Source organism: Ptychodera flava, chromosome 14, assembly GCF_041260155.1.
Source record: "Ptychodera flava strain L36383 chromosome 14, AS_Pfla_20210202, whole genome shotgun sequence".
NCBI lineage: Eukaryota > Metazoa > Hemichordata > Enteropneusta > Ptychoderidae > Ptychodera > Ptychodera flava.
The window spans coordinates 16,971,148-17,033,143 of record NC_091941.1 but is presented as its reverse complement, the minus strand read 5'-3'; the positions used below and the strand labels follow the sequence as shown (position 1 = coordinate 17,033,143).

General features: G+C 38.2%; 3 protein-coding genes across 3 annotated transcripts in view; all 3 read right to left on the bottom strand.

The window, feature by feature from the left end:
- The window catches only part of LOC139149562 (neuroglobin-2-like), a 15,896-nt gene extending 2,678 nt beyond the window's left edge, over nucleotides 1-13,218 (bottom strand). The window contains exons 1-2 of the mRNA XM_070721382.1: nucleotides 12,835-13,218; nucleotides 196-430 (exon numbers count right to left, since the gene is read on the bottom strand). Coding sequence (XP_070577483.1) covers nucleotides 196-430; nucleotides 12,835-12,965 — 366 coding nt within the window. The 5' untranslated portion in view covers nucleotides 12,966-13,218. The remainder of the gene's footprint in view (nucleotides 1-195; nucleotides 431-12,834) is intronic.
- An 11,275-nt stretch (nucleotides 13,219-24,493) lies between these two features.
- LOC139150668 (neuroglobin-2-like) lies at nucleotides 24,494-41,566 on the bottom strand. Its single transcript, XM_070723097.1, has 3 exons — nucleotides 41,219-41,566; nucleotides 26,651-26,879; nucleotides 24,494-26,157 (listed from the first exon to the last, which is right to left on the bottom strand). Exons 1-3 carry the CDS (start codon nucleotides 41,233-41,235, stop codon nucleotides 25,990-25,992), a joined length of 414 nt encoding a protein of 137 aa, XP_070579198.1. The 5' UTR covers nucleotides 41,236-41,566; the 3' UTR covers nucleotides 24,494-25,989.
- A 5,878-nt stretch (nucleotides 41,567-47,444) lies between these two features.
- Nucleotides 47,445-61,550, bottom strand: LOC139149560 (solute carrier organic anion transporter family member 3A1-like). The gene is made up of 11 exons (XM_070721381.1): nucleotides 61,378-61,550; nucleotides 59,594-59,786; nucleotides 56,750-57,195; nucleotides 56,029-56,358; nucleotides 55,135-55,293; nucleotides 54,510-54,690; nucleotides 53,912-54,050; nucleotides 49,410-49,582; nucleotides 49,218-49,279; nucleotides 48,205-48,485; nucleotides 47,445-47,951 (listed from the first exon to the last, which is right to left on the bottom strand). The coding sequence occupies exons 1-11, from the start codon at nucleotides 61,415-61,417 to the stop codon at nucleotides 47,910-47,912; spliced, it is 2,046 nt and encodes a 681-aa protein (XP_070577482.1). The 5' UTR covers nucleotides 61,418-61,550; the 3' UTR covers nucleotides 47,445-47,909.
- Between the last annotated feature and the right edge of the window lie 446 nt (nucleotides 61,551-61,996).

Below are 61,996 nucleotides of genomic sequence, written 5' to 3'. Positions count from 1 at the left end.
TAAGTAGTTAATTTTCTCAGATGTTGATTTTGTTAATTGCAATGAAGGTAATTTGAATGTTGAAACGAAACCAGTTTAGTACGGTTGAATCACCTCATAATAAAATTAATATAACATCCTTCAGGCTAATTCTGATATTTATAGTCATTGAGCCACAAAAAATTAAGTAGAACCGAACGGCAAATATCTACTCACAGCAAAAAAATCAACATTTGCTTGGTAACCGTGATGCCTTCTGCCGAGTTCTAACAGCATGTTATCAAACTTCTCTTTCTTGTCTATGTGACAGAGGAGTTTCTTGACTAAGCTCATGAAGCGAAGTCCGTGCTCTCTCAGTCTCTGGATGTTTTCGGAGTGCGTTGACTCGGTCGCTTTGACCTTGTCTTCGAAATCGAAGTAGCGCTTGGTCTCCGGGTGTGTATCAAACATCCTGGAATAAAAGGGAAAATTTAAGATGTCACGTGACATGTGTGCTATTATGCACGACTTTAATGATACCATGCTTCACCCTTGGGGGAAAAGGGTCGAGAAAGTACTGCAACAGGACTGCCAGGGTCTTTAGCTTCTTGCAATAAGGTGATTCGGCAACAAGAATAGTACATGGTCCTTAAAGGTACTACAGTCACCTGTAATCTAAATATGCCCATATACTGTCAAAAGGGCGTTCTTTGGTATTCAAAATGCCCATGTGATGGCGTTTTTTTTAAAAAGCGATTAGATTTTCTCTTTCCATGGTAATTGTGGCAAAAATGGAGCAGGTGACAGTATACCTTTAAAGGTTGGCAATCGTCGGAACCGTCCTGCGTGTGTGCGACTTTCTTGTTTACAAAACAATGTATTTAATGCATGATATCTAGATGCATCAAGTCAACATAGCTGCAACATTTAAATTTTACGATATTCATTGTTAACTAACACCTTCTAACTTTCATCAATCACCGATGTACCCTAGATACAGTTTTACATCGGTCGTTAGGTTCCCTGGCAACCTTTAGCAGAGTTCCGGATCCGACGACTGCCCCTCGAGTCCCTTTAAATTTGACATTGCACCAATATGGAGTCTGTCATCGATATTTAGGTTACATGAGGTTAAGGGCCGTGTCACATTACTTTCACGCCTCATTTGAAATACAAGGGATTAAGTTACAATAATGAATGAGGCCAGTGTTGATTTTCTCAGAAAGATCGGCATTGCTATAAAACTAAAGAATTCGCCTGTGACCACTTATGTTGATTAACATCGCTCGACATCAGGAATTACTTCTATATATTCAGCTGTGCAGTTGCGCAGTGTCGATAAACCCTGTTTTATTGTATTAGAAAAAGGGGCGACCTTTTCAACTAATTAGCTTTCTAAATAATGGGCAGTGTTTAGCATTCTAAATAATGGGCAGTGTTTAAAGTTAGGTTTTATGATGCGGAGCGTATGAGCATTACGAGGTTGTTTCTCGATATATGCACGATTAACTGCCATGTGTACGCATTTAGCCTGAAATGATGTGAAACGTTCACCTTGATATTCGTTGTCGTCATAAAATTTCTCACGAGCAGTCTCGATTGTTCGTAGTGGGCTGTGTTTGTAGAATTTCACGAAAGACCGACAAACTTGTGACCTCAGTAATATAAATTGCTATCTAATTTTCACTAAAGAGTAATCCTGCATCATCAGATCTACCTTACGCAAATTCTGTTCAGAAATGCAAAAAACAAAACAAAACAAATATTCACCAAGACTGGCAGAGTGCTCAATGATTCAATGTATGTCGAGTTTCTAATCCATCAGTTTTCCGTTCTTCATAGTAAACGGTTCAACTATTCAGTATTGAATTAAGCTTTTAGTGTTTAATCAATAAATTACACACAAGAGTTACTATCTTGGTGCTATCACTTATACTCAAATACAGCAACCATCAAGAACTAGACGGTACAGCTACTTCAACACAGCACGATAACTTAACTAGTATCCAGCGCAATAAATAAATTATATGCCATTCCAAAGCAAACTCGTAGAGCCCTTTCAGTTACTTCAGTCATTTGAAATTACGGGGATTACACATCAAGGTTTTTTGGATGACCTAGGGGAGCTTTGGTCATTCCTATTCTTTAAGGCATTCAGGTGAGTCAGGCTAGTTTGCATGATTTCATTTTCGCCTATTAAGGAAGTATGCGCCTGGAAAGTGAACTACTTAGACTTCTGCTCAAAATTTCCTGAACGAAACGTTCAACCATTCTATTATCAAATCAACAATAAATATCGGGATCACCGTGCAAAGTTTAGAACTAGCGAAATAAAGTACCCAACATTTTGCGATATTTGAAATTCAAAATGCCTGTAATTCCTTCCATCCCTGTGTTAACTCTATGGGGAAAAGTAAATTTTTGATTTTCGAAAAACTGAGACGAAGAAAATTTTTCGTACTTCAAGAGCTTTTAGATAAGTTCCCACTAGAGGTATATCAGAAAAGAGTTGTAGAAATTTCAGCGTCCGAATATCTGTCTCCGTGGCGCGTTCGACCTCAGCTCAGGCTTAACATCGAATCCTATTCAGAGACTCAAGTACAGGAAAATTCATAACTAGTCGAAGTCTAAACGTAGAGTTGTCTTTTCAGGAATGATTTCATCTCCACAGGCAATTTATATACCTAGAAAGCTACACTGGGGCACAATGACAAGTTCAACTTGAGGGGTCAGGGCCAACTCAAGGTCATCAAGAAATTGCAACGGCTGTCAATACGATATTTCAATTCAAAGTTATAAACAATTCACAAATCGCCGATGCATTCAATATCGCGTCGTCTGATTTACTTTTGAGGAGCAGAAAGGTTCTCTAACTTTCTTCAGACTCACAATAGAAATGCATTTCTTGTAAGGAACACGGTGCACAACGTCCAGGTGTTTCCGCTGGGATTTCGATAATTCCTTTGGCGGCTTATTTTTAGTTCCCTGCATCAACAATTGAACACGCACCTGCTTTGTCGGTCACAGGCCATGTTGATGTATAATATGCGCAAATAAGTGGAACCCCGTGTACTACACAATGATTCCATTAGTTTCAGTGAAGCTAATATTACACTTTCATTTCCTCTGAGCATTTCTCCTTGATCTTGTTGGTTAACCTTGCACGCGGCATATCTGTGTTACCTCAATTATATTTAAGCTAACGCCCTGCTTCAGTCGTCCAGTGCCCACCTGTAACTCTTGATTGACACAACGTCACAATATCTAAGCAATAGATAAATTAGCCCTAAATTAATTTCCTTTGAGAAATTACGATTGTTCGACTTTTTGTATGTCTTAGGTAAATTTTATTTTAAGTCTATTTCGGTAAATTCTCGACCGGATTCGAACTCACATCGTATTGCACCAAGTCACCTAGCGAAGACATCACAGTCCAAACCGTTTGGCTTAATCCTCGTCCTGAAAAAGAGAGTGGCCAAATGGCATAGACAAACTATTTATCTGACTGCGATCCCTCCACGCGTTGTAGAGTTCAAGAAGCACTCGCTCACACATATACTCTCTGTCGCACATCGAATAATTTTCATCGAAGCAATGAGAAGCATAGCTGGACTAGACTTCAGATAGCCTCGGGACAATTCTGTCCATCAGCAGAACTATCCACCCAAAGAAGAAAATTCAGTAAATTCTCGATCGGATTCGAACCCGAGATTGACAAAATGAGCTGAAGGTGTCTTTCCAAATTTTATGGACACAAACTTTAATCCGTGTCGACCTTAAGGTAACAGAAAGGGGGGTGGTTATAATAACACATTTTGCATTTGAATGAGGATATATAAAGGATATATAAATTTGATGGCGTAGTTCGAGTATCTGAATCAGTCTTGAAATACCCACTTCAACTTTAAGATGTTATGTCCAGGTCGCTGGTGACATTGACCTATATTAACACATGTGTTGTAATGTGTTTCTGAACTAAAACTCAGGTAAGCACAGTGTTCAGTAAATTTCGTTGAGATTTTCAACCCCCTTTATAGTCTCATGAAGCTTTTCATTCGGCATATGCACGAATAGATGGAACGGAATCTTTACTCAACAATCCATCTCCGCTTCACCAGATGGAGCTGGTTTGTTTGGATCTGATAATATTTCTATGTAACAGCAAAGTTAAGACGTTGATCTCAACGATGGCTTCTGTGGACACAAAACTTAAACATACGCGATCTGTCAAAATCATGTGGGTAAGATTTACGAGTTGTTAGCTCAGACTCAGTAAATGTCGTCTGCTAAATTTAAAGCGGTAGATGGAGACAGAAGGACGGGGATGGATGAACATAAATGGAAATTGAGTAAGGCACATCGACCTGCCAGGGAACCTTTTAACATGTCAAGTGTTCCACTTGACCGTCTATTATAGAAGAGAGTTTCACAATCAAGTGGCATTATGCCACATTGCTAGGCTATGGTTAAAACATATTTCTCATGGTCTCCTGAGAATCGCATTAAGGCTTGTAACTTGTCAAATGCTGTCCATTGATGCATTATTTGCTGGGCGTCGTTTGAATCGCAATGTAATCTAACAGGAACTTGAGCAATAAAGACTTTCCTTTGGGAAAACCAAGTGGACGTTTTTTCATCAATGGGTGAATTTTATTAGCAAGGGAAGGATAAAGATCATTTTTAATGGTCATAATGTTTTTCCCATCCACCATATTTTATCACCTGTACGATCGTATCATGGAAATCTGTGCATCTTGCCCATGCCAGTGGCAGTCATTCAACTCAATTGCACTTCTTAGCAGCCTCGTGGTTGCTAAGATAACCGTGCAAAATATGATGGCGAGTCGTGATTGCACTGCGCGGTAAAGTGATCTAAAATGCGAAGTCACTCGCCGCATGCCATGTTTCTTTGACCTTCAATGGCAGCTTGAATGGTATTTACTGTATCTGATGAGTCGCAGGCAAGAATTCAAATAACAGCGAACACAGCCAGCTGTCGGTTAGTTCACACTGTCGATAAGGCAGACATCAACCTGTTTTTGTAGGGAGGAGCGGCCGCATGCGGTCAAAATAATAGTAAAGTATTTCTTAACGTTCTGTACGCCTTCACAGTTGCCTGAAATGGGTTTGGCGTTAAGTCGACGTATATGCATTCATCGGTAATCACAGTATCCATGGTCAAAGAGCCATGACTAATGACAAATCACGTACATCCGCTGCGATGGTCGTACCTTCATTGTATTCCTCGGTGGCTAGTCACGCAAATTTGAAATTGAGCCGGCTGAATGCCGTGTGCCAGGGATGGTGCAATCAGATAAATTGTGTTCGAAAGGAAACTCGGTGTGTTCACAACATGCTACTTTTTCAACTGTGATTGCTTATTAGGGGAGAACCATTTGATTTCGGGGAGGAGATGGGAGGGAGGGGGGGTGGAGGAAATGGGTATGGCAGCATTTTGTCCGCCACTGTGGCAGAAATGTATTTTTTTTCCTATTGTCTGTCCTGCATCAATTTTTTCCCACATGTGGAAGCAATGCATTTTTATTTCGTGATTACCACTGCAGTTTCTATTCTATTCTGAACTGAAGATGAGGTACGGAATCTATATTTTCTCATCGAAGAGACCACTACCGTGAACCTGGCAAAGAACACTCCAATTCTGCGCTATAAACACGAACACTGTCACTCAGTACTATACATATGAACATTGTCTTGTTTGTTTTTACTGTATTTTTATTCTCAGGAAAAAATAATTATTTATGTATTTATTGACTGATACATCCTGTTTAAAAGTCTATATATCCTGAAAGTATGGCATTGTTTTGTTTGTGAGTCAGTAGAGACTTATTTATTTATTTCTTCAAATATTTACTAAATAATAATATATCGTATTTATAAATAGTGTAGTGAATCCTGTCATTTTTTTAAAGTTTTCATTATACTAAGCAAGTCAATCGAAAACACCTCTATTTCAGTTTTGATCATGGTGACAATGTTTATTGTAACAAACACCATGATATGTGTTTGCCAGGACGGAGCATCTACTTATGTAGCGTCGATATTGTCGCCGACTTAGGAGGTCATCCGTTTGTTTTCGCCATCCCACGTATAACAATGTCTCCTGTCTCCATGGTGTGCATTTCATCAATGATTCAAAGCGTACACAAACTTTGAATGTACTGGTATCCGCCATTCGTGAAAGGTCTTTTTAAATGACGCACAATGAAGACAATGGCGTCGCTAGCTTTCTTTGTCCCCGGCTATAGGAAATAACGGTACTCGTTTCCGGGACTAGTTTATACCAAGCACAATGGACTAGTTTATTGATGTCAACATTTCAAACACTCTGTTTAGTTTGTAACATTAGATCTTACAAAATACGAAACTGATATGCGACATCACTTCAAAGTTCGATTGATCTGCCGATTTGAGTGGTTTACATGTATTTTCGCTCGTGTACTGACAAGTTGTTTTGCTCACGTCTGCGTCAAGAGCACTGTGTTTAGTACTCAACAGCGGCATCTCAAACAATTTATAACCCCCTCTTCTGGTTTAAAAATAATCTTAAGGGTTAGCGTGCAACTTTACGACCCTCTCTATAGTTTCCCCAACACAATATATCCGACCATTCTCTTATTCTTTATTTGATACCGGTATAAAGTGAACTCGCTTCATTTGTATTTGCTGTACCCGCCAGCAAAAAATATCAATTTACAAATTTGCCCCTTTACATATATGTAGACTCTCGGTGAAACAAATATTATTTTCCTTTGCCCATGCAGTAACTATTGAAAGGGTCTCACATGTGACGCTGCATTTCTCATCGAGTAACTTACAATGAATGTGGTCTCATTTAACGAAACGAACGAGGTATACTATACGCATTGCCTGTTCGCATTGGAGTACGATAGACGTTTATGCCTGTTCTAGTGAGCCGGAATTGGACATTGGCGTTGACTATACTAGACTTATTGCTCCAATCTTCCCTTTAATGGCCCAAGTGTGCTTTGATACTTAAATCATGATCTTCAATGCTAGTTTGTTCTGCTGTGTGAAATATCGCCACAAAACCAGTTTATAGTGCCTTTATCCCGATCCTATAGGTAGGTACTGTGGAAACATGATTTTCAGTACGTACCAGAAATCTGATTATAGTTGGATCTACAAATACCTAAAAAATCATAGCAACTCTGACGAGCAACATTTCAGCTGAGATACATACACCAAAGAACAAGGTCCAAAATTGAACAAATCAAATCTAGAACCCTATTTGCGTTTGCTCCAAACAATTCTGTTAAGTAATTAAGTTAGTTAGTGAGTGTAGTCATAATACATCAGTTGTATACAATTACTTTGGTGGTGACGAGAGCGGTGAATACGCTTGGTATTACGATATTGGAATAAGAGGCTACGTAGTGTATTTACCATGATATAAAATATGCTAAAATATAACCAAAGGGCTAACAATAGTAATAGGGATGTATGGTTTGTGTCTAGGAAAATAGAAGGGTACCTCGCGATTGTCTCGTCTGCTTTCCTGCCTCCTAATATGGTGTTTATTGAACACTCTTTAGTTTTATTTTTCCAGAGGGACTTGGAATTATTGGTAGTATATACCGTATCAAGTTAACACCGTGATATCAAGCGGCCGTGACCGATTCTATATTGGCTCATCATTTTTTTGAAAATAGGTCGATGCACTTCATAAACTACGATCAGTAGATTACTCTGTACGGTGATGAAAGGCCCTCTAGAGTAGAGCATTATTATTAAAAAAAAACTTTTTAAAAACCGTGACATTTTGTGTGTTGTTGTTTTTTCATGGAATTTGCTCTGACCTTTTGGCTACCGCCCGTAGACGAGTTAAATGGCACGTCGTAGTTTATGTTATGCTTCATGCGGGGCGCTGTTCATAGAGCTACATGTATAAACTTTGGCACTGACGTAGTGAGCGCTTCAGGTAATACATATGACATGGGGACTACAAAGAAATGTTGGTCGAAGGTTCATTTGGTAATTTTCCTTTTGGGTCGGTCGGTAGCTTTCAGCGTGTGTTTACATATTGTATCGAGCTGTCATATATCGGCAACGTTAGCATTTTATTTGTTTTAACCTCATAAACTTTGGTCATGTCATATGTTACGTGCACATTTACAAGTTTCGCAGCAGACGCCAGGTGCGGAAAGTGTTGCATTCGCTAATGAGCGATACGTAGTGGGGAAAGGTTTCTAGCAATACCATGCATAGCGCAGACATATTTTTCTCTTTTGAACAATCAAGCCTTTTGATCCGTTTTTTTTTACAAAAAGTGCAAACCCACGGCGGTGAAATCTGACAGATAGTCTTAGGGGGCACTCTAAAATATAATCATGGCAATATGTCACAATATATCACCGACAATATGTCATGCCAATGGCATGTTCTCTCCAACACAAAGTCTTAACTTCTGTTTCGAAATGCCGACAACATATTGTTACATCTCACAAGGGAGTACCATCTATCATGTTGAGATATTTCTTCCATCGGTTCGCTGCACTAATTTCCTAAACGATTTTAAACCATTGCAAATTGTAGTTGCTTCTTCGTGTTGTTGTAGTTGTTTCTGAATAAATTAATATTGTAATACAGGAAATGAAGATGCATACCATCGTACACGTAATGGCGTACTGCATTCATCATTTGGAGAAGGTGATGTTTTTTGAATAGCTCATCGCTATCTCGACACCCACTCCATCAATATCTCCACGTACAACTCAGGCTTAAGGTAGTATGCGCCTCGAAAGTGAAAGTCTTAAACTTTTGCTCAGAATTTCCTCGAGGAGTATTTCAACCATTCTCTTTCAAAATCAAGAATAAAAATCGGGGGTTACCGTGCAAATTTTGGTACTAGAGACAAATTACTTAAGATTTACTGATATTTTAAATTCACAAAGGCCACCATCCCTATGTTAACTCTATGGGGAAAAATGAAATTTTCGATTTTCGAAAAGCTAAGACGTTGAAATATTTCCTTACACCAAGAGCTTTACAATGAACCCCGACTAGTGGTAGATCAGAAAAGAAATGTAAAAGTTTGATATCCCGAATAGCTGTCCCTGAGGCGCATTCTACCTGAAATGAGGGTGACGAAGGCAGACCGCCGAGTTGAACGCTCTCTTCACCTTTACCAAACATTCCTACGCCAACTCGAGAAGCAGTAATTGCTTTATTTACCTCATACCACCAAGGGCAAGTTCGCGTCAAAAACAGCGATCGATCAATTTCAAGTCCTTGAATCGTGGTGCGGAACGAATTGACATTGATGGACACAGTGGCTGACTGGAGGTCAACCACCCGTTTGTTTCCATGGTGACATATTCATCAGATGTCTGCTGAGTGGCGGCACAGACATTATTCAACACTAAGAGAGGCGATAGTTCCAACGTTAACACCGCAAGGTGTACATTTTCCCACAAAGTTTGCCATGTCAATAAAAATTATCGGCGCTCTCGTGACCCTAGGAAGGTCGGTAGCGGATGAGATGACTACTCTGTCGCGTCGTGCGCAGACAGCCGTCAGGTTTACAGCTAACAGAACGCTTCTCTGATAACTTCATGTCAGTTTAATGACATGACATCACAGGATATCGCGAACTATCGCTGACAAAGCAACGTGCCTACGACCAAGTTTGTTATATCTGTATTCTGGTTTCGATTGAAGAAAGTGTGATCCATTCTCAAATCTAAATCAACAATCTTCAGTGCATCTCTCAAAACTCGTACCTTGCAAGTTGAAAGAAACTAAAATGACAAGGTTGTTGAAAACATACGATGTAAACACAAGACACTTCTCTGTTGCTATTGATCGGTAGTGTTTCTCTTCACTCTGGTTGTGTCTCCCAGTGCTTTACACATCAACAGTATATTCTCGAATACATGTCGTTTAGGGCTGACATCTGTACGATCGAGACTTTGTCAGAGCAAAGAGCACTGTCGCCAACTCCGAGTACCAAGGATAAGAAAGATGGCCCTTTTTCATGAAATAAACTTTGTGATGTGCTGAATTTGTGGTTTGGCAGTAATTTCCAGTATACCGAATGATAAATGTATTTTTATTTAGCAAAGAGTTAAGATACGCGACACATGTTAAAAATCGGCCGTTTTGCAATGTTGCCTTTCATGAGTAAATTTTTTTATACTTCTTCCCTAAACAATCTGTCCAAACAGATGAAGAAGATCCTTCTAAAAACGCTATTGCTGACACATGCAAGTATGGAGCTATCGTAGGATCCGTGTTGTGGAGGCCAATTAATGTGTTTTGATAAACACCTATAATTATGTATAAAAGCGTCTAAAGGGCGATAAAAAGCAAGCGAGCTGTTTGACTCATATCAACGATAAATGGCTACTGTATCCTTAACCATACAACGCCGGGATTGTATTTGCGACAAACAGCTGGTTTTTTACAGCACCGTGTAATTAAAATTCAGTTTCTAAGCTCATGGCTTCGGATAGAGGGGGCCTAGGCCTCTGTTGACTGAGAAACAAGTATTTGGAGCAAATCCCCGAACACTTATTATTTGTGAAATGGTAATGTGCAGAAACGTTGATGTATAGTACCCATGAGATGAACATTGATCAGCGAGATGTTTAATATTATATGCGCCGAGAGCGCTTGTTGTGAAATTGATCCTGCCAGAAATGATTAATACAAACAGCGAAATTGATTCTGTCAGCGACAGTCGATCGCATCGCAGATAACGCAGCGTCGGAAATAACTGCCTGCCAGCCTTCCTAACCGGAGCAGGTGAATTTTCGACCAGGCAGGTGGAATTGTACAATTATGTACCTGATGGACAGACAACTGGAATTTTTTTTTTCCAATTTTGATATGCTGAGATTAGTCTAAGTGTCTGAGACATAATTTATAGGGCAGGTGCAAATTTGCTGAGAAAGGAGACTTTTCAAAGTTACCTGCCTGGATCATTGGTTTGAATTTTCCAAGAATTTCTTTCATTGGTCATGTTGATTGATTTTAGTTTGAATGTCATAAAGGTAAGAGCATTCTTATGATGATGCACTCCATAGATTGTTGTCCACATTACCACAATCGACTATGGTAATATCTGTCACATTTCATGCACTCTTTATCACATGTGCAAGAGCCTTGAAGATTGACCTGAATGCATGATTAGACAGACAACATGAACACGGAATTTGATGAGACCGTCACGATTCCTTTGAACTTAGCTGTAAACGTGCCACGGGCATGAATCGCACAGTACAATGCCGCCATTCGTGAGAGGAATTTCTGAGTACTGGGCGGCAGATGTTGGCTGTATCGACGGTCTTTGAAATCACGCCGTCGCGATCCGCCAATTGAGCACGGCATGCTTGTTTACTTTGGTGGCTGCAGAAAGAATATCTCAGGGGACGACAAAATTCAAGACATAAAAATGTGTCACGCAACATCTATAAAACAGTATTTATGCGAGCAACGACTCAATTTAAAAGCTTCGATGGGAAAAGTATTAATGCAGACTTTCACTCAATATTACTTACGTAAAACTGTTCGAAAATAAGTGAACACGAGATATAGATTTAGAAATTTAAATGACACCAGGAGACATGACCGGAAACATGGAAGTAACACACGAACAGGCATGCAAAATCCCATGTCCTAGCGTGACAGCACTACCCTATACTGCCTGATGTAAATATATATCTTTAAACGCTTCTTTTACACTTAATACAATGGGCTACTGCAATATCCTTATCGACCACTCTCTTTAAAACCTCCGGTATTTCAGTGTTAACATTACTTCTGATGTTGGTTAAGCGTTATGTGCCTCCGGCTGATTTGACTTCCGAACATTCAAATTATAAATACACCTACAGTTAAAGAATTCTCACATATTATGAGAAACGTACAGTGTTTAAATGTCTTTGATGTTATGCGCCTAGCGTTCGCTGTCATACAATTCACTTTTTACTGTCACCACACCAAGGCCATGGATTTTTCATTAATTACTGTTATAACTTCGCATTACGAGCCAATGAATGTACTTTTAAGGATGGGGCACAGATACATTAGGCCAGGTGATAAGTGTTTGTTAGTGAGTACCAGCAAATCAGTGTGTTACACAGTTTTGCCTGTAGACCAAAAGTCGGAATTTTGAATTGAAAAACCTCGTACCTAATATACAGTCATGAGCCTCCTCCCTATTTTATATATGTAAATATTCAGATCTGAAACATGACTATTCAGATCTGAAACACCACAACAAAGATTTGAATTTTCAACTCCAAAGAAACAGTTCGAATCAAAAATACGAAATATTATCCTGGCACCGAGGGATTAGTTTCAGCTTCAAATTTAGTGAACTTTGAACCCAGCAAATTTTCTACGTGCGTACACGTCACGGTTACAGCATTACCCGTTCATTCAATCTGACGGGCAATATTCTCTCCGACATCTGCAGATTCAGAACCCGTGACGTCACGACTGCCTTGACACAAAAAACCCTCGAAGTCACGAAGCCCGCACGGCAATAGGCAATTTCTATTAGCAAAGATCGATGTGTGTTATTTTTCTTAATTACAACGTGGGCTGCTGTCATTTCGTGAAGGTTACCTCTGAAATGACCTATCTTAAATATCACGACTTACTTTCGGATATGATAAATATTCAATATTTATAATTCCATTTCCGCTGATTGGAATTTTAGAAAGGTCCATATTTTACCTTCCTCTGGTGCTGGATGATATATATCAGTGAGTGATATCCCTCCCTTTGCTCTGTGAACAATCGGCCAGACATGCCACCAAGAAGGATTCATAATCGATAATACAACGTGATACGACAACTTAATAAATTTGTGGCACTGCGAGATCTTACCCCATGAACATCAGCATGCCGATCCTTTCCAGGTCGATGTGTAATTCCTTCCATGAGTCTGCGACCAACGCTTTTTGCCCGGGCGTAAGTTTTGGTCTTTCTCCTTCAGTGCGCGAGTTCCTGCAACCCATGGTTTTGCCAGCTTCCAAGCCTTGACTCGTTTCTAAGTGGAAGTAAAAGGTACAGCGGACAGAGACACGGAATAATCCTGCTTGGTTGTCAGACGGTTACTTTGTCATTTGAAGCAATGGTGAACGGAATACATTCTCGCGGGAAATCGTAAAGGAGTGTCGCAGCGGTATTTGTAATAGAGCGTGGCAGCTGCTCGTATTATGCCGTCCTCTGTGACTTTCCCGTGACGAACAGAACAGAAATGATCGTTTCGCGCCTTCGTTATCGTGCAGCGTCACGTGACGTGAATTCATTAGCATAAGATTAAATTTTTGTCATCAATATCAATTTTTCATTTTCAGTACCACTCAGTCATTACTTGTTAGTGGAACTAATTTGACGTTAGCCCACGCTTATTAAACAAAGAAATCTTTCATGTAAATATCACCGTCTTTGCCGACATCGGCTCAATTTTCCTGGACACAAACTAATTTGTCCCTCAATATTAAAGGCTTTGTCTTCTCGTTCCATCATATTGATGGAGTATAATTATGATTATCAATCTACTACCAAAATGAGACATGGTAGTAACATGGTAATAGACATAGTAATAACATACAGTAATTAACTACATTAGAAACACTGAAAAGAACCAGGCAACGTCTCATCGACAAATTTAATGAGGCGATCTCATTAAATTTATCTCAGGAATAATTAAGGCGCATTTACAAAACACAGGCTTTGACGTCTGTGTCTGCTGGCAGAGAGAATGAAAAAAATAGCTGTTGGTTCAATTGTGACGTGTAGTTCGTGTGCATACATGCATTTCAACTTCTTTTACGATAATAATAATAAGGGATAATGGTGGTAAACCTTGACCGCAGCCTTCGCGACATGTTTGCCTCACTTTTTCCGAGATTCAGCGGCACGTGCTGCAAAATATTGCTTCAAGGGCCACAAGGCTTGTCAGAATTCCGAATTTCTTTCTCATTGTATAGTTTAAATGGTGCAGCAGCCTTAACTTCGGGATTATTTTTGTGTCAACCTGCTTGCTGAATTCAGTGTAAATTCTCGATCGGACTCGAACCACGACCAGCGATGCCTACTTAGTACCCAGTGAGGACATCAACGATCAAAACGGCCCAGCTTAATCCCCACCCCATTGAAACATCGAAGTAACTTATTAGTCCACTGTGTTAAAACGAGACGACAAACTATTATTTTCGACCATATGGTTTGTTTTCGAAATATATTCATTTAAAAACCTCTGAACTCAACAATGGCGATTCCTACAGCTACTTTAACGTCAGTTTACCAGTGTAAATTATGCATGCCATCGATATTACATCTTTTTTCTTTTGAAAATTGAGTAAATGAATAATTTACGGGTAAATATAGGCGAATATCTCTTGTTCACTCGATCTATCCGTCGTGAATAATGCGCTCTACTTAGTCAATATTGTTGGTCTCCGAAGAGATGTATCGATGCAAAAGGTTTAAGGTTGTATAGATTGCTAAGAAGTATATCATTGTGTCAGATTTCTCATAAATGCATTGGTACAGAAAAAATGTATTTATCTTTGAAAAGAAAGAAAATGGCATTTGATCATTAGTCGAGACAGGGGATATTAGTATCAGACGATATCAATATTTCGATATGTAAAGAGAAAGAAGATACTTGAGCAGTCGATATTTCCATGGATGCCATGGCTCGAGAGGAAATACTCTTTGTTCACCGTGACAGCGACGTGGAAAAAGATAGGTATCCAAGTCATATTCAATACTTACGATCGAATTACATGTCCATGAATAAAGATGAAATTGCAGCTATACACGAAAATGAGCCTAGTAATATACGCGGTCAAACGAGACAGAAGGTTGGCTAGCTGTCTTCAGTTCCTTTGAGAAATTCTCCAAGCACGTCAAATTCACGAACTAATACGTACATTTATTGGTGAAAGTTCCCGTCTACGAAAGTAGAGTAATGGGCTTTTTACAGTAACAAGAGCGAGTTAGGCCTCGGCATTGAAAACTCGATCAGCTAGAAAGTATGCTTTTAGTTTTTTGTCTATTAGTTCAAAGATACCATTTTTTTCTGCTTGCAAGTACATAAAAAGACAATGCAGATTGGGTTTTCATAAAAGTAATCCGTGCAAATATTTATCATGAAGCAAAATATATGAATTCGTGGAATGAGGCCGATATTGCGGAGCCTATTGTCCCTTTATGACACAAAAGGGATAAGACGACACTCTGAAAAGATATATTGGATTTTTTGTTGAATGTGCCCATGAAATTCCTTTTAATGTCGATTACACATGCTCTGACGCAAACTGTTTCGCTGTTTACGCTATACCATCGAAAGCAGTTAACATTCCCATCGCTTTAATATCAAAGCTAACATTATGTTTCCGTCCGAATTTAATCAGTCTAAATTAAAATGGTTGGATTTCCCTAATTTGTATAACGCGATATGAGAGAATCAAAGTAAATGATACTTCTGAAATAATGATATCGATCGATTGAGCAATCCAATTCAATGTTGCGACTTGCCCATCATCATAACATGCGGAACAGGTCACCCTTTCCGAGATATTTTTTTCCCAAGTAAGTGTACACGTGATTGCCTCACACGTTTTCATCATTGCAAGACTTAGCTGACTGGACTACCAACGACATGACTCTTTTGTTATCTTGTTTGTCACCAGTAAAATATCCCTACCTAGCTCATAATAGGTATTGTCAGATAAAATCGATTTCGTGTGTGCTTTAGTATATTGGCTATAAATATTGATGGGGATACGCATGCATTTTTCATCTTTACAAATGTCATCAGTATACATTTGTTGGAATACAGACTGTGCGTATACAACTGTATCAGTCCAGGCTTCGAGCGAAGTTTGTTTATCCACTGCGGCGGTCGTCCTGTTGAGAAAATGGCTACGTGCTTCACGTGGCAAACTCAGTCTATTGCCATAATTGCCCCGAGAGGTCACGCTGCGTAATTCGAATTGATTACGCCTCGAACCTGTTTGAAATATAATCAAATGAATATTTAAGAAGCGTAAATTTCTACCATCCGGGTTAATATTTTGCCGCGGTGAAATTGTGCGGGTTATATTCGTTCCCTGGTGACGCAACGTAAGGACATCAATTGATAAGTATTTCGAGTTAGTTTCGCACTTACCTAATAATATACCAATGTGCTAAAAGCTTTAGTCTTTCAAATACACAGAAGTCAGGTACTAGGCACCCCCACCCCGATTACCTTTGGAGGCCTGCGATGTGATGACTGGCAGTAGCTTACATGGAAAGTGAACAGATGATATATTACGTATGCAATATATTTTAACAATACCCTAATGCGATCGCTACGTTTTGAAATTAATATTTCACATACTGTATAGCATTTAGTTAGTTAGCTATAATTGGTACTTGCCATACTGCCCTCTCCGACGTTTTAAATTTGACGGTTTTCATTTCAAGAAGTCCTAACTTAAACCCACATTCTTAAATATCTTATGGATTTTCGCACTACTTCTAGACTTACTAACAATGACTATTTACTTATACGTTGTCAGGTTAGTCTTTCCGTTTTCTTTGAAATTACTATTGGTGAACTTGAAGTGTCGGAACAGGGTGCCCCTGAACCCCCTGAACCTCCATGGACTCATTCACGAAACTTATTGTTTGTTTTAAGCTGACGAACATTTGACTGGCACCTTTTACTACTTTCCTGGTATTTTAAACACCATGTAATGCCGTTCAGAGACGTGTTCATTCCTGACAGTGTAAATTTAAAACTAACACGAGAAATCACCCTAAAATACACGAGCCTTTCATCAAACACGGAGATCTTTGTCACTTAAATTTACACACTGAAACCTAACGGGACAAAATGACAGACATGACCTGAGCACTAAGTCGTTTGAAACACAGTTCTATCGTAATTCCCGAGGATAAAACAAGCAAACATGGAGATTGTTCTAGAGTTTTTAAATGTGAAATTTCAGCATAATGTCATCGCGCTTGTAAACGGAGTGATTAATCGATATGGGAGGGAGACAATCATTATTAATTGCAGATCGTATGGTCACAGCGGGATAATTACACATTTGTATGTTGATATCCGCAGGGTAGAAGTCGATGAGAGTTCTATCTGTCGGCGATATGGTGACGATTTTTAATCTAAGAGCCCAAGATTACAAAACAATAATGAAGAAATTGATCACCATTGTCTGGCGCCAGAACGAGCGTTAACAAGTGCGCATGCGTGTGTTGCTAAAATGCCAGCAACAGTCACGTTTCATGGGTTTAGAATTTAAAGAAAATGATTGCGGAAACGGAAAGGAATCTATTCAAGGCTGTCCTTCTGTAATCTAAGACACTGTTACACCGACCGTAATTACATTATACTTGCACCTTACAGTCATTTTTGAAAAAAAAAATGCATTTTCAACAGTGGTAACTCGGGAGGTATATATAATATATTTTGATAATATGATTGAATTTGCGGTAATTTGATCTCCAGTCTTTATATTTTTAGGATGACCCTCGTATTTTTCGTATTTCTAATTATCACAGAAATCTATTTTTTCAATTTTGAGAAAACAAGAGCAAAAGCATGAACTGCCATTTTCAAGGCGCGTTCTTGCTTGAATTCATATGAACTCAGTACCGTGGGGCCACTCGGATCGTTGAATTTTGTATATCGCCTACAGAACGGATTTGACACCAGTGAGATGACTGTAGCTTGCAGGGAGCAGATCTCTCATCTAGAATGTAGATATATTAATGGGTTTAGCCCAGGCAAATGATCTCTTTTATTGTGGGTCACATCTTGCCTTTACGAAGTAAAAGTCGTCTGCTAAGGACAGGTTTTTACAGCCAAAATAAAGTAAAACTGTTGTGTTTCCTGTAACGTGGCTGAAGATAAGGGTGCATTCGCAGAAAACAATCATATCTGTATAGTTTTGCTCACGTAGTACTTGAAAACGTGGCAAAAAAGGTTCAGGATCGGGAACATATTAAACAAGAATATATCGGGATTCTAGAAACACACATACACATTGTCCGGGTCTTTATTCAGTAGTTCTAGGCAATCGGCCCAACATACTTAACATAGTAAGCATAAATATACAAAAATTGACAGGAAAATGATATTTACAAAAACTCAGAATAATTGATTATCATTTATCTCCTTTCTCACTTTCATAGCGTGAAAAGTGGAAGCTGCTAGACGTTGCATTATATTTGACTCATCAGATGTCATCAGAGAAATAAATTTTCTTTCTGTTGGTAGACTGAAATAATAACGAGGAATATACTTTATCCTCAAGTTACCAAAGAAAGTACAAATAAAACAAAATGATATTCATTTTCGACTTCATATCTATCACATAGCAAACATATGCTTTCATTTGCACCATTTTTCAATTTTCTGTCAGTCTCAATACGTAAATAGTGAGAATTTATAGAAATTATAGTAGAAGAACATCTCACTCGAGCCGACATAGACATGTGTACAATAATTTTGACGACAGAAAGATACTTTTCTGGTATAAGTGAACATTTAATAAGTTCTCGATAACAAGAAAGTTTATCGAGGCTACAAATTTCACTGTACCAATTGTCATTCAAAAATACTTTAAATTCTCAACAAAAGTACATATGAAGCTATTCTCATCGGGAACTTCTTGTTGCTCCCATGCTTCTCGCAAATTACATCGATACAGTAACTTTTGACATGGTGTATCCACGTGGGTTTCGACCTGACACCAGATTTAACAGTGTGATAGAGCATTTCATAACACTTCCTTGGATAGCGGTTTTCTGGCATTTTTAAAAGTTTACACCAATATCTAACACATCTTCTGGCTATATACAAGTAAACTGGAAATCTGCCACACTCGCAAAACACTGCAACATTTGGGGTATTACTTGAAACACCCGAAAACTCTTACATGCCAAATACTTGATTCTTTCAAGATAATCATATTTTGCATAGGTCAGTATTGGCAACACCATTGAATCAGAAATCTTGAAAAAAGTATCATATGTAACACGACCTGTCTTGTTACTCGCTCTAATAATACTCATAAGTACTTTTCTTACTTGTTGTGCAAAAGTTTTTTGTGGACATTGTCCACTGCAACCTACAGGCAAACAGAACACCCAAATACTTATAATACAATATAACGTTAACTTTTTCTCCGTAAAAAAAACATTTTCAGACACAAGCATTTTCTAGGCTTTATCTGTGCTGTGCCCCCTTCCCCTTTACGAATAACAAATCTGTAGTTTGTCTGACACGAGTGTGAACAACATTTTAACCTGAGGAAGTAACACGTTATCTTAAATAGGATTATATCAGACCAAACTTTCAATCACGATGCACTGCCGTTCTCGCCCGAAGGCGCAGTTAATTCTGGGTAGTGGATAAATTTACCCGACAAAACTGAAAACACGTTGGGCATATATCACACAATCTATCAGAAATATCTCAAGAGTTGTATTACCGCATTGTCACTGCCAGGAAGGATTTTATCCTGAGTCGTGTTCGTTCATCCGATGCTGTAAGGATAACTGCAAGCGCCGAGCAAGGTGCCTGCTGAATATGGAATTCGGAAGATTACATTAATACTTTTTCGTCTGGTCCAATTTCACCCGTCAGTTTGATGTCTCTAATGCAGAGATAAGACCCGCATTTATCCCATGTATTAAAAAAAGTTGGCTTCGAATTTCGTTCAGCGAAACAGATCGATCACTATTGACCATGGCAGCTTTTATCAGTTGGACATCGACACATTGCTAGGATTTTCCATTGGACACAATCTCTCAGAAATCAGACTTCATGACAATCAATAAAGGTTTCCAATCACGATGCCCCCATCCCCCCTCAAATTTGATTTTTTTAAGCTAGTTACCGTTACCATTCTCATGAAGCTGAGCTCGGTTTTTAAAATACCTGGTATTCATCTTGCAAACAAACACGCCCCAACGCAACAAAGTTGATCACCTTCTCCCGGTATATATGTGGGTGTTGTTTCGTAAAATGTCGCCAGTTGATGATCACCTAAACTGAGCTAATCCTTTTTTAGTCGTGCAGCCACTTAACGTAACATATAAGGGTATACCTTTCTTTTTAATTTCATAACCAGCTAGGTTGAGTTGGGGAAAAATAATAAAATCGTAGAGTATGCTTTACTATACAAATAATTTCTATGTAAATAAGCACTGAATTTGCATATAAATAAGGTACGCCTGTTTACAGAAATACAATTTGGTAAACGTCTCTATGGAGCAAACAGCTTACTTTCTGACATTATGTAAAAGGTTAAAATAATACCCTTTAGAATCTCAAAGGACGTCAAATCATATGAAACGATGAAATGAAACTCTGAAATACAATTAAAATGAAGACTTAAACTTGAGCTCAATTTTCCACAAACAAACATCAGCAACCATTCAAAATCAAGAATGAAAATCGGGGGTCACCGTTCAAATTTTGTACTAGAGAAACAAATTGCCCAATCCTTCTCGATATTTTAAATTCAAAGTAGCGTTTGTTAGTATGGAAAAAAAATGAAATTCTCGATTTTTACAAAATTAAGTCGGTGAAATCTTTACTTACTCCAATTAGGCCCCATCAAGTGGTAGGCCATAACAGAATTGTAAAAGTTTGAGAGTCAGAATATCTGTCCTCGAGGTGCATTCTGTACCTTAAGCGCATAAAGGACATTCCTAATTATGTTTCATAGTTTTCTATAGAAGGTTGGAACGTTTACAACGCTTCCTCCTTGAAAAAGAAGCCACTTCATACAGTATACCAGACGCAGATTAATAGAATCTCACACCGCCCCCAAGGACCTGGCATCAGATTTCTCACACGAGTTGGGGATATTTTGTCTCACACTCGCCTGCGGCTCGTGTGAGACAAATATCCCGAACGAGTGTGAGAAATCTGATACCAGGTCCTTGGTGTGTGAGATTTTTTTTCTCACATGACCACAAAATGCGTTAAATTCATATTGGACACGTGCAATATTATCAAAAATCGTGACAACTCTGTCGTCTGCCACTGTACTTTGACCTGCTTACTTTGTAGTTCTAGGAGTATGTTTCTCGTCGTGTCATTGGATAACATTTTGCGCGTGGAACTAAACAGACTGTTTATCATCCAATCAGAGCTCGTGTAATATTTACTGCAGAGTGTGGACGGTTTCTGAGAGTGTGGGATCGATTTTTCCCACACTGTCGATCCCGCACTCCCAGCGGCCAGGAATGTAAGATATTCATAATACACGCAGATACAGAGGTTACAAGCGACATCAATGGTTCCCTGCAGGTAAAGCGAATAGCAGAACTGCTCTTTTGGTCTAGCTCAGTCACTCTGCTTTCCCTCCCTGAAAACTACTTCCCATCTTAGTTTTTTGCATGTTTTCCTGTATGGACAGAAGCAAAAAGATAATTATGTCAGTACAGCACTGGTAATTTGTCAAATGGAAGATGGATGTCAAAATCACATGTCATTATGAAACTAGTCAGAAATGAGGTTATAATTACGACCGCAAATGTAATCCTACTATATGTTTCTTCGGGTGCAGCGCGGTCCAGGTAAATCATTACAGTGTCATTGCCGGTGCTGTGTCTCGTTTCCAAGTGCACAGTTTCCTGGAAGTGGCGCCGCGGGCTGATGTCTTTCCGTGTACGTTTCCGTAAGCGTCACAGATCACAGATCCCTAATCATAAGACGGAATCCATTATTTGCTGCTGTGTGGCAGTACTCCAGTGCTCGCTATTAAAATCTATAGAGAACAGTCCTGGCTAAAAGTTTCGTATCACAGTAATGGAACCCTAGCGAGCGGGTATCACGACTTCTGTTACGTGACGGACAACATGTACAAGATTACAACTAGTTCTGCATGGTATCTTCCAGAACGAGAGAGAGAGAGAGAGAGAGAGAGAGAGAGAGAGAGAGAGAGAGAGAGAGAGAGAGAGAGAGAGAGAGAGAGTCTTGCTACTGGACAGACTATGATTGCAGTGTTCGTTCTTGAAGTCAGCATTGATTCTTTCTGTTATTCCTGTAACAAATATCAAACACGATTGGAGCTAATTTGGGATAATTGGGTTTTCATATTTTTCAAATTTCTCAAAAATGTTAGGTGGCCTATGGCTGAATGTTACAATATTGCAAATTACTCATAAAAAAGTGTGTAACGTAAAAAGAAATGCAGATGAGATTACATTTGTAGATGAAATCGACATTACTTCACCATCCAATTATCCCAAATTAGTTCCAATCGTGTCATCAGCTCTATTCACCCGTGTGCCAATAGGTCAACTGCTCAGCCAGCGACACATATGTACGATTTGTTAAAAATGATAAAAAATCAAATTCACGGCGTTAGCTAAGTACAGCAAGTACAGCAGAAACTCGAAATGTAAACTTAAACAGATCTGATAATTCCTATCGTTTTGGGTTTACAGTTTCAGAGTGAAGAAATAATTATGATTATCATCTCATTTCAAACATATCGCTTTTGCCGTTTGATATGATCCCCAATGCATATGCCAGTCACGTCCACATATATGGTTCACTTTTCTCACGAGTCCAACACACCTGCAGATTAATTCGCACCAGGTGTTCTTCAATTTTGTCAGGCAACACATTTGTTAGTCGCGGCGTACCGTAGGGGTCCGTTTCTTTAAATGACTAAATAAGTAATAAGTCAAGCCAGTCGTGAAATATTGCACTGACGCCCACCAGTGTCTACTGTAGCCAGGGAAAAGTTAGTCCTGCAAGTTGTTCAATTAGGCGTACTCTAATCGACTTATTTTACATATGATGTTATTATAAAGAATCCATTGTATATTTATCCTTGTAAGTCAAAATCATAAAGTAATCTATTTTCAGACGGTGGGAAGATATCCAGACAATGTTGTGTTTTCAATCCCAGATAGTTGTAGGCCAAGTGGGAATTCAGTGTAAATTAGTGTAAAAGTTAATTAGTGTAAAAGTTAATTAGTGTAAATTAGTGTAAAAGTTGCAAATCGTGTATCGCGAGATTTCGTAATCGAACATTGCCAATGAGAATCGAAACTGAGCGCAATTCCATCTTAGAGATTGCTGAAGAGAAAATGTATTTTTTGTACTGATAATGCTTTTTAAGTCGAGTTTCGTTTGTTTTTAACTGTTGACTTTATGATGATATTCGAATAAAATTTTTTTACACACCTACACATTTTTCCCTCAAAGAGAAATTGAGTTATTTATTTACACATCAGAAAGTTTTCAAAGTTACTGTATAAAATATTTATCAGGAGGCACATTCTTAACCAGATACTACGTTGGTGTTCTCACAGTGAAATGTATCAAATACGTAAAGTGAATCATCAGCTGAACACTCGGCTGTGGTTTCATATTACCGAAGCCTAACAGATTGTTTTTGTTTTTTTATTATATGAAACCGTGTCACTATAATAAATATATATCTATATAAATATCTATCTATCTATCTATCTATCTATCTATCTATCTATCTATCTATCTATCTATCTATCTATCTATCTATCTATCTAAATCTATCTGTCTATCTGTCTGTCTGTCTGTCTGTCTGTCTGTCTATTATCTATCTATCTATCTATCTATCTATCTACCTATCTATCTATCTATCTATCTATCTATCTATCTATCTATCTATCTATCTATCTATCTATCTATTTATCTATCTATCTATCTTCTATCTATCTATCTGTACAGGCTTATGCCGGGATCTGTAGGTTAGTCGCGTAAAAAGATACGTGCTAAAATGGCTATTTCGATAAAATGCCTAGTAGACCGATTTTTTAGTCTTGAGCAACTGTCATCAAGTTGTCGGCAGTGACGATAGTTCTGTCTTCTATATTCTTGAAATTATCGACTTCACAGAATTACTTAATCTTATTAACCTTTTATTACCCTTTCTGTCTTCCAGGACTTATAAACAATTCTCTGCTTGGTTAACAAACTCGAATCAGGTATTCTTTGTTGATTGCATTTTTTCTTGTTTGCCATTGAATAAGGAGTTCAAAGAAAGTGAATTTCTTCAAAGAAGATTTACAGAGGACCTTCTGATCTCTAGATCGTGTAACCTTTTTATTAAATGCTATGTCAACCAAGGGTCCTCGCGTTAGGGCACCAACAGCATTAACATTCAAAAGCCCTAAATGGACTCTCCCCACTATACATCAGGAATTTAATCACGCCTCATTCTTCATCACGCATTCTCCGTTCATCTGATCAATTTCTTCTGCACACACCTAGATGGAAGATGACTTCTTACGGTCGCCGCTCCTTTTCTTCAGCAGCTCCAGTTCTTTGGAATTCTCTACCCATTGACATTAAAACTCCGCTAACATTAACATTTTCAAAAGACGCTTAAAAGTTACATGTTTCAGAGAGCCTTTTTATGAACTCTTAGCGCCACTGAGCATTGGTATTTACCTTTGGATATTTGGCGCTTTATAAATTTGTAAGATAGATAGATAGAGATAGAGATGTGGACACTTACCTCGGAGTCTAGAGTTGACGTATTATACCGTCAAAATATCGCCCTCATAGGTTGCTTCACTACTAAGTGATGATTTAATTTGTCGCTTGATGTCGTCAGTCTGTGGAATCACAATGTATATTTTTACTGGCATTGCATTGAATATTGTGTTAAGCGAGTTTTTAACAAAGGTGAACTTAACATTACGGGTTATTACGAAGGGAGCTTAGTTCCAACTTGTGCGGCACAGTCGCCAATGGCACCTTAAATATTTTTGAAAAAAAAGGTAATGATGCCTCATATTGTAAATTTAAAGTGTAATATCATGGATTGATGTACACTAAAACATTAACTAGGACATACAAATCTTTTGAGAAAATTACATTGTACCCTCTTTAAATGTTGATGCAGGTTGTAAAATAGACTTTTCAACGTAGCAGTTGACAAAGTGATTGTTTGCCCGAACAGTATACAGAAATCCGACTAGTACATGGTAAGCCACACAAGAAACCGAGTAACTTACAATGAGATGTCTCTTCATGGCGTGATTCATTAGGGTTGAAGCTTGTCATGGCGATTGGATTACAAGAATAAAATTTATGGATTGATCGAAATGTACTTTGTACAATGGACTCCTAAGAGAAATCAAATTTGTCAAAGATGTTTAGATAATAATAATGGTAGAACATTAGAGGGGAGAAATACACAATTCCCCTGAATACACAGAATAGTAACGAGGCTTTTATACTTCAGACCCTCTTTTGTATATGAAATGGAGTAAGGGGCTGGTGTTATTAGCTAAATCGTGATTTTTAAACTTGAGACCTTCTCATAGTACATAGGTGTTGATTTAACTAAAACCGTGCTTTTCAACTAAAAGAAAGTGTTCATATGTTTTATTAGAATCCACTTTACTGTTATTACAGAAGTTTAACGTACATGTACGAGTTTATACAGTATGTATTTCTTGCATAGTCTCTCTTCAAGTTTGAAATAAACTTCGTCTTAAAATAAAAGTTGTCTATTACGAAATGTTTGTAATCGAACATATTATTCTAATGAGGTTGCTTGATTACACTCGGTCTCAATTACAGAGTCTGCCAGTTGGTTCATGCACGGTCACAAGAGAAACTGGTTTATGTTATCAGTACGTGTCGTTCCTCACGTTTCTCGTAGCCGCATTGACCTTCCTTAAGAACGCCTGCTCGACAAACGTTAACGTTTATAGCATCTGTAATGCCAGACGTGGGATATCAAATTCTGGTTGCTGGTTCTTCCAGTTCTTGAAATAGCGATAATCCAAAGTAAACATCACGTGACTTCAAGCGCCTGGGTTCTGTTAACTAGGAGTGGGTAAATATTGAGATGCAATATTACAGCTAAAAGTGTACAATTTTCGGCATTTCGTCATATTCGGTCCAAGGCACCTCGCGGTATCAGCATAGTAACGGCTGATCCATCGCATCGTTCTTTGCACATCGGAAATACTCTACCACTATACTGTAACTCTATGTCATTTGCTCGATTTGTCTTTCTTTTCAGACTTATCCTGTCGAATTATTCCCCTCTTCATCATGTAGGATATGTATTTGAATAATTGAGTCCAGGCTTCTTCTACATTCGGATTCCAACTGTGCTTTAGCGTCGGTCTTATCGAGAGGATAAAGCACTCTCCGAAAACCTGACGTGATAAAAGAAATCGAATTATTGGTAAGAAAAGGTAAATATAAAAGAAAAAGGTGAAAATTACAACCCCAAGAGCACGCAGGTAGCAGATAATTTTTGCTGAAAACATTACCATTCCTTGAATTAGTTTTGAGCAAGCTCCAACACCATTGTGATAGACATGTCATGGGTAGCAATCACTGATATCAATGAAAAATTATTTTGCAGCATGCTTAATAAGTGAAAATATGGAGTGATTCAAAATATTTTGAAAGGAGTGAGCACGTCACAAAAAAATAGCCATCCAAAGTCGGTATTCCTCTCTTGTAAGGAAGATCTTCAACAATGTCTGCACAGATCATTGTGAATTTCTCAAGAAGTGGTGTTGTTGTCGAATGAACCTCTCATGGTACATGATAGGATTAACAGAATCGCTTTTAGGTTTAGAAGATCAAGCCATTTTAAGTCATTAGCAATAAGAGATAGTCTTACAATGAGAGTCTACTTACAACGACTAAGTCAATATTTGCATGGTAATTGTGATGCCTTTTCCCGAGCTCTATCAACATGTTATCAAACTGCTCCTTGTTATCTAAGTGACACAGCAGTTTCTTGACTAAACTCATGAAGCGAAGACCGTGTTCTCTCAGTCTCTGAACGTTAGCCGCATGCGTCGATTCGCTTTCCTCTTCTGCAAACTGAAAGTAGCTCTTGGTCTCCGGATGGCTGTCAAACATCCTGTAAAGGAAAAACGTGACGCAAAAAATGTACCGTGTTACAGTAGTATAGACGACGGGTAAGTTTAGTGATACTTCACATGCGGTCTGGTACAACATTGCTATTCCACTACCTATCTTCCTTGTGGGAATTTTGGTCAAATTACTTATTGGGTGATGTGGGTATCGAAACAATTGAAGAATTTTTGTGATTTCATGATAGGGAATTAAGCATTTTGCGGTATCCCCTGACGACCTGATTTTCTCATCCAGAACGCACAAAACTAGCAAAAAGATCTTCTAATGACGTTTCTCAGCGTCATAACAAACAGAGGTTACACCACTGATTATTAGATTGGTAATAATCGATCTCACAGAAATGCGTGTCTGATGAATAAAACGCTATGACCGTAATATAAATCTGTAACCTATGCGTATTTCCGTCTTTAGATTACCAAATGTCTATAGAATAATCACCGTTATGCTGTTGTCTCGTTATCGTACCTTAGCCTTAAAAAGATATACTCGCTTCCAAAGTCAGTGTAACGAGCTGTTGTGTGGTAAAACATTCGGTACACTGAGTGCGAATTACAGGCAACGATCAGTACCTTGATAATGATAACTAGGAGTCGAACAACGATGCCAGATTTATAATGCATGTTCGAATTGAGCGAAAAGCTGGCGCCGTACAAATATATTCTGGTATCACTGTTCAATTCGTCGTGGTCAAAGGGTAGAGCGTGGACGTGCAGATGGCAGCGTCAAATAGAGGAAATACATTTTAAATAAATTGAAGCTCATTATATGAATCGTAATAATATCTAAAAATCAGTCAAATCGTTCATCAAATGGGAAGGTCATTTGTTTATAATAAGCCTATGGCTCTATCGACATTTCAATGATTGAGAAACTATGATAATTAAAGCTGCAAGCAGCGTTTGCGGGGCCCAAGCTGTTGCCATGGTAGACAGTAATTGCACCGATGACACTCAGGCCACAATTTAAGCTGAAATGGTATTTTTGTTCTTGTAAAGAAGCTTTTTGAATATATCTCGTGGTTATTGTTGATTTTTATGAAAACCAATATATCCTCCAAACTACATGACCCATCCATACGCCTTTCGCAAATTGAAAAGTGTTCAACCTAACGAAAATATGAGCAAAGTTAAAGTTCAAATGGTGCATTTCTTCTGCAGAAGAAGGTTTTTGAACATTATTCGGTGGTTATCACAGCTTTTACGCAAAAACAAATATGGCCGCAAAACCACGTGACCGATCCATATGGCTTTAGCAAACTTGATTGTACAAACACCAGTGATGACATAAGTAAAATTTCAGTTCAAATGTTGGCTTTGGTTCTGGAGTTGAAGATTTTTGTAGTTTAAATTGGATTTTACGAAAAATTCAATATGGCTGCCAAACTACGTGACCGATCCAAAAACGTTTCGCAAACATGATATTACTCAAATTAGTGATGACATGAGCAAAATGTCAGTTCAATGGTGTGTTTGTTCTAGAGTTTAAGATTTTTATGGTTTAAATTCGAAAGTACAAAAAATCCAATATGCCGGCCAAACCACGTGTCCGATCCACAAACCTTTTGCAAACTTCATAGTACTTACTTATGTGATGACGTGTAAAATTTCAATTCAAATGGCCTGTTGGTTTTGGAGTTTAAGATATTTAAAGATTAAATCGGCATTTTTTGAAAATCCAATATGGCGGCCAAAGTCATGTAAAGATTTTATTTGCAAATTTAAAAGAACAGGGAACATGGTTGTCACACACCAAATTTCAATTTGGCCAGACCCCTTAGGTCTCCAGGGACAGCCACTTTAAGGTTTTCATAAAATCCTATATGCACCAGGTCTCGTGACTAATTAAAAATTCAAGGGTTAGGTGCACCACCTTTCATTAGCCCTGATCACTGTGCCAAGTTTGAGAAGTGTACATGCAGCCGTTTTCTAGATCTAGGCTGGGAAGCATTCAGGGAAGAAGAAGAAAGAAGGCAAACCCCCAATGAAACCAGTAGGGGCCCAGCTGATAGGCTTGGGCCCCTAAATATAGCCTATTTGAATTGAAAGTGAAATTTCAGTGTTACAATTTTGCTCATAAGCTCTGTACCGTCGATTCAGATTTTTGTCGTCTCTCTCTCCTAGCGTATGCGTTGGCAAAAGTGGAGTCGTCATACATTACACTAAAGTAATGCAATAAGTCATTATCGTCACCGGGTTGAAGAACATTTCTTAGTCGAACTAGAAAGTTTCCGACCATTAAGACTTGTTGACACACAGAAAAGCCCAAATCGACAATTAACACACGGAATGAGTTATTGGAATAAGGAATGAGTGATTTGGACTTTGTGGGGTTGGTTAGTTCAAAAGTTGCAATATTTTTGCTGAGAACTGTTGCATGCATCAGTTACGCATGGAAAAATACCAATAACAAGTCTATTAGTCTGGCATTAATAATGAGCTGAACAAGACGCCAAGTGAATGGCTGTTCGCCACTCGTTAAGCAAACACCCTGACTCACGACCGTTTCTAGCTGTCACGAAATTCATTACCTTAACGCCACTAGACTTTCATTTTACTGAATACTAGTATCTGCACAAAATTCATAGTAGCGGGAAAAAGTCTTTTGTCTGGTCAATACTAATGATTAAAGTGCACTGCAGAGTCTGACATTGACGTAACAAAGTCTCAAGAGTTTCCGGTAATTACTTCTTTTTGCGCAAAAAAATAAGGACATGAGATATTCCTCTAGTAGATTTTGTCATCTTATGGTGTTCCTTTTTAGACTATTACTGACATTAACAATTCAATCTCGGCAATGTGACATCGTCCTGTGTGAAGTGCCATTGCCCCTTTATTTGTTAACCCCTAATTGTTATTCATAGAATTTGAGGTCAGGAGGTAACAATGGGGTTTTAATTCGCGTTCATATTACAAACGTTTCATTCGAACCGCATTTGAACATGATATGCTACAGTTTTTCGCAAAGGAAGATGAATCATTTGACTATCCACCCACTACCTCAAATTACCCTTTACAAAATTGTATACCCCAGTACATCATTGTGCAAATTTAGCAGAAATTGGCTGAGGTATATCTGAGTGGTGACCCCAGACTTTAAAAAGTAACAAACGACCTCCTACTGTAGCAGCCATCTACCGGATCAAAATAGAATGGATTGAGAAAAATCAATCTGTCAAAATGTATAATCCTGCTGCTAACTTTGTACGAATTATGTTGACACACATTTGAGTAATGGTTTCATATTCAAAATTTTGTAAAAAATATGGCCGCCTGGAAGCCATATTAGATTACACACATCTTGAATTGATGTGCCTGTGTATCTCATAGTTTATCAGTGATATTACAAAACCAATTTAAATAGACGTGTGTATCACAGTATCCCTTGCTCCGTTCATGTCACAGACGGTTATTTTAAAGTGATGACATTTGACTTTAGAAACTATGATTAAAATATCTGTTTAGAAGCTATATTGTATGATATCGAAGATTAAGTTGGTGTACGTGCATAGTGATTCGGACTCTACTGTTTTGTGCCAAATTCGAAACGAAGTAGATGCATGACGTCATAGTAATGGCTCTAAATATTTAAGCGATTAAAAATATAGTTCGAAATAGTGATATTGAATCATATTGCCGATCAAATCTGAGTAAATAAGTATGTCACACTTTTTTGTCCGAGTACCAACTCTCAACGAAATCGATTGTGAAGAAATAATTGTAAAACAAAATATGACCGCCTGACGGCAAATCCGATCATAAAATTAATGAAATGTAAATTCTTGTTTTTGTTGTGTACAAAGTTAAACATATAAATAAAGTTAAGCACTTCGCATCGCAACAAATGTCTATGCGGTTGCCGGATTTGATAAAATTGCGAATACATTTGACATATATGTGTATATCACGATGTATTTGCTGGTTCCCACCGCTCCAATTCCATTATAAGTTGTGCCAACTTTTACTGGATTGGTATAGGCATGCCTGAGTAATGGCTTTTGACATGGGTATTAACAACAATGGCTATATCGAATGGCTTCGTGAAAAGATATTAAGGTTCCATGACAAGTATTGTGCCCTGCCAAAAATTAGTTTTCTTTAAAAAAACACAAAAACTAAACAAAAACAAAACAAAACACAAAACCGAGTTTGTAACCCCATTGAAGTATCGATTTTCAGCCTAAAGCCTAGATATTGGCAAATGCTGTGATTTGCATATTGTCATCATAATGTTGCTTACACAACCATCACGTGACAGCAAATTAGTTGTATCAATTTTGCAAAACGTGTCTGTTATTTTTGTTTGTCTTTAGATCATTTTGTATGACGCGACAATTTTTCCGGCTGGTAATCGAGCCTATTCATGGTCCAACACCTATAAGAGTCCGTAAAAAACTAGGTAAGATAAAAGAAATCTGAGAAACTCTTTTCAAGTTCATTGTGTTGTCTGTTGTTGGTACTTATTTTGACCTGAAACACAGCTGTGTTTGTGCAGGGGAAAGTAAACAAGTCGATTTTTAGAGAGAAATCAAATTGACTGTCAGATGACACTTACGTAGACAATGGTAACAAAATACAGGTCACAGCATGTGCTAATATCTAGGCTTTAAGAACATATATACTTTAATGGAGTTACCAGCCCGGATTTAGCAGAGAATCCATTGGAAGGACCTAATACTCCAGACCTGCAACTAAAAAGAAGGTCCCGAATACCTACTTCTCGTATTAGTTCTTGTTGACATCAACAATGATGACTTGTGGGTTCCTTTGAAACTTGTATCCATTCAATCAATTAGTTTTCGGATAAAAACCTGCTCCTTTAAGAAACAAGGTGCCCCTGGAGGCTCCCTTAATGTGCACTAGAAATGTATTCCAAGTTTTCTCGCACGGCTAACGTTTTCAAAAACGTTTCAAGTTAATGTTTTCACAATCATCTAAGAAGCAGCAAACGAAATCTACCCATTGGTAGATATGGCATTTACCACAATACATATGTGCATCTGGTATCGCTACAGTTTAATCAGCTGCTCAAGACATACAGAACCATTAGTTTAACATACAGACAAGCACATATTCTCGCGAACAGACAGACTGACATATCGGTGCTACAGTATCTCCTGAGAGCAACTCGGAAGCCAATAAAGGTGATTGACTGTGTTTGACAGTTACGTCACTGCAACATGGATTTTCGATTTCGAAGATTTCACAAGGTCATCATTACTACCGTTCGCAAATTATTGGATGCCGCTACTAGTATGGTTCGGAAAATTTTGAATTCATGAAGCATCAGCGCTAGGAAAGAGTTTTTCGCATTTCCGGTGGCCGTGCAATATGTATCACGAACTTAGAAGATTAGAAAATTGTCCGGTAAGTGGTTGAAAAGAGAAAGTAAGCAATTAGTAATAAAACAAAGGCACCGTTGCCTGAAAGCCTGAAACACAGCATTTTCAAATTGATAGAGTGTAAACACTTAAGCGTCTTCACGCCATAACACGAAATTCATTACTTCCGTCGCTGCGTTTCGCTTTATGTGTCTGCATGATCCTGGCAGTGCCTCGTTGCGTGCCAGGAACGAGATGTTTACTCGGTTGCCATAAAAACACATAACACTCGCTTTTAATGCTCCGAATCATGCTCACTCAAACAAAACGCAGCAATAAATCACCTGTTGCGATTAAAGAGTTCGTTTTCTGGTAACTCGTTGTTGTTAACCAATTTTCGAAGTCAAAATATTAGCATTACTGCCATTAATCCCATATGTTAGTCATACTTATTTACATAAAAATGATTAATGACTTAATAACGCATATCGCTGATTATCCAATGTGAGATCAGCTTACCGTATGTACCGTGTAAGCTTACATCTACCCAGAAACACAAATGCTCAACAGTGAGCAAAAGGCGGTTTTTTCTCTTCAAAGTTCCTTCTTTATTGATAACCAATGAAAAGAAATTTTTCATCACAAAATGTATATACATTTTCCAAATCTGATGGTGAGACAGATCAATTAGCGTTTATATGCAAAGCTAAAGATCTACCAATAAGACCCCTTAAAATTATCGTGTACTTTTTGAAACTCGAGGTCTCTTACAAAAATGAAAAGGTCGTGTAGAGTTTGTCTCATTTGCGTTTGGTTTTTAGGCCACAAGATCCAATTATACGCATCAAACATACAACGATGATGAACTGTTCAGAAATTTCTTGATGAGATTGCAAGAATATTACCATTTTCTGATGCACGTAGAGCACAGTAATCTTTTATAATTAATTTTGTCAAGTGAACGTAAATTATCACTGACGTAACCGGTCTAGATCTACGCGTGCGCAGAGGAGAAACAACCCCGTTTAGTTTTTGGTCTGAGCTAACCTTGGAATTTTCTAATTCCAATATTGGTTGAAGTCGGTATATTTGCGATCATTATGATAGGGTTATTATGTCACGCGGATAACATTGAGAACAAAAAACCTAGGATGGTTGGGCAGCACGCTGTGTAATTTTTTGAATAAAACTGGATATTACTAACTTCTTCTCTGTCAGGTCTATGGTTTATTGTTTGATTAAGCAGCCCTGCACTATGTAAAACTGTGGTAACGTGATTCCTAAGGAAGCTCAGATTACAACAACATTATACCATGACAGGGAAAACACTTGAAAATTTATGGTCCAAGGTCGTGTACTTTGAACAACAACTAAATGTTATTATTTGTAATAAAAAGGGATTCATGGATTCGCAGTGTATTGGGAAGCATTTTTGAACGGATGCAATGACTTTCAATTCCCACAAGTTTACGGAGTCGACTACTTTCACATGGTTAACTTCGCTTTAAACTTTTTGGCGGTTGACTTTTTTCACTGTCACAGATTTCAACTTGAACTTTCCGATCTTCCAGATTCCAGCAAAGCTATAATGTTTCTTACTATTATTTGCTATATCAGCTCACCACCATATTGAGGCTGCGAAGGGTCCTGAGAAAAGGGCACACATACACTGGGCGACATCTTCTGTCCGATGGAAATTAATACATGTATGAGGTAGCCTTTATAATGAATAAAGACAAACATACCCCTAAGATGACGTTAATTATTCTAAAGCCGAGTATAGGTCCAGGGTTTTCAGTCTTTCCTCAAAAGGCAACTGATGTAGTTGTTTTAAACACATACATGTAAGTGTCTTTCTCCTATTACGTGCAACACTTTTTATTGAAGATTTAAGTTTGTTTTTAGCGTCAGTAAATCGAAAAGGGCCATGATGTGACTGTAGTATAAAATATGATACCGTTGCTATTTATGTTGTGTGTGCAACCTGAGAAGGTACATGTACTCTGCGATAGAATCTACGTGCGACGACAAATATTGCTCCGACTGGGGGTACATTATAGATATACATAGTAACGTTTGTCAATGTGAAATCACTGGGTTAATAATGAATGCAAAAAATAATGACTTGACAGGCTTTGACCGGTCAACACCCGCAGATGCCGACGCGAGAAAAATAGTAAAAATAGAATAGGAGTTGAACACATCAAACTTTACTGCCCTATAAAAAGCCCTATATTGAGAATGTTGATGGCCGTTGGAATGTACGTGTGTGAAAAAGTTCCTTTTTTGAAAACGGAGGGCAAATCATTGAGAAAAACATAAACACAGCAGCGGTGGACAGAAATGCAAAGATAAGTGGACGAGAGGCCAAAAGTGTTGGCTGAAAATGAGGGGGTAAGTGTAGAGGTTAGCAAATATTTAATGATATTTTCACATGACTTGCAATTTCTTTTTCCGATATGAGATTTGTAAACGTTTCATATAATGTCGACGGGGATGCATGCCGACCTTTCATTCATTTGTGTATCGATTATCGGAATCTGTGTAAGATTTCAGTTGGCCACCACTTCTGGTGAATTAATCAGTTTATTTAACATTGAATACTCTCAAGGTTTTTGTGAGCATTATCCGGGCAGTTTCAAAGATCATCTTAACTAACCGTCGACAGAGATTGTTACTTCGCCACCTATCCTCCCGACAATTGATGGAAAACTCAATTATCGTGTTATTCCTTGCAGTTGTTTACGTTGTAGAAGCACCCTTCAACAGCTGACATGACTTGGAGGTGAAAGTGTCTCAAAGGTGTAACTCTGGGGAGGACACTTGGAGTAGGAACTCTAGGACAAGATTAACGAGAAAAGTTTTCTTTGCCAGGCAGACCCATGAACAACATCTCATTTTTTAACCTCAGTGCAGTTGTACGCTCATTAGACGAGAACATATTTGCACTGTTTGTTGAAATAGAATATGTCAGAGAGCTTTGTTTGCCATTTAAATCCAGTCTAAATCAATATCAGGCCACTCAGAAATTATAACCTCGGATTGTATGTGGTATTATCTCTTCTGCAACAATCAATATGAAATGACCTATTTATCTGTAGACAATTGATTCAATGTAGCTATGCTGAAACTCTAATGTTACAGGAAAATCATCCCAATCTGAAGATCATTTTGCAATTTGAAAATTTAATGCCCTTACGAGAGTCATCAACATTTTATTCCATCTACTTTTATGGCTTGCTTTGAGAAATTATTCGTTCAAATTCTCGATGGGATCCAACAGAAAATGACAGAAATGAAAATAACAGAAAATGCCCCACCTACATAGCGATTACAACTGTCTACAAAATTACAAACGAAGATGATGCCCATTCAAACTATTGAATGAAATAACATTCCGTGACGAATTTTAATGAAATCAAATGAGGTTTGGGGTGTAATAGTACCAAGACTTACATGTTACAATTTATTTTTTCAATGAGACACGCCTGTCATTTAAGATTGGTATATAGCAAAGGAATTAAATACGGGGACGGATCACCATTTTCAGCATTGTCAGCTGACATTCTTGTTTCTCCCAATTATTGAGCAAACGTTAACTTAAGTGCTTTGCATCTATTTTTAAAGTACTACACATGTGCGTGGGTTACATGTAGAAATCAAACTGATTGTCTGGTAACATATTGCCCGCCTGTTAGTCTGTCTGTCTGTCTCTTTTCTTTCTCTCCTCTCTCTCTCTCTCTCATCTCCTCTCTCTCTCGTCTCTCTCTCTCTCTCCTCTCTCTCTCCTCTCTTCTCTCTCTCTCTCTCTCTCTCCTCTCTCTCTCTCTCTCTCTCTCTCTCTCATCACGTCATTGTGTGAGCAACACCCGTTCGCGCACATACAACTTTCAAGACCTCTTTATCACCTTAAATTATCCCTGTAACGTAATTAAAAGTACACGGAGTCCAGACAGTATAATAAATTGTAGCATGCCTTATGGCTACTCCTACCTCACGGTAGGGCCGACTATTAATTTTTATATGGTCCCGGAGACCGCGCGGGAATATATAACTCATGTCTTTGCGACCCTGGACGAGTTCAAGGCTCGAGTGTGCATAGCTGTAAGAAAAGGGTCTTAAATAAAACATCGAAGAGTAAATTCTGTTCTCCACTTTATCCACAGTCCCTTCGCAATGCATCTATACAAGCCGCGCTGAGAAGCATTTAATGTAGATTTGCTCTGTTGACACAAGAAGGGAGCTGTACACCGGCTAGTAAAGTTTCATGATGGCGAACGTAAACATTGACATAGACCCATACAAGTTACATCCGAAACCCAGGGGTTCCTAATGTCCATACTGCAAAACCATGAGACATGCGTCCATATTGAGGCTGGCTATATTTACATAAATTTAATCAATATGCCTTTTATCGGATGACATTGCAATTTTTATTTGCTGAAGCATTTGCCCACGTTTTCCGGTAAAGTGATCAACATGCTCGGCAGAGCTTACCCAGATCTCAAGGATACAAGTATCGAAGTTGTAATTCCTTTCTTTTGCTAAATATTTGCTCACAGTCAGAAATAAAAAAGAATGCTCTAAAACCCACAACAATTTGGTCATTTAAACTAAACGATGTACGCTTTAAGAATCTATGCAAACGTATAAAAAACTTGCACAGTTGACAAGTTAAATTTGAAATCATGCTCCGACAGGCAAAAATGTGTGAGCTACAGCGGTGAGATATTTCATCGCATTAACAATTGGTTGACTCGCTCCATTGTAATCGTAATCGCTTTTCACGTTTCGTGTAAAATGTCAAAGGCACTTCACAAAACACAGGTGGCACGCGTTTCGCGGAATATGCTCTGCGGGCGGCGCTTCAACAATTACCAAACAGCAATATCTGAACACCGCATTCATCAATATCGGGGAAACCGCTGTGCATGCAGACACGGCACCGAGCGATTGAGGTCGCCCCGCCTCCTACATGTACACTCACTCGACGGTTTCACGGCCACTATTGGCGGAATTATAACGGGGCTTTTTCGTTGAGCCATCACAGCTATCTATTAATGTCCACTCCTTTATGATGAACATGACAAGGACGAACTGTGATTGATGGTGATCTTGAATTCTGATAATAAACCTCAGCTTGTTGCCGTGGGTGCAAATTGATTTTCTGTATTTACCGAACTGCAGTGTAAAGTTTGATTTGTTCCGCAAGTACATGCCTAAAGCACTGTTACCGTGTATCTACTCCAGTAGTGCATTAGCAGATCTATCATGAATAATAATCTTTCAATATCGTAATTCAAAGTCATATTTCACGATAATGTCGACCTCTGTACAGCAAGGAAGGCCATTCATCACGTTCACCTGGTTTCATTATTGGTAATATGATTTAGGAAATACATGTCAACAGATGTCTCCTCGATTAGCATTCTATTTCCGTTCAAGTATACTTTGGGAAAACACATTACATGTGAATGTCAGGTAAATATTCATTTTATTTGATAGTAGCCGTACTAATTGTACCACGCACTTATAAGGTTTAACATTGCCTATTGAAAAGACACAAATCGAAAGTAAGCAAACCGCATATGTAGATACAGACACATGATATTGGTCACGATGTCTATCAGCGTTAACCACATCGTTCCTAAAATGTCCATGGCGCCGTAAAAAAACGTACAAGAGTCTTCAAAACACAAGATTAATTGGGAACTTCCGTCATTTTGCATCATCGTTATCTATGTTACATATATCCAGACCATATCCCGCGGAGTCCAAGGGGCGTACTGTGCCCCCAATTCCATAAAAACACGCAAACGTTTGCTGCTTTATGTTCCTAAATTTGCAGTGTCGTTTTACAAACCATCGGAAAATCACCTGCTTGTACCATGCTCTGTTTTTCAAGATGAACATTTTTGTTAACCTGTTTCCATTCTCAAAGTATTATCTCTGTTACTCCAAATATTAGGGATCCGTCATTATTTACTGCCTGGGCGTCTGAAGAATTATATCAGAAACTCTAAAGTTTCGAGAAACCCCCCCAACCATAATAAATTCTAGTAATCACCTCCTCTTACACAGAAATTTTAACCGACTCCCCTACCCAATTGAACACGTTAAATATCAATACATGTATTTGTAAAATATCCTGATAAAGCAATAGGAAATATCTTTCAAATCCTGCTCGATTATCATCAGTTGCCTCATGACGATTAAAAAGATGAAACCAAAGAAATGAAATTCAAAGCCACAAGAAAATATAGATATAAAAACTTACCCTATAACCAGTATCTAACCATGTAGTGTTTAATTTGGATTTGTATGGGTAAATGCCAGAATGGTTATCGAAAGTAAGTCAATTGAAATATTATATATTTCTGTGATAATAAAAGGTGAAGTCACAAAAGTTCAGTTTTGTCCTAGATCCTGTGCACTAATAATTGTATCTGCTGGGAGCATTTATTTATTTACCGTATCAAAACTTTGCTTCTGCAATATTGTGTTTATTAGGAGATTGCCAAAACTTGTGTCAACGAGGACACAGAAAATACACAAAGAAAACAAAAACATTAATGTAGAGATTAAATTTACATTTTTTTGAAAGATAAAGGAATCTATATCGCTTAGGTATTTTTCGACTGTGACAAACTTTATTCTTGCAATAAAAGATGGGTTTATTATAATGGCAGTCCACTATTTTGTATATTTTAACACGGCTGGAACTCATTTGGGATAATTGGATATCGTATTAATATTGGTTTAATCAGCAAATGTAAGCTCATTTTCTTTTCCTTTTTTACAATTCACTAGTTTTTATGAGTATTTTGTAACATCTCTACTTTAAGCTATATGGCACCTATCACTTTTGATAAATTTGAACAAGTAAAAGATCAAATTATCCGAAACTAGTTCCAATCGTGTTTCTCTGTAGAATTAGCTTTCGTTATACATTCTTCCCGATTATCAGTACTATATAAGCTTAGAATAGAAAGCAGATTTTTCTCATGCTTGATCAGGTAAGTATACCAATCTTTTACCGGGAAATACTGCAAAATTACTATTTAGTAATGATAGTCGATGTACTCATATATATCAAATTGTACCATATTTTTATAGAATTGTAACATTTTTAATCTATTGTGTTTTTAGTTCTTTTTCTTATTTTTCGTATCATTTCACAACTGCACTATCGCCGAAATTTGTCCAATAGAGAGATATCCGAGAGATATTTTGAGAAGAGGCTAACCTGTTAAAAATGCTTTCGTTGATTTGAGAAGCATCCCCTTCGCAGCAACCCCTTGTAGCTTTCAATTTTTTTTAGTGACTCCTCTGATTCCGTACCCTCCAGGCGTATACAATGACGGCTCCCTTAGTCTTATTTCAGGATGAACATTAGTGTTAAAACATTTCCGATCTCAAATCAGTCATGATCTATGTTACTCCAAAGGTGCGCGAAGAATAACTCTGCATTGACAAACCGAAGTACGGATCTGTTACAATGGAGTTACAGAATACAGCGATAGTTAAGTATTGCCTTGCATTATTCAATTCCATATCGGTTGTAACAGGCGCTATCGCAAGGGTTTTACAAAGGAGACTGGAAACTGAATAAGCATAGACTGGGCATTACACAATCAAACAGCACATGCTATCTCTCTAAAAGGTTTTTCCAGATGAATAAAAACCGAATGTATTATCAAGAAAAAAGATAAGAATTCCTTTCACCTACGTTTACAAATGTCTACAATTACAGGATGTAAATTTCATAGGTAATCATTTTCCAAACTTTCAACAATCATCCGAGCGTATAGATAGCAAGATTACATGAATATCATTTGCTAATCGGTATGAAATATGTTATCGAGCCGGGGAGGATTTCAATAGCAGCGCTATTGAATTTTAACCGAATGCGCTCATATCAGTGACCGTATCGTACCACAGAAGTGCGCTTTATACGTGCACGTCGCAGATAAGCTAACCTGACAAACGATCCGGTGGGTGGTGTGTAATCGACACACCCAGAGAACATGAAAGTAATTTGACTGTGGCTTCAGTTATTCATGAAACGACGCTGAATTACGACGCAAATATTCAGGGCAAAACGTCTCACGGAAAATTGTGCTACTCTGTATACTGAGAAACGTGATGGCATTAACTCCTTGCGTACAACGTTCATGTTTTATTATCCAACTAACTCCGTATCATAAACTATTTGAGGCGAGAGGGGAATATGAGCAAATAATGTCATAACAGGCAGACGTCGACTTGAATCTGTTTGATGGTGCCATTTTGAAAGAACACGTACATACACTGATTAAGGCACACACCAACTATTCATATCTTTGCTTTTCAGATATGTGATGTAAATGTAGAAGTTACTGTAAATATATTCATATTGTAGCTTCAAAAGATAATGAATTAAGGGATTGATATTTCTGCCGGCTTCGTTAGCCATAAAAGTATGTAGCATTCACTTGTATCCGACATAAGTTCAGAAAGATTGTTTGGACAGTGTCTCAAGACAAAACGTTATTCCGAAACTGTATACGTCGCGAACTCATTTGAGGCGAATTCATTTAAATTGAACTCGGTAATTACGCCTGCGTTATACACATGTGTATAGCCTCACAACGTAATGAACAAAAGTATTTGTGTGGCGTAAATTTTTGAACAGTAGTGTGTCGCGAAAAAATTGGCCAAAGCATTATTATTCATTATTCAATGTGCCAGTGCAAAACTAATTTGTATAATGTTATTTTGATTTTAACTGAAGATATAGTTCGTAGGGAGATTCAATATTATGTACCATTGTTGTGTTTTGCGATGTACTGTTGCGCCGAGAAACGTATAAACATGCATTCCCCGTGGATTACGAGAGATGTTTTACAGTCGCATCTGTGGTGTACCTTTTTAGTAATTAAGCGGTATACATGCATGACTTTTCAGCAACAGATGATCGATAAAGTGTCGTGCTGGGAACACAAATGACCACTGGAAGTGCCTACCCCATGAACATCAGCATTCCTATCCGTTCAAGGTCGATGTGTAATTCTTTCCAAGAATCGGCGACCAGCAGTTTCTGCTCAGGGCTCAGTCTGGTTTTTCTCCATCGGCTCTCGAAGTCCTGCAACCCATCGCGTGCGTGTTGTGGGCTTCTTTCGAGAGCACCGAGTGTTGAAACGTTAATAAACCGCAGCACAAAAATGAGACGTCGTTATATTGTGGGATGTTGACCTAGGTTGGCTGGTGAAAAAAATGAAATACGCAATGTGATGACGGCGGAGTCTGAATTATTTCAGTGATGTCGTTGGCAACGATTGTGTTTCCACTGTATCGTAATTGAATGCTCGATGTTGGAGGCGTACCAGAGGCCACGTGATATTTTCCAATTAGCATAACACTTTATTTTCGACTGGCGTCACTGTGCACTTATATTTGCTGTAACCTTCATTTGACTTGTGTATCGAACGCGTGCTCTCGTCAAGAACACCAAGGGTGTTCAAAGTCATGTATTTCATTTAATTTATCGGAAATGTCACATGGCTGATTGAATTAATATTTGAAGGTAGAGTGCACTCCGGGGAGAGATATCTTGACTCGCAAACTTTTACAATTTTTTTCTAACCTACTACTTGTGGGGTTTTTTTTAAAGATCTTGGTGCAAGAAAATTTTTTACCGTCTTTGTTTTTCGAGAATCGAAAATTGTATTTTTCGCCGTAGGGTTAACACAGGGATGGCGGCCATTTTGAATTTCAAATATGGGTAAATCTTGGGTAATGTGTTTTTCTGGTACCGAAATTTGCACCAGGATCCCCGATTCTTATTCTTGATTTTGAAAGAGAATGGTTGAAAGATTCCAGCTCCTGTCCTTCGGAAATCATTACCCCTCATTACCTCATAACCTCTCTTAATGTCAACATTTTCAAAAGACGCTTAAAAACTTATATCTTCCAGAGAGCATTAACTTTTCACTGTAACGCTAAGCGCCACTGAACATTGTCTCACTTTGGGTATTTGGTGCTACAAAAATTTTCCAGATAGATAGATAGAGGAAATTTTGAGCAAAAGTTTACGTCTTTCACTTTTGAGGCGCATTCTCCCTTAAAAGGATACTGACTGTTTAAAAATCAGGATTTGTCGTAGTGGGTATAGTATTGTGGTTATGTTGACAACGATTTTCCTTCACCTTGGTTGAATTCTCACGTGTTTCTAAGTGAATGTAATTGACTCAATGACGAAAGGGCAACAATGACGACACGTACGACTATGACCTAAACCTATCAATGCATAGAATACCTAAACCTGTACACTCGCCACTTTAACGCTCGTAGAAGACAATATTACCTGTACACTCGCCACTTTCACGCTCATAGAAGACAATATTCTGGCTCAGGGAAAGAAAAAGATTGCGATTCTGGAAGAGAAGATCAAATACCTCTGAACATGAACATTCTAAGAGTAAGTGTCGGTGCGATTTATTACAGTGCATCACTCCACATTTGATTAATGGCATCCGTTCTATCACGATTTATCGTGCAGTAACTCTTGTTTTGCTATTTAAAATCTTGACCCACGCATTTTTATTGTGTTTTCTCGCGTTCGTCCTTGTATATTTCAATCTCAAAATCACGCTCCGTGGAAAAAAAAAGCACATTTATATAAAGCATTACCGCTTGATACACGATATGCTTCTGTGTCATCATCTTTTTATGACCAAAATGTAAAAAAACAGCTCCATTAATCTTGATTGTGATTTTGAACGTCATCATCATATTCAAAATTGTTCCATCCATTCTGTTTTATTGCGTGGACGATAGAATCTTTGACACTGGTTGAAAAACAAACGTCAAAACCTTCAATTTTCCTGATTTCCCCAGTGGTTTTGACATGTTTGATGTCAGCGTACGCGAGAATAATCTGTAGTATTGCGTTGGTACGTGGCATGGCAGTGTTAATTAAAAGTAAATAGTTGTCACGTTCTATAGAATGACGTTGTGATTTTACGTTTTTTTCCTAACGCTGATCGCGATCAGTCAGAGGCAATCTATAAAGGTCGAATTTACTTTTCTTGTAAAGGTCAATCGGTATGCACGGGAGAAGTGGTCTGAAAACATTTGTGAATGTATCTATAGGGTCATCATAGGCGAGTCATTTGATCATGATTTGTGGGTTAGCTGCAAGCACTAAAGCCCGATGTAGCATGCTACAAATTCAAACAATTTTATTTCATCCCGCTTGATTGAATATCGTCTCTTTCACCTCGGCTCACCATCACTCAAGTTGTTTCGTATATTAGTTACCTATCAAAAGATTGCCTTAAAATTTCAATTTCATGACCTAATACAAATCTGTGGTCGGCATTAGAAAAATACCGTGGAGGACGAACATCTGTAAAGGATTACTGAAGCATGACCGTTTACACGATATGGCCGGTCTTGCAAGCGTATTTCAATCAAAAAAGACAGAATTGAATATGTGTACTATTATTTCGAATGCCGACATACGTAAACGTGTGTGCACACAGCCCAAGAAAACGAAGCATTAGTTGATCCCGTCCGGGCTGTGCTCGAGCTCGCTGTGAAAATAAAATCTAGAATTTGCCTTGAGTTCCACTTGGTGCGACTGATTATCAAATCTTGTTTCACAAAAGTGAAAATTTTATCCTACACAATTTTTCTAAGAATCTGAAAACGTTTCGATATTCTGACGGTTCAGCAGCCTTTCAGAAACATGATCCTGTGTTGTGGTATAACGAGAAGACTGTTCTTGTTCCGTAATCTGACCGTCAATTGACATTTAATTGTAATCTGTACAAAGGGTCGTGGCTCCATAAATAGAGTAGTGACTCAGAGTCTGTTTTTTTTTTTTATTTTAAAGATTTGAATGTCAACACTCGATCCACAACAGATGTAATATTAAAGAGATTTAATGGTACGAACATTTAAAGTTACTGTTCCCGTATTCATTGAGCCGCTGACAGTTTATAACTTGCTCTATTTAGACGATCAATTATCAGATCTCGCGGCATCATTATTTCGATAATCCACACCCATCAACGTTTCAATGAACTTTACAACTAAACGTTTAGTTCTTCTCGTGCTTTAATGGAACGACATAAACAGTGCATTGATGACTGTCTATACAATTCAGTTGTCTAAATATAGTGAAGGCGTAGACTAAATGTCTCATTTGTACTCTCTTGTTCTGTGAATTTGATAGCTTTCATCATTGATCATTCCAAATCCTTATGGGAATAGATTTGAAATATTTATGTGTCCTTCGGGACTGGACAGAAATTACAGAGGAGGGGAGGGCCGGTGTTTTTCAAAATGATGCTGCACGAAAATAGTAACCCTTCGAAAGTGTTTGCGAGAAAAAAAGTGAAACCTCGAATGTATATGCGCACATACGTGTCATTGACCTTGAATTTTTAGCGAATACTTTATTTTTACATACGAATATTCACTTTTATGCAAGATTTCAAGTTCTTCGATGAAAAAAAATCACATTTCACGATAAATAATTCTGTCAACTACTCGTAGTACAATTGGCTATCCAAAATTAAAAGGGCAATAGCTGTAAATTTGCCTTCATTCATAGTTTAGCTTGTAATTGTACAGAGAGCACTATAATGGTTTGTCAAGAAACTTATTACAGCCTGAAAGTCACTTTTGAATAACAATTACCTATAAATGCACAGACATAGCGAAAGTTTTGTCGGCGAAAATGTGTTAGTTCACTCCTAGACTACAATGAGAAGTGAATTGCTATTTTGGGGTGAAATTGCAATGTTATATTTGTTGTTTACATCTGAACTTTGAAACACCCTATTCTGATCAAGCACATTTATATCATATATCAAACACTTATAAAAGCAAAGATTTAGTTAGTTTAGTATTGTGAATTGTTTATAGTTTTCTCAAAGATGTCATGTATAGTAAATCAACTTTTTCGGTGAAATTCCGAAATCAAATTTATTCAATACATATGCACTTGTAATCACCCTATTCTAATAAGTACATTGGATATCAATTTTCAAACGTCTATAAATGCACAGATGTCGCTAGCTTTATATTAAAAAATAATAATTTTCTCACAGGCTGCTATGTGCTGTTATGTACTATGAAACATTTTTCGGTGAAACACCAAAATCAAATTCCAGTATGCACTTATAACCACCCTATTCTAATAAAGTACATTTATGTCAACAACCCAATGTCTATAAATGAACAAATATTGACAGTTTTATAGTGGAAAAAAATTCTGAGTTTTCTTATGGTGAACTAACTTTTTCGATGAAATCCAAAAATCCAATTTATTGTATACACAAGCATCTTTTACTTCACACTTTAAGCAAATTACATTGACATAAATTACATCTATCAATCATACATAAAAGTGCATAATTTTATGTAGCTTGTTTTGTAAACGAGGATTGTTGTGATAAATTCCCATGTATTATGATTTAATATTTTTTGGACGAAGCACTATCTTGACCACATCTTGGCTTCTAATAGTTGCGCAAAAAATGATGACCCTCCCTAAAAGCATGCGTGAAATTTATGACCCTTCAAAAATGCTTGTGCGAAAATGATCCTCATATACATCTTGAAGTCCCGATGAAAGTGAAAATCAACCGTTGTCAAAGCAGGACTATATCAACAATACCGTTTTTGTTATATTAAGAGTTAGATCAGCAGGCGCCACCTTCAAACTTGAAGGAAAATTAAAGCTCTTGGGCTGGTTTTCATCAGATGGAGAAGAAAACACGCTTTCACTTCATTTGTGTGACAAAAGTCCAGCAGCTTTTAAAGGGTCCTTAGCTATACTTTTGATGACTTTAACACTTTTTTATTTTAACGATCAACCAGCGCTACTTGTTCCACTCCGGGCCTTACGCATGTTGAAACATATATTATTTATCCTCAATCTACACATTGTCTATACATGTAAATATGCACGCATATTTGAAATCTCGTCCGGACCAGAATTCACTGTCAACAACAACAATGCAAACTACATACTGTGCACGGTATCTAAATATGTTTCGGGGAGTATGACAAGAAACTGTGGGTGACATTAAAAGCAAAATGGTGAAAAAAATCATAAAAACAGATTTTGAGTCACAACTACATTTATGCAGCCACGACCTTTTGTAAGCAAAACGTATCGCAGCAGTGTTTTCGAGTTAAATTGTATGCGTGTATGTAGCGCCAGCTGACACAGAGTTAAACAATAAATAATGAAACTTGGATATATCTATTAAACTTTCTCTGAGATTTGCAGGATATAACCATAAAATTTTCCTCCCCGACACGGCCTTAGCATCTTAGCATGAAGAAAACCTGGATAATACAGAGCAGATGTTTACACTCTGTGAACATATGTCAGCAACGTATGGAAAGCCAAGTGACTGATTACATACAGCCCTGTGACGTGTCGTACAGCTGCTTAGCCGTGGTAGTCGTGGTTGCTTAGCCACCGATACTGACACGACTGATAATGACATCTTGAAATTAATTCCTTGGAATTAATATAATTTATACTTCACAGGGAACACTCGACGATTTAGCATGCAGAAATTATCCTAATTGTTTTTCTTTCATCTCCTCCGCAGCGATGAAAATTGACGTGCTGCTACCTTTCTTTAATCATTTCGATATTAGACTCTCAACATTTCTGTATTACCATTTTCAGAAAGGCGGAAACTCCAATGTGAACCAGTTTTCAAGAACACTAGGACAGTGAACTTACACTTTAATTTCTGTTTAGCGAGGAAAGTAGAAAGCTTTCAGTTTTCCCTAAAGATAAAGCTAGGCTCGACGTCATGTTTTATTAATGTCAACATTTATGCCGTATACAGCTGTGATTTGTTGACAACAATAGTTCACATTTCGAGATAAAAGATATCAGTCAAACCAACTACAGTGAAAATGTTTTATCACTTAGTTATATGTTTTAAACTTAAAAGGAAAATTTATGATTACAATACCAATTTATTAATATTTTTCGGATCAGTATTCAAAATTGCGAGTATTCCTTATGTTGTCCGAGTTCGTCAACTCGTCATACTCGCTGATCATTGAGTGCGCTCTCATCATTCAACCTTTAGGAAGAGTTTCAATATAGATTTTGAGCATATATTTGTTAGGTTGAAGTCTTCGAATACTTTTATATGACGATGACAGGTATACTTGATCATTGATACCATACAGTCATACAAACTATAATTTGATCACAAAATTTTCTATCTTTATTCTAAAAATTCGAAAGCATTATACGTAAATTTGACGACAATATTCTGGATAAAGAAGACGACTTTGTAATTTATTCCTGATCACATTTTTGTAAAAGTAAACATATATGTTCCTACAAAGTAGTAATGGATTTGAAGTGGGTGCACCAATTTAGACAATTTTACAGCCTTCACGCGAAAATGAGAATTTCAAATATGAGATCTATCGATCTGTCTATTGATAAGCCTTCTGCTGATAGAGTGCGAGCACAATCATATCAAAGGGGACCATCATCTACTGCTGATCATCTCATCAATATGTACCGTCACACTGTATTGCATCCTTTTTGTATATTCTAAGTCAAGTCTTGTAGGCCTAATGCTCAAAGAATTGAAAGACTAAATTCCGTGGTAATAAAGCAACGTACGCGTTGAGCTTAAATGTACTCGCCAGAAAGAATTACTCTGTTGGCCGGAAACTTTGGTTGTCATAGCTACATGCCTGTGAAAAGAGAGGAATGCGACATGTCGAGTGAGAAGAAATATTCAATGAATGAATTTTCTATACAACGTGGACCAGGAAATCATTAAATGTTGCTGCAGCACCCATCACATACATTAAGCAATAAATCGCCTAGAGTGGTTGGCATACCACGAGAGGTTTTTATCCTTGGAAGATTCATGTTAAAATGTTGAAAATTTTCCGGGGTCATGAAATGCCACAAAACAAACGAAGCTAAATTAAGTACACTGACCTCGACTTTTTGTAGCTGAATATCATCTCGGGTCGAACTGTCTTGTTTGCCATGGCCGTCAACCCGACCTTGCCGCTTGTGTCTTCTTACGACCAGGTACAACACGATGAAGAACATGAACAGCGAGACTGTACTCATGGCGGCGCTGAGCGACATCATAGCCACACGGTACAATCGGTTGTCATATTGTGCGCATGCTCCTTTGTTACCGCAATCTTCGCGCCACAGAACACAGGTGTAGTCTATGAGTGTCCCACTAAGGATGTTACCTGGAATTCGGACTGGAATATATTAAAAAGAAAAATTAATACACATCTGCCATCCCGAACATTAAGATTTTGCCTGCTGTAAAATCACTTTTGACTTTTTCCAGGCTTCATGATTGGACTTAGTGGAAGATCATCGATTATAATGAAAAGTCGAATTTGTGCCAATGTTTCAGATCTTGTCACATGACTCGATGTTTGCCCGGGTCATTTTATGCCAAATGTGAATATTTTATCTAAAAAAGAAACTACATGGCTCATAAAATAGCCAAAATACTTATTTGAAAAAATAAATTGGATCGTAGACACAACATATCGTACTTGTACCTCTAATTAGCAACGTTAAATTGACAATTATATATATTTTAAATAAAGAATCTGCAATGCCTTGGATAAATCACACCAGATATTTCGCCATTCGTATTGAATGATGTAAGTATTTTGCCTGAGCAGTTTTCAGCGCGACATCTGTACAGCGGTTTGGAATAATTCAATATTCTAAATGTTATTTTCATTTCCTATTACGCTTGATCTCAATAAGACCCATGATGATCAATCACTGCAAACTTTGTACCCTCCACTTCTTCACAGAAAAAAAAGACAATTACATTGACTCACTAGTAAAGGTTCACTTCTTATCAATAATGACGACGGGTTAGTGTTCGCACGATAATTTGCAGCTTCACCGACATTGGCTAAGCAATGAAGATCGTTTCGAAAAAAAACCGATCAGGGAGGGTCACTTACATAATGACGCTATCACTTGTTTCACCGCCAATGCAAACGACTTCTGCCCCTTTTCAACACACCTAGGGAAATTAAAGATTATCGATGCATAAAATATAATATCAACAGACTATATTTGTACTACATATTATTCAACAAGAGCATTAAAATTTGCCGATGTGCACTCTCGATGTTATTGGAGAGAGTACCTACCTGATTGTTACCATGGTAACAGGCAGGCTCAATCCACTGTTGGCGGCAGAGAAGACCAAGAGGATCACGAGAAAAGCGATGAAATACTTGCAAAGAGGAATAGGACATAGTCCATCTTGTGCGAATGCATTGGCAGGGTCGTCTGGGTTAATGCACAGACAGTCAGTAAAATTCTACAGGCAAATGGGAAGCCTATGGTTAATATTGTGGTTTAACACCATGAAACAAAGTAATATGATTAAGGTAGCATGCACCTGGAAATTGAAAGACTTGTAACCCCTGCTCAAACTTTTGTCAAGAACACATTCAACCATTCTCTTTCAAAATCAAGAATAAAAATCGGGGCTCACCGTGAAAAGCTTTGTTCTATGGAAACAAATTACCTTACATAAGTACTTTGATATTCTGACTTGCCAACATTCCTATTTTAACTGTAGGTGGAATTTTGTGCAAAAATAAGACAGTGGGTAAATACTTCATTTACTCCAGGAGCTTCAAATGAGCCCACAAAAGCAGTAGATTAGAAAAGGGTCGTTAAAATATGAGAGGCCAAATATCTATCTCCAAGGCCAGTCTATCTGAAAGTTCCAGGGAGCTTTGCTCACGTATATTGCAGCGGTTAGGGGAGACAGTTTTTGTTTTCTTGAAAAGTGTATCCATGCACGGTAACAACGTACACTGATATCTATGACACATATCAAATGAACGAAGTTTGCAGAATAAATATTTGCTGAATATTAAATAACCACTGTTATCACTTGTTTCTGAAGGTTGAAACATTTACTTTGTAAAACAAAGAGAATGTGCGACGCCCCGCTGGAATTTTAATAGGCCGCAGCAAAATCGTTTAATATTCGCGGACGTTTGTAATTATGGTTACATAACATAACAGGCACACCACAAAAACACTGGGCCACGTCCCCAATGGCAGATATTAGTGCTTGTCTGACGGCGGTTTCAATCATTGTGGTGCATAAATATATTGTACTAGACCAGGCATGGACCCCCTATTCTTCAGTCTTCTCAATAACTCAAATCGGAAGTGGCAGACAAGTAAAACAAAGTGTAATGCATCATATTATTACATATTTACCACAGATACCAGTCTGTTGGCAGCGAAATAAAGTTGGTATTTTCACTGACAGAGATAATATAGTCCCTGTATGTTTTTTGCATTTTCTAAAAATTGTGACACTTTTCAAAGTATTTTAGCTTTTGATTGAGCTAATTATCACTGCTTTTAAATATTTTACTCATTGCTTGCTTTCAGCAAGTATTTCACGTGTTTTGTCAACTGCAAAGCATTTCGAAAACAGGTCACGTGCCATTAAATAATGTTTACATAGAAAACCATGGTTAAGAAATTATTTCACGCTAAATTATGCAAATTAGTTATTATCCCGTACTACTTTCTATTGGTAAATATTGTCGCCGGCTCCTGAACAACAATAAATATTGAAGCGGATTGTATATCTGTGGAGGAAAATAATTATTACGATTGGCAGAACTGTATTTAGGGACTGGTCAGTTTCTTCGGCCTGGGGGGGGGGGGCGGTGGATTATTTTTTTCCGACGTCAAAAGTGGCTGACCCCCCTTTGCCAATTTTGAAAACAGGGTGACCCCCCCTATTCCAAATTTCGAAAACAGGTGACCCCCCCCCCCCCCGGCGCGCGACATAGGTAAAGCAAAAGGTGGACAAAAATTATATATATATATATATATATATATATATATATATATATTATATATATATATATATTATAATATATATATTTTATATTTTACATTTTACATATATTTATATTTTAAATAGTCATTCTATGTTTTAATGAAATTGTTGACATGTCAGTTGAAGATAGGAATTTCAAAGTGTCAATCTTAAAGTTTGAATACAGTACATTTTGAATGAGCTTTATTTTGAATGAGCTTTGAATGTATTTCACACTTTCTATGCTTAACCAGATGTCCTGAACTGTTGTACAGAAATGGATGTCAATCATTAATATCAAAGAGGAAAAAGCAGTGAATCAAAAACTTTGATGGGTGTAAGACTTGCCAACCATCCAATTAAATCTCCTGAGGAGCCATAGAGAGCTTTTTTAGCCAAATCTGATGTGTACAGTGTCTGAGAGGACCTTTTCTTGTAACATTGAAACCATAAAAGCACAGCTAATAATGACAAAAACTGCCTTTTTAACTGTTATTTTGTTCATAAAAAAGCATCTTTCTACAGAAAACCTGTGACACAAAGGAAAATAATTGCATCAATGAGAAGGAAAGATATCTTGTCATTTTTCTATCTCTAAAATAAGTCACTGTATCAAATATATATTGTGAAATATTTGTGCATGTTGCTTTCTCATACTGAATTCTCATAGAGAGAACAGAAAAGTATCAGATATTTGTCATCCTTTTCATATGAAATGCAGATTTCATAATGGTACACTTTCACTTAGCAAACATCAAGATATCTCTGATTTATTAAAGTATGGCGCCCGAAGGGCGCGCCGAAAAATATGAAACATCCTGATATCTCTGATATATATGCCTTGTATATTAAAGTCATGCACCTGTTCAACAGCATGCTGAAAAATGTCTGATATATATTAAAGTAATGAGCTTGAAGAGCACGCTGAAAAATATTGAACATACAGATATCTCTGATGTATGTATGCTTGATATGTTAAAGTTGGGTGTGCTGAAAAATATGACTGATTATTAAAGTTACGCGCCCGAAGGGCGCGCCGAAAAATACAACTGAATAATGAAATTTGTGGCTGACACTAGCATTTTAGGCAATGATGAGCCTGTGTCAAAATTCAAAAACACACTGACCCCCCCTATTGGGCATTTCAAAAACAAGGTGACCCCCCCCCATCACCAAAGTCAAAAACAGGGTGACCCCCCCCCATGAATCCACCGGCCCCCCCCCGGCCCCCCCCCAGGCTGAAGAAACTGACCGTGTCCCTTATTTTGAACATTTGTAATCAGAATTTTATTATCGAAGTGAAACTAATATCTCGGCACGGACGGAACAAAATACTGTGACTACGATGGAAGCGGTGTACCGGCGAAGGTACACCGAAGCGTTGACATCTGCAAGATTTGCTGCGGTCTCGACCGAAGACGTCAAAGCTCTCGTCAGGTTGCAAGAAAATAAACGGAAAAACCGTTATGGAAACGCGTCCCGAAGTTGCTGTTTTCAACGACTGGCTTCGGACAATAACAACGGAAACTTGTACCAGTCGAGCTTGACCCACGACCGTGACGTAAATCTTGCCGGTTTACGTCAGCGTACAGAAACAGCGACGAAGAGTATGAGCTAGATTCGCGATCGGTATCCAGTTACCATTAATCACTCGCCTACGAAGATCAACAACGGCAAATGAGTAATATTGAGTCGGGTTGATGACAAATTCAACCCGTGACCTCGGTCCGTGACAGAGGGACCGTGATGAGGGACCGTGCACCCGGGCCGAGCACATCGACAAGCAATATACCCATGTCGGCCACGGCAAAGACAAATGTGATAGATCGGCTCCTCCGACAACGCGGCGATCAGTACTTCGCAATCCTTGCAATGGTGTAGCCAGCAAGTTCAAAACCAGTTACCCGGGCTATTCTCAAATCACCGGAGGAATCTTCAACAGTTTACTTCACATTCAACATTGCGGCCTCAGAAAACAACTGTTAACAGCGTCTTTCTTCGCCAGATGTCCGTACACCAACGTGTTTCATTCACGTAACCGTAGAGCTGACAGCCGTAGTGGGACTCCGATTAGTTTAATTTCGCGTACAATTTGGAAGTTTCAGTCATTCTGATTTTTATTACAATTGATCTTGTTACTCTAAATACTAATTTTGTTCACATGTATTTAAAATATTTAATATTTCTGTCCTGAAACGTCTTTTATTCTGTCAGTTTGTATTGTCTTAGTCGAGATGGAAATACAGTGATATAGTGAACTCGGTACGCTGCATCAAAAATTTGCATATGAATAGTAGAAAGTTTTCCCTTAGCCAATCAGTGAGCTCACAGCTGATGAAAAGTTCATTGACAGCATATCAATGCGCACTATATAGAATCTATATGCAATCAGGCCGTGTCGTGATTAGCTGTTTTTTTCGACGGCGATCGACAAAATTGGGGAACATATGTAATAATAACAGAACCCCATGGCCTTGGAGGGCACTCTGTGGCGTTCCGAAGGTATTTCCCTCGGGATACGGTGTATTCTGCCTGTACTTTTCCTCGCTTCGCTCGGAAAAGTACTGGCGGCAGAATACACCGTATCCCTCGGGAAATACCTTCGGAACTTCACAGAGTGCCCTCCAAGGCCATGGGGTTCTGTCATATTATTTGACAGTTTTAGAGTTACTGTGTATTTATGGAGAACGTTCTTATTACACCAAAACAGGTACTTGCTCAAAACATTGTTACAGAGAAGCGAACTGGATTTCTAATTGAGTATTGTCAGTTTAAGTCAAGATTCTTTGATACCTTATCACTGATATAAGATGAGCATCCGGCATAGCATGGCGAGTAGTAGTCCATACCGTCAGAGCCACACACAGGTTGATAATGACCAAGATCGCAATCGCACCCAGAATTGCAGCCAACGACCATCTTCTCGCCTTCCCTGAAAATCATTAGGTATGGGCATTTGCCTTTATTGCACTGAGACTCACATAACTAATGGACGGAATATCGGGAGTTAACCATTGTAACATATCTATTAGCGCGATTTTCCCGATGTATAGAAGTACCTTTATGGATTTCTCAAAATTAAACAGAGGTATCAAATTTACTTTAAGAAATTTAACTGAACTGCGGGAGATTTAGGTGTGTTTATGTGTGTGTGGGTGTGTGGGTGTGTGTGTGTGTGTGTGTGTGTGTGTGTGTGTGTGTGTGTGTGTCGAGGGGTGGGTTGGTGGTAGTGAAGTTGACCTTGCACTTTCAAAATCTCAAAATTTTAATATTGCACCCCTTCAGATGGAATCACTTTAAGCAGAGGAGAGAGGCGTTCGTTTTGCCTGCAACGATTTCGTTGGTTCAGCGTTTGGTTAACTTGTTTACAGAATGTATATAATAAAATCACCTTGTTCCACGTAGATAAGGGCCCTCACATGGAATGATGATGATCAGAATATTGGTTATGAGAATGGTCAGAGTAAGACCTATAATCAACTTCGTCAATCCAACCGATCCTGCTTTGAACTTCTTTAATAACAAACCCAAGATAATCGCAGTTGGGAAATGAGGGAATAGCCACATGATTCCTGGCAAAGACAAATAAATAAATAAATAAATAAATAAATAAATAATAAATAAATAAATAAATAAATAAATAAATAAATAATACATGATTAATCACTTTTTCAGTCTTCACAATATTATCTTATTTACTAGTAGCCGTCGGCTGATCCTTCATAATGACTATACGCAACATACTGAGAAGTGGATTGATTTCTGCCTCGTTTAGTAATGTACGCCATGTTATTGGTTTGCGTGAAAGAGTGATAATTTCAACCAAATGAGTTCTTATAAATATTCAAAGATTAAAATTTGAGACTTGATTACTTTTGACCTGCATCTTTGTAACAATGTCGCTCAATATAACAAGATGAAAATATTGAACTCCAGTAAAACCAATAGGGGCCCAGGCCCGGTAGGCTTGGGCCCCTAATATATATCTAGGCCTTACGCAAGCATTTCTTACTCACCAACGATCAAGTTAGACATCGATGTAGTGAAACCAAGGTCCTTTTGGAAGTATTTTGGCATGAATAGGGAAAAGGCAATTGGGTTGGTCAAAATATAGGCGAAAGATAACAACACAAATACAGGATTCCGTATCAAATCCAAGGTCATTAATAAAAAGTCTGTTGGTAGAAGAACAAAAATGGATTAAAAATGGATATTTTCATATTAATGAGTACCAGATTAGGATAGCAGATACGCTCAGATCTGAATGTAGAGCGCTCCACCGGGAGAGCACTCCATGTAGAGGGCGCGATACGAATGAATCAACACAATATGGTGATTGTGATGTATATAACATCTGGTCTTTGCTAAAAGCTATTGCAAAAACATCATGGACCAGAGAACGCATGTAATTTTATGGCGTTTTTATAAACTGACACGTCAACGTCAAATGCCACCAAACGACATGTTCAACGTCAACAACTTTCCTAATGATGAATCGGGAGAACGGTTAAACCGACCACGAACAACTAAATAAACCTGTCAGCCTTGTCTCATCGACATACTAAACTCTCTGACCATTTATGAATTGCAATCAAAGTACTTTGATTCCTATATGAATGTTCTCTAAATATATCAACTTAAAGACACACACTTTACAAGAACAGCGACCTGAAACCTTCAATAGGCATTTGTCTCAAGCCGGGCAAACCTGACGTATAGTGGTCTGTGGCTGGCATTTCCTGAAGGGAAACTTTCCCAAGGTTCTGAGAAACCACCATGAGCGAATGTAATAAAAATATGAGACAAACCGTTGCACTGCTAACATAATGCATGCATACATACATACATACATACATACATACATACATACATACATACATACATACATACATACATACATACATACATACCTTTTACGCTATGTAGAAGCGATGTTCCTTTCGAACTATTAGATTTCTCGCGTTGTTCACTCTCACTTTCCTCATCTCCCTTTACTCTGTCGTTCTCGTCGATGGGCAGACGTTTTGGAAAGAAAAAAAGAGGCACGGATAACAGAATAATCAAGGGACCGCCCACCAGTCCAACAAGCCACCACGCACCTACCCATCGTGGATCAGACTCATCGATGTCAATTTCGGCCATGTCGACACGGTTGAAGTCCACATACTGGGAGAGACACGCTAGACCAAGGACGCCAAAGCCAAGTGGTAAGCCGAGACCCCATGCTGCATCAGACAAACCTAGGCAGTGAAAAATGTTCTACAATTATATGAATAGAAGGGGGAAAGACAACAAAATGTTTAGCAACACATCATCGCTTATGTCGTGTGCTATACAAGGGTAACGTGACGCTGCGCATCTTAGCAGGAAAACATCAAATTATAAGTTGCAAATTCTGGGGAAGACATGACCGAAAGCAAAGTTTGGGATATTGTAAAGGTGCCCGAGAGTTTCATTTTCAGTTAGTTTCCCACCACCAACATCAGACGTTGTTGACATGAAACAAGTTTAGCAAGAGAAGGAATGGGTGGAGAGGTGGTGGATGAATGAATATTTGGATCCATTGGACGGACGAAAAGATGCGCATGGACTATTTTGTGGTATTGGTAAGTTGGTTGATTCTGTTCTCACCTAGCAAGAGCGCGGCTTGGCGACCAGCAAAATCATCGATGTAAGACAAACACAGTGAACCCAAGAATCCGTACCCGATTCCGGACAGCGCATTACCGACAGCGAAGAAAGTGTATGCTTTCTGACTCTCCGCAGAAGCATCTTGCTCAGCCTCGTCACACCCGTCGTCTCCTCCACCGATTGTAGGGCTGGTTCCACACAGACCGGAACCAGTGGCAGGTCCTCCCGAGGAATAATTGCCGACCTTGTCGTACTCGTATGGAGGAAATACGAACTGCGGCAGAACGTTCACCAAGTACGCGATGCCCAAGACGATGACACCTACACCAAGCCAACGTGGACGGTGGTCGGTCGGTTTACCGAAGAAGTGTGCGACGAAGGGCATTGTGCACATCACCGTTATGCTGTTCACACTTTGGAGGATACCCAACTGTTCGGCGGTAAGACTGAAAAAAGAACCCCATGGTATAAGGTTTACAGTCACAGTAAACAAAGTCGGCATTAGGCTGCGTTCAAAAAAATAGTAAAGGGGGTGGCGGGTGGAGGAAACACGATTGAAATCTTTTTATTTCAGATGCCCCCTCAATACCCTCAAAAATTTTAAAGTCCCCCAAAATTACCATATGGCCGCATACTTATCAGGAATGCACGCGGAGTAAAATAAACATGCATCGCATAGTTCTGCACGCAGATGTTCAACATTTCCTCTCATCAGCAGGTTGTAGAGCCATATACCTAGGGCAAGCTCTTGAATTGATTCATTTTTAAATGCATCAGTGGACTTTTTGTATTTATCAGTCTCAGCTGACTTGAGTTTTAGGTTAAAATATTCCATCAAATTAATGTTTTAGTCTCAGAAATTTTGAATGTAATAATGGTAAATTTGGTAAAAAATAAATGATTCCATTTAGTCGCACATTTTTTCATTTAAATTAGAGTCTTCATGGTTCAAAGCTTTCCTTTTGTGTTATTGTACGATAAGTTGTGGAAATTTCATTCACTGCATGAACTTAAAATAAATGGTTTTAAGTGATTTGAGAAAAACTCTGAATTTTCATCGTGTATTTAAATAAGATCAAGCATGGTGACCCAATCTTTTTTCTCTAATATTTGATTGTTCTCATATATGCCAAAATTCAAAAATCCATGGTAACTGTTAGTCCCCTAGTCTTCTATGCGTTGCTCTCTAGCCGGATCTTGTATACAAGTACATGTATGTTTCACTGTCAATTGAGTGTCCTATGACCGAAACTCTTCTTAAACTACATCAGAGTCAGAGCTATCACTGTCACTGCCAGTATGCAGTAGCAGGGCAGTGGCCTTTGTATTTTGACAATATTTTTGTTCAGTTTATATAATTGCGTCTTGTTCTACTCCCTACAGCATGTTGAGCTGTCAAATATTCAGCTTGCCAACACAGCCTATGGACTGTACCGTGCATTTGTATCATTGACAAATAACTTTCAGTCTGAACTCTAATTCAATTATCACCAATACGAAAACAGGTTTTGTTGACGAACTGAATATTGTGTTTTTCAGCATGCTAAAGAGACACACCAAGAGACCGTTTGATATATTGCATAGAAATATTGAAAACATTACCAACAGTTGCAGCTCCTGGCCCATTACAAGGCCAACTTGTTGTTTTTACAAAAATTTAATGGCATTCATACATTTTTTTGATTTTTTCGAGATTAAAGTCATAAAAATACCACAAAAAGTTTCTAGATTTTGTTTCATTATTACTAACATTAGAATCATTGGACGACATCACAAAGTTAGAGAGGTTAATATTACATCCGTCGCGATCGATAAAACTAAGAGCAACAATACAAAACGGAAAGAATGTCGGTTTCGAACATAAAGTCTATGGCGAAGTATATTAAAGAGGTTAAGATTTCATACAAGAACGGAACGTAAACGGATACGTCATCACTTTCTGCGCGCTTTTATTATGTTCTAATGATGTCATACGTTTTCTCGTCCTTTGACAATCGTTTACTCCTTAAAACGGCCACTTTTCACGTGCACGGACACGTTCTACGAGAGCGATTTTACGCTCGCTTCGTGCTAGAGTTCATGTCTAATACTGACATTCCTTTGTTTTGTGTTGTTTCTCGTGTTTTTATCTATTGCCGTCTCATTCTGAGCTATGTTAGGTAACAAAAAGGATGAAAAGTTGCACCGAACAAAGCCACAGAACCCAAACAGTGAAGTTGCAGACGACAGCGCGGAAGACGACGTCGCATACGCACTGCTGATATTCAGGCTTCTGAACTATCCTCCGTACTTTTGTACGGTTGTTCAAACTCAAATAAAATTTTCAGTATTTCAAGTCTTTATCAATTTGTTCTATTAACTTGATATCAAAGCAAAAATCTCTAAAATATGCGACTATGTGAGTCGGGTGAGTGAGTCGGCACTTCCTATAAACTGAGTCCAAGTCTGTTGACCGTATAAATATCAAACAGCATAAATTGGAGAAATAAACTTCAATAGACTGCCTTATTAGTGGTTGGCTGTTACGTAGATCGTGGGGTGAACACGATGGCCCACAGACTTGCGAGAAAGTTTATCGACGGGCCAGTCTAGTCTTAATCCAAATCTCTGCAAAACATTACGCGTCCGGAACGCGTAGCCACTCTACGTTACAATCTTAACCTCTCTATTATATGAGAACGTAACGAAAGGATCATGAGTCAGTAAGTTATGTGATGAAGAATGAGATCTACTCACTGAATGTCTATTGTTAGTCATCAGGGCTACATATCGGCCGCTACGTCATGACTGTCGCATTCTTTATCAACTTGAAGCTATCTCTATTTTGACAAAGTTTTAACTCACCCATATCTTTTTTCAAGCGTGTAGAGAATCCCAGAGGTGAAGGAAAGTACACTAGCATGCACCACAGTGATGATGAAGACCAACGCCGAGAAGACACGTATATCGTTAAACATCCAAAATCTGGCATGTCCATCACTTGCAACTTCGCTTCCCTTGTCAGTTACTGCAGTTGTTGTTTCTGCCTCCCTATCCTCTGAAGAAATGTAATATTGCTATTTCTAAACGGTAAACGATATTAAGTTGTTGTAATGTTGCAGAACGCGAGTTCGACTATGCCACCGAGACGTCATTGAAACTATTTTGAGTGTGAAATTAATGCTTTACCTGGGAGATTTTCTCCTTCATAAAACAACTGACCAGGACGGCTTCAGATTTAAAGTGTATATCTGAAATTTCAATATACATTCATGCAGAGAGTAATCTAACATTTACGAATGTGTGCCATTTTCGTTATTCTGAGTTTGTATGTTCGATAGCCATCCGTAACACTCACTCTGTGGCTATTACTTTTCACAATAAAAGTTTTAGTATGACACAATGCAAGTTTTCAAACAAAGTTTGATCTGAAGTGATCTGGGTAGATTGCATGCGATTGCTTATTCTTTGTCAGAACAAATTACATAATATCATATACTTCGACACGTTGTTGGCCCCACCAAAACGTAAAATTAGGTCGCAGACTGGTCATGCATTTGAGTTAAATATGCTTAGACATAGGAAATATACGACAACCGAATCCTGAGTTATGAACAATGTGTATACTGTACTTCAAGTATTCTTATATACAAAAAACTAAAATTAATCCAGTATATTACTGCGAGCATAAGTGTTCATAGTATTTGTGCAGTTAACTTGAATGATCAGCGAGATGCCATCGTTGTTGGAAACGGCTTTTGATGTATTTTATTTCATGTCATACTCTCTCAGCATATGAAGTTGTCTTCACTTTCTTTAACAAAAGATGGGAATTTATCGAAACCCGAATGAACGGTTTCGAGACTCTGAAATGTTGGAAAAATGCATGTTGTAGATCAAACACTTTGAGTTCAAAAGTTCATATTTATTTAATGAACATTCTTTTCAGCGTAGCTTTACTAACCCAGGACTAAGAGATTGTCTCGGTATACGTCCGGAGTGATGGGCCATTTATGAACGTACATGTATAAAGTTCCTTTCTGTGCGTTTACAACAGTAGGCCTACATACTTGATCCACTAACAAATAGCCCATAAATATGTACCGAAACTCAATCTCCCTTCGATCGTGCTACCAGATCTTGCCCCCAGTGTATCATTCTTCTTGTCCTTGAAACGTCACAAGTATATGATAAATGGCCCGCGTAGGGCACGCCACTGATATTAGTCATAAAGATTTGTATATACGTAATGTATGGTATCAGACTGAAATGTGCGTTTGTACAATATATATGCAGAGATATCACGCACTTAGTGTAAATTCAACAGGCAGCTTTTACAACTCGAGAAATTAACTTGCAAATGTTCTTTCCACTTGTTTCTTGTTTAACGTGGACAAACAGTCGTTATTTGTTCGATTGATCATGATCACCATATTTGAACTTTGATAGTCTACTAGAATGAGGAGTCTTCGCTTTGCTTTCTCATAATAAAATCTTTACAATAGCTTCATACACCAAACCATACTTTATATCAGATATCTTGCATATGGCAGTCACAAAGTACCACAGATTCTACTGTTCACAGACGTGCTTGGTGGCGAGCTGGTGAAAAACTATGCAAAATAATAAACACGCGAACGTGATCCTACCTTTATGTTTTCCCTCATTCGTACCGTTCGCAAAAACCATCGTAAGATTTCAAATCAGTACGAAATAGAAATTGTTTATGCCGAACCTCGGTTGTTTGCGGTCCCTCCGACTGAACGACACCAAATTTGAGTCCGACCCACCGTGAGCTTTGTCAGAAAATGTGTACAGCTGTTGAACCAGATGTAAAATCAAGCACACGATGACCCGAAAGATCAAAAAGTTATCTTCTTCTCTTGAATAAACTCTTTGCCGAGTAAACAGTGGCGTTATAAATATTGTAAATAACAATACTGACGATTCAAAATATTGCTTGAAGGTCCCAGTCATGTTTATTCTGTCAGATTACAAATAAAATATATTGTTCAAGAAAAGTACAACTGGGGTAGCATTAAAATCATTTGGGAACACGGAGTTTGTGCAAGGACTAAGCCCTTCAGGTATATCGTTGACTTCTTATTGATAAGCTTTCATAACAATTGAGAGATTTGAAATACAGAGCGTTGTTGCGTTTCGCGTTCAGAATACCGATGGTATATTGAGATTGTACGCTGCCGTAACTGTGCAAACTCTGGCCAAGCCACGACCTAAAGATAATCATAACCTTGGTGAGATTAAAAA

Bases quoted from the DNA above. Each gene is read 5' to 3' on its own strand.
- LOC139150668 (XM_070723097.1), bottom strand. The intron at 26,158-26,650 runs GTAAGTAGACTC...TTATCACGTCAG, and splicing joins CAAATATTGACTTAGTCGTT to GTTTTCGGAGAGTGCTTTAT.
- LOC139149560 (XM_070721381.1), bottom strand. From the start codon at position 61,417: ATGGTTTTTGCGAACGGTACGAATGAGGGAAAACATAAAG. The intron at 56,359-56,749 runs GTGAGAACAGAA...TTCACTGCCTAG, and splicing joins CCAAGCCGCGCTCTTGCTAG to GTTTGTCTGATGCAGCATGG. The intron at 55,294-56,028 runs GTATGTATGTAT...TTCTACCAACAG, and splicing joins GCTTCTACATAGCGTAAAAG to ACTTTTTATTAATGACCTTG.